Raw genomic sequence first — 72,089 nt, forward strand, 5'->3', positions numbered from 1 at the left:
TTACCCATTTCATCTGAAAAAAGAGATGATCATGTCATTCTCTACTTAAGACCTTTTACTGCTTCCCCAGTGCCCTCAGGATTTGGTTCTGACTCCTTTACCTGAGATTTGCCCCTCCCTCATTTATTCACATCCATTTGCTCATTCATTCCATTTCTCAACCTTACTGCAGATAAACTTCCATCACCATAACAACCGACTGCTCAAAAGCCTCTATGGTTTCCCATTGTCAAATGGTACCAATTCTCCAGATTGGCTTTCAGTGTTGTCCACAGTCCAGACCCTCATATCCACCCACCTCTCCTGAAAGAAACAACCTGTTCTAACTGGGCTCTTCAGAATTCGGGGGCACATCCTGCACTTAGCCTTGGCCCATCACATCTCAGAAAATGAGATTCATTCTTTGATCAGGCTGTACCTATTCCCTCCGACCCAACCCAACTCCACCTCCCCTGCCTCACAACACTTTCAGCCTTTGCTCACCTCTCTGCTTTTCCACACCCGACATCGTGGTGGGTCCTAGATTCTGCTCTCTGCAGAGCTGCAGCAGGCCCCTTTATTTCTGTGAGGGCATCTAGAGTGTCATCCGTAGGCCTTTGCTTGCAGAGATGATTATTTTATTTCGATGTGTTTTTGTTGGCAGCAGTCTGATGCATCACACATCCAACTTAAAGTGTGATGTGCATCATACAGTGCTCTTACAAGAGGAGTAAACAGTGAGACAAGCAAGTGGCTGTCATTTGTCTCAAAATGTCTCCATTCTGAGAATTGCAGACTGCAGATAAGATCTGTCAATCAACAGTCATGAATATTGTTAAAACTGGCAAAGACACTTTTTGAACTTTTTTTTTTAAAGAAGAAAGTCCAAATTACTTAGCCAGACCCCTAAAATCAGTTTCCTAAGAGCTAATTAATCAATCAACGAATCAATCGATCCAATAAATATTTATGGACCGTCTACCACATGCCAGGCACTATGATAGGTGCCTCAGAGAATATTGCACAAAAGGACAAAATCCTCACTCTCTTGGAGCTTGCATTTTGGTAGGCAAGTGGTCAACAGACTCTGGCCCATAGGTCAGATCCAGCTTGCTGCCTGTTTCTGTAAATAAAGTTTTATTGGAACACAGCCATGCTCATTTATTTATGTACTGTCTATGGCTGCTTTCGCACTACAACGACAGAGTTGAGCAGTTGTGATGGAGACCGTATGGCCTGCAAAGCCTGAAATATTTACCATCTGGCCCTTTACAGAAAAGTTTGCCAACCTATGGCCTAGAAAAATAAGTATATACTATGTCAGGTGACAGTTCATGTCATAAAGGAAAATGAATAGGTGTGAAGATAGAAGTGACAGAAAGGAGTGTCTGTAGATGCATACTCCAGTAACATGAGCGTTGAGGAAAGACCCCAATGAAGGTAGGAAGCAAGCCACAAGAAAAAGGTAACCAACTGAGGCAAGGACTCAGCAGAAACAGGAAGTACGACAGTCATGCCACAGAGGCATTCTGGGTACATTCCAAACATCAGGAATGCTGCGGGGTTGAAGCCAAGTGAGCAAGGAGAAGAGAAACAGATATGGGATCAGAGCCATGGTGAAGGGCCAGATCACGATGGTGGACTTTGGTTTTATCCTGACAGGTGTGAGGCCATTGTAGGATGGGGGCAGAAAATGGTCTAACTTTGAGTTTTGAAGGATGTCTTTGGCTGCTGTGTCAAAGAAAAGGGGACAGGATGTGGGGCCAAGGGTGGAAGTGGAGAGGCTACTGTAATAGCTCAGGTTGGAGATACTGGTTCTTGGACCAGGTCCATAGCCATGCGGGGATGAGGGTATTCTGATTTAGGGTGCAGATTTAGGGGCTAAGGGGAGTCTTATTTAGGGTGCAAAGCCAGTAGGATTCCCTGATGGATTCAATGGAGGGTAAAAGAGACTCCACAGTTTTGGGCTTGAGCGGACTGCAGAGTGGAAGTAATGAGATGGGAAAAGTTGAGGGAGACCAGACTGGGGGTTAATGAGTGAGTGGACATTGGCCCTTCTACTTGGAATGTGTTATGTTTGTTTCTTAAGTGTCAAACGTGAAATAGGCAGCATCAGCCACTACTGCTGTCCTTGGCTCACCGCCCCACGGCCTGCAGGGGTCCTGTGCCCTCCAGCGTGCTTCTGGCCCTGTGCTCAGACTGTGCACGCCTTCCACCCCTGAAGCGGGTCACACACCTTTTCTCCTGATGATCCTCCCCAGTACGGCCTCCCACGAGGCCCTCTCCCCTCTCCTCTCCTGCGGGCCATATTGCATCCTGCAGGTTGCAACTTAAACGTGACCTCCTGAGAAGAGGTCTTGCCAGCCACCCTGTCTCAGGTAGGCCCCCCTCTTGTTACTTTCTACCTCAGCCTCCATATCTTCACCAGGTAGTGCCTTTCCACGTTGTATTTTATAGTTTATTTTTTTATTAATTTTTTTTTAACATTTATTCATTTTAGAGAGAGCTTGAGCAGGGGGAGGGGCAGAGAGAGAGGGAGACACAAAATCTGAGGCAGGCTTCGGACTCTGAGATGTCAGCACAGAGCCTGACGCGGGGCTCAAACTCAAGAACTGTAAGATCATGACCTAAGCCGAAGTCAGACACTTAACCGACTGAGCCACCCAGGCACCCTCCAGGCACCCTGCCTTTCCACGTTTTAATTATTTTATTTATCTGTTTGCATATTTGTCTTTTGACTGGCTCTTCAGCCCCTCCCATATCCCACGGAACCAAAAACCATAGACAGTATGTAACTAAGCAAGAAGTCTGCGTCTGTCCTGTTCGTCATTATATCCCCAGGGCCTCACAGACTCTCTGCCATGTCACTTTCAACTTGTTCTTTTTCAGTCATAAAGCCTTTTCCTTATCCTGAAAACCTGTGCAGAAGAGCAGTAAACACATCCATTTATTCACCACACAGATAAGCAGGTGTGATAAAACAGGTGTGCCTCCGGCTGAATTGGCACACAGGGGCCCCCTCTCATGGCCCCTGACCTGAGAAGGCTTGTTCTTGCCAAACTGGGTACCTCCCACGCTCCAGCTATCAGAGCGTCAGAATGTCCAAGAGGTTGTATTTCCTGGGACAGTTAAATGTCAAAAGGCGGGGAAGAATACCAACATAAGATTGGCAATGTTTTAATTTTGCTAAATAGAGATATGAAAAAATTAAACAGCTACTCTCTTAGTCAGACTATGCTGCAGGAACAAATAGCTTCCAGAGAGTCACAGCTTGATGCAACAGAAGCCATAGCCACTACGTGCCCAGTGAGGTTGGCAGGGGCATGGCTTCTGGGGGAGCCAGGATGACAGAGGCTGCACCTTGACACATGTTTCCAGAGGCAGAGAAATGGGATCATCCAGCTCCCAGAGATTCAGCCCAGAAGTGACGAGTTCTTTCCACTTGCATTTCACTGGTAAAAACAAGTCACTTGTCCAGACCTAACTGAGATGGGGGCCAGAAAGACAAACCCTCTCATGTGCCTGGCAAGTGAGAGAGTCAGAATAGTTAGATGACCAGCACGGACGACATGCCCCCGCCCCGCCCCAGCTACCACTGAAGATGACCATCATTTTATCAAGGGAATGGCTCTTTAGTACCTGAAACATAAGGAGGACATCACGTCAGAATCAAAGCAAAACTTCAAGTTGAAAGAATTAGCTTTATTCAAAACTTGCTCTTGGTCCTCACTGTTCTCACCCTCACCGGGGGAGGGACTGGAGGAAAACAGTCGTAGATTGGTGCGGGTCCCTGGGCCAGCGCTGGTTGATCCGTGCCCGGATCCACTGGAGGACTCCCGCCTCCTCGCCCTCAGGCCAGTTCCTGTACCCGCAAACTCATCCTCCCCTTGGTCCCTCTGTGTCCCAGTTTCCCCATCTTTCAAGGACCAGCTGCAAGCCACCCTGCCGAAGCGTCCAGCGTCACTGTGCCCACGCCTCTTGGGGCCCAGAGCCCTTTCTGTCTTGCTTGTGCATCGTGTTGAGGGGATCCGAGTATGGATGAACGGAGAGGTCATGGTCTGTTCCCATCCATACTCATTCACAGACAAAGGGGGAAGTATGAGAGCAAAGGTTCATCACTCAGAGTTTCCTTATGCTGGAGGAGAGGAGACAGACACTAGAGGGAACAGATGGCCCAGGCACTACTGAGAAGCCCTCACAACTACAGTCTCCCCCTGAGAAATGTTTCAAGTGGGAGTCACAGGTGACAGGAGGCAGCAGAGTGAGCCTCAGGCACCTGGGAGCCTGTGGGCTTTGGACCACCTAGACCTCTCAGGTGTTCCTGGGCTCTTAACCGTTTCTCCTTCCCTGGGTACTTTTCTCAAGACACAAACTCTGGGCCACTTCTGTCTCTTTGTTGGGGGTCCCTTTGAAGTTCGACAGGACAGAGGGAGAGTGGAGTACCTGTGCCCTGTTCTGATGCTACCATGGCTCTGGAAAAAGCCAGATTCTACTTGGTGAAAGTAGAATGGAGATTTGAATAAATCAACGATGTAAACAGTTTTATGAAACAGACTCAATTTGGCCAGTGCACATTTACCAAAGCTTAAAATAATAATGATAACAACAACAACAATAATAATGATAGCCTAAATTGTCCGACACTATGTAGTTTCCTTAAAAAATGCTTTCATATGTACTTTCTCACTCGATCCTCAACAGAAGTACGCAGAGGTGGATTATTATAAAGCTCAGAGAGGTTAGGTGGTTTACCCAAGATCACACAGCTAATATATAACTTCAGATGCTTTGGGTGGCAAATATTGGAAAACTGGCTTAAATAATTAAAGGTGAATTTACGCTCTAACATCATCAGAAGTCTAGGGTAAAGCAGGATTCAAGTTTGGTTGATTTAGCAGCTCAAGTATATCATTAAAGAAGTGTACTCTTTCCACCTCTTTGCCATCCCGGGGTGGCTTTGTCCTCAGGCTGGTGACACAGGAGTGCCAGACCGGTCATCCAGACATAATCATAGCAGTCATAGCAGGTGAAAAGAGACCCGTCATTTGCTGGGCCTCTCTGAATGACTGGAAATATTCATGAGGAGCAAGCCCCCTAACTCTTGCCCCGTGACGCCTTGCATCTCACAAGCCATTTCTGAACCACTTACTTGGATGGGAAATGAGGTCATGCTCAGACCACTTGGGCCTGGCTTGGAAACTGGAAAGGGTCAACTTTATTTGACACATACGAATGTGTGGGTTGTGTCTACTTTAGCTGGCAAAAGGCAGAACTGGCATTTGAATTTTGCCACATCACAGATGTGATGTGGCTCTCTCTTTTTGTTCCAAAGGATTACCATATTATAAAATAACAACCACACAATAGGTATCTCTGAAGTAGCAGACTCTTTTAGTTTTTTCAAAATAAGAGTTTTTAAAGACCATTTTTATTCTTCCTCTACCTCTGCCCCAAATCAGCAGGCAAGTCGCCTCAAGCCCAGGACTGGGGGACACAGTGGGGCCAGTGAGTTCAGGCCAGCATGGAATCTCTTGCTTATAACAAATGAGCAGTTCAAGTTCTAGAGAAGATGCCTGAAACTTGGAAGTCAGAGGGAGAATGGTCGAGTCCTGCTCCAGTCCCAGCCAGCACTCATGAGAACCAAGAGGAGGAAGCAGGCCATGTGGAAAGATCACTTCCAGCAGCCCTGAGGAGGTGGTGGGGGCCACTCAGAAACATCTAGATTCCTAGCCTGCCATCATGCCGAGGTCTGCTTGGTTTCTGATGGTAGATATTTGCTGAACACCTGCTATGGTTAGGTGCTTTAGACACATTCTCTCTTTTGCTACTCACTACCTCCATGTGGGGTGAGAAATATCACCCACCGTTTTACAGAGAAGGGACCAGAATCTCAGAGAGGCAAAGTAGCCTTCTTGGGGGAGATCACAGTTAGTATGGTAGGCTGAATAAGATCCTTCCAAATGTCCACATCCTGATACCCAAAACCTGTGAATACATTACTTTACATGGCAAAAGGGGCTTTGCAGATGATATTAAATTAAGGGCCTTGAGAGGAGGAAGTCATCCTGAGTTATCTGGGAGGGCCCAAGGTAACCACAAAGGTGCTTAGAAGAGGGAGGCAGGAAAGTCAGAATAGAAAGGGGAAAAATGTGACAATGGAAGCAGAGGTCAGAGTGAGGTGAGGGAGGGAACCATGAACCATGTAGGTGGCCCCCAGAACCTGGAAAAGGCGAGGAAAGGATTCTGCTTTAGAGCTTCCAGAAGGAAAGCATTCCTGCTAACACCTTGATTTTAGGATTTATGACCTGCAGAACTGTCAGGTAATAAATCTGTGTTGTTTTAAGCTAGTAAGTTTGTGGTGATATGTTACATTAGCCATAGGAAGCTAATACACTCTACCCTGGGGTTAAGTATATAGATTCTGAAGCCAGAATGCCCCAATTCAAAGCCTGACTCTACTACTTAGTAGCTGTGTGGTCATTTAACCTCTCTTTGCCTGCACTCCCTCATTGATAAATTGGGGATGGAAATAACGTTTGACTCAGAGAGTGGTTGTGAGGCTTAATATAGGCTCAGCCCCTAGAATGTATCTGGAGCATTATAACAAGCACTCAACAGATGCCAAGTATTATTATTAATATTTGTGGTAACACTGCAAGGTGGGTATTTTTATTTTCATTCACACGCTCAGAGAACTCACATGAATTGTCCAAGGTCACAAGGCCAGGAAAAGCCAGCGCCCGCAGGTCCATCTGGCTCCATATGCCTTTTACATTTTACAAGATCTCACTGCTTGTAAGGCCCAGCAGTTTTAGTGATTGCAAATGTCCTGCCAAGAACCTGGTCTCCAGTCCCCTTACCTGCCTTCTCTCACCTGTTCTGCTCAGCCTCTCTCCTTTCTGCAGTCAGCCACCGGCTCAGATTGAAGGCAGCTAAAAAACATTGTGATTTGCATCCCATGTTCTAAGCGCCATCTCACGTTATTCTTGCAACAACCCCAGGGGTAGGCGGTTATTCTTGCAACAACCCCAGGGTAGTCTGGGCAGGGAGCATCAACCCCATTTCAGGGATGAAGATACTGAGGTTCGGAGAGGCTAGAGGACCTGCCCAAGGTCAGTGGGTCCCTGAGAGGCAGAGGAAAGGGAAGAGGTGGTCTCCTGGCTGCTGGTTCTGAGCCCTCCCAGCTGCCTGTTGACTCCTCCTGAAGGCTCCTGCTAAGTCCCTGCTGTCCCAATCCGAGCCTGTGAGAACTGCCATTGGTTTACCGCTCATCTAAGAGAATGTGATATAAATCCTGCGTAGGTGGTCTGTAGCATGTGCACATTTTCTTTCCCTTAATATTTGCTTTAATTGAGTATCACTTGGGTAAATGCTTTGATTAGCAAATGTTTGTGCTTTGTGGATTTAACAAAGTTAGACTTTTCCAGCGACTGGAAGGTACTGACTGCTGTGATTGTTTTGATTTTTACGGTGAACCCATTAGAAACCCAGGGACCCTCGTCAGGGGTCATCGTCCTAGGCTGAACCCAGCAGAGGATCCTGCGTCACTGACATTCCTGGTGACAGTGAGCAAATTCCTTCCCCTCTCTGGGCCCCAGCAACGTGCTCTGGGAAATGAGGGGGTTGGACTAGATAATCCCTAAGGGTCTTTGCAGCGAGAGGTTTTGACGACCAAACCCCAGGCTGAGGGCTCCTAGAAGCACAGGAATTCTCTCCCAGCTCGCACGCTACTGAGTCCCAGTGCACAGGGAGGATTGGCCAGGGCCCAGGGTCGCAAGTGGAGCGGGGCCCTGTGCACCGCGTGCCCCGGCCGCAGCCTGGCTGCCTCTGTGTGTTCTCTGCCATCACGGGGAGGCCGTCCTGCCCCAGCCACGGCTGTCCTAGCCCTGAGCATTGCCGTGAGCATCTGGGCCTCTTCTCCTTGGCAATTCGGAGACTAGATGGGGGTGCCAGAACTGTTTCCTGGGGCCCATGCTCTGCCTGTTTCATAATTCTCCACAGAGGGGCTGCTAGGTGTGGTTGAGGGTGAGCGGCGGCTCCATGGTCAGTTGGTTCAATAAGGAATCGATTCGATCCCCCCCACCTTTTTTTTTTTTTTAATTTATAAAGATGACCTTTTCCTTACTTTTAAAATCAGGCATTCAACTTATTTTGTGTTTCATACTCTTCACTCTGTGCACACCGTTCTTTGAAGTGTGAGGCTGTTTTTATGTTCTGGAGGGTGTCTCATAACCCAAACATTCCCAGGCCTTAGCAACTTGGGGACGCAAATACAGTTTGGTGACATTAATGCCGAAGTCTTGCTGCCGTGAGCCCTGACCTGGATGACCAGGGGACGTCCACAGACGTCTGCCCCTGGCTGGTCCCCAGGGCCACCTCACCTGCGCCCCACAACATGTGCATCTGTGTGCTTCCTTGGTCTTCCTCGCAAATCCTCCTTCACACAGCCTCACTGCACAGGGTGCTTCCGTGTGGCTCTAAAGCCACAATTTGCCGTGGTTCGGAGGGAGGAGGCTAGTGGCCTTGTCCCTGTTCTGGGGCGAGCTCCCTGTGCGTGCAGAGCCTTCCAGTGTTTTGTGAACACGGTCCCTCATCTTCCAGCCTGCCCCCTGCCCCCAGGATCCATCTCTTAGGTCTCCAGAGGGGGCAGACAGTGTTCTATCCCAGGGTCTCTCTTCTTTACATACTCCCTCCAAAACTACACTCCCATCCTGGCGACCAAAAATAAATGTCCCCCTGCCAATAGAATCAGGAAAATGAATTGCAAAGGAACCAAAAGTGCACCAGTTCTACAAACCCCAGTCTTCAAACCTCAGTTTGGTTTACATATTTAATTTTTAAAAAATAATTTACATCCTAATTGATATAGGAAGAATTCTGAGATTAATTCATTATAAAAATAAATTTTAAAAAGTCAAAAAAAAGATAGCAAAAAGGACCAGAATAGAGGTGCCTGGGTGGCTCAGTCAGTTGAGCATCTGACTCTTGATTTTGGCTCAGGTCATGATCTCACCATTTGTGGGATTGAGCACCGGTCTCAGGTTCTGTGTTGACAGTGCAGAGCTTGTTTGGGGTTCTCTCTCTCTCTCTCTCTCTCTCTCTCTCTCTCTCTCTCTCTCTCCCTCTGCCTGTCCCTCACTCATGATCTCTCTCTCTCAAAATAAATAAATGAACTTAAAAAAATACCAGAATATCTGAACAAATTTAAAAAACATATATGGGCTGAAATTTTAGGAAAACTGGTCATTACATGAATTGGTCAACAGAAGAAATGGCTTTGGGTGAAGTTGTTTTAGCCAGTGCGATCTGTTAAAGAAGACGGGCTACCTACAGTGGAATGTGGATTTTTGGTACCTAGTGCGGTACCTACAGCATAATAGGAACTCCATAAATGCTTACCGAATCAATAAATGAATGCGTAAATGAGGTAAGTTTGGTCATTTCTAATTCAGCTTTGATGATACCCAAGTAAAATCTGGTGGAACATCTCTGATTTCTTTTAGGGGTAGCCAAAGTTCTCAGGACACTGACAAAATTCACCTTCACTTGGAAAACAAACCAGTGCCAGGCAGGTTTTGGGAAGACAGGCCAGCAAGTCAACAGAACGGAGAAGGTGCAGAAGTCCAAAGGCCTCACCAGTCACGGGTCTAGCGTTCCCTCCTGAGAAGAAGCACTGGGTGCCAGAGGCAGGATTCTAACGGTCCCACTTGGGTTATGAGGAGTCCCACCAGAGAGGTAGACTGCCAACCTGATTTTGTGTGAAGCTTCCATAGCTCAGCTGCAGGAGAAGGAAGGATGGATTTCTGAGTTACCAAAAAATTTCTTCAGAGCTACAAATGATGGTTGAAGTGGTCCTGGTGGGACTCAGATATACTAAGTTTGTTCAGTCATGCATTAAAATTTATTGAACACCTATTATGGCTCTGGGGTAATAATAGAAAAGAAGATATAATCCCTTCCTTCGGGATACCCTGGAGACAGGTTAACAGAAAATTGGAATTTATTGTACTTATTAGAAGTACCAGGTGCTTTGAAGCTAAAAGCACCGAAACGAAGCCTGGTGGTTTGAGGAAGGCCCTGAGGTCTGAGCTGAGTTCCGGGGAATGAGGAAAGGTAAGTCTGAGGAGTGGGCAAGTGGGGACAGGAACACGGACGAAGAGAACTTCAGGAAGAGGGCACTGCAGGTGAATCTGTTGGAGGGGAGAGGGAACAGTAGGGAATTCAGTTCTCACTTCCCTCAGCTGTGGTGGGCTCCTGGAAAGGGGGTGGGTAGGCACCACTCAGGATCTCACTGCCACACGTGGCGTGTCCACTGGCCACTTAGGCCTCTACAAAACAGCTGTAGCAAGAGGCGAGTCGAACCAGGGGTTGCTCTGCAGCACAGGGGCTGCCTGCCTGGAAAGTCCCCATCAGAATCCCTGGAAAACTACATAACTTCTCCTATCAGAGTGAGGTGTCGGCCGGGTCCAGGAAGGTGGGGCAGAAAAGTGAGGAAGTCCTAAGGGTTGGTTGCAAAGTAAAGATAGCATCCTACTCAAAGAGGCACCAGAGAAGAGATAAGAGGAAGTGGGTAGGTTTGGTGGGCAGGGGCTCCAGGGAGATTCTGAAAGGCAGTGGGAAGCTCAGGGAGCCTTTTAGGGGTGCTGCGGCCAGGCCCACTGTGAAGAGGAACCTGGGAAGGATGCCCCGCCTATTTGGGGTGTGGGCCCCATAGTAGCCAAAAGACTAGAAAATAGAGTAGTGAACAAGCCAGGTAAGTCACACAGCAGACTATCATTCCTCCCTGATCTAGTGTGATCAGTTCATTATTACCAACAAGGAAGACTGGCTGATGGGTACCACAGGGACATGCCTGGAGTCTTCTTGGGATTCTTGGGATATCACTTCAGAGCTCACAACAGCAAAAGGAAAGGGAATCTTTAGAGACGTCTTATATTCAGATAATACAATAGAGTCTACACCAGCACTTCATGTTCATCGCTGTACAGATAGCTCATCCCAGCCCCGGGAGACCAGCAGAAGGAAGGGTACTATCCCTGCTTGATGGATAAGAACAGTGAGGTTCAGAGGTGCCATCCAGATATGGGAGGGAGAACCAGGGCCCAAGCTACTATGGCTTGTCTGCCTCGATCCTTGCCATCACCTGCACGTTACTATCTATGCACTGCCATGCTCCAGATCTCAAACCTTGCAAAGGGTTAGAACCCATTTGTTTAAAGTATGGTCCTATGGGAAGGCAGTCACCACACATCCCTCCATGAAAGAGGTGGGTTACAACACAGAATTGCTGTATGGTTACATATTTGTAAAAGAAAAATATGTTGACACACGTCCTTTACGTGACCATTGGACAATGTCTGGGTGAACAAACAGCACAATTCTGGCAGCAGTTGTCTCTGGTGATGGAGTTTCTAGGAGGTTTTTGAAGAATTCATGCTTATCTCCATTTTATCATTTTTCTACAATCAATATAAATCACTTCTTTAAAACTCGACAGTCAGGGTTGGGGGGGCAGGGGGAGATTTCACAGCTAATAGTGACAGCTTCTCAAAAGAAACATTATCCATGAGGGATAGAGTGTTCTAAAATAGAAATTTTGTCCAGAAACTGGCAAGTAAGCCCAAGTCAGAGTGTATCGAAGAGTCTGCACAGGGTGTCTCTGAGAACTCAGCCTTTAGAGGCCACAGAGGGGCCATCCCAGATGGCAATGGGCCAGCCGCCCAGGGATGAAGAAGAAGGCTCCCTGCTGCCATAGTCAGTGGCACCATATCCCCCAGCCTGAGGCAGCTCTGGGTGCCACCTTTCCCAATTGGCACTTTTCATACTGAACTATTATTTTCCTTATGTGCATGCCCATATTCCCCAAGGCTACGAGCCTTGGGGAGCCGGGCTATGCCTTAAGACAAACTAGAGAGGTTCTGTAGAGAGGTTAAGACCTCAGGCTTTAAAGCCAGATATTTGGGTTTAAATTTTAGACCCGTCTACCACGGATACATTCTATGACCCTGGATACATTACTTAAATCCTCTTAAAATGTTTTTAATGTTTATTTATTTTTCAAAGAGAGAGAGATAGAGTGCGAGCAGGGGAGAGGCAGACAGAGAGGGAGACCCAGAATCTGAAGCAGGCTCCAGGCTCTGAGCTGTCAGCACAGAGCCTGACCCAGGGCTCGAACCCATGAACCATGAGATCATGACCTGAGCCAAAGTTGGATGCTTAACCGACTGAGCCACCCAGGTGCCCCCTAAATCCTCTTAATCTCAATTTGCCCATCTGTATAAGGGGGATGATACTAATACCTACTTTATAGGGCTGTGAAGAAAAAAGGGATAATGCATATACATTCTTAGCAAGGTATCTGATACTCATTAAATAGTGGGTGGTATTATTATCATTAATAATAACGATAGTAATAGCAGTAGTAAGCTCAGGATCCCCAAGCCCAGTATGGGTCTTGTAGGCATTCCACAAATGTTTACTGAATAGAGAGGTGCCTCATTGTGGCTTCACACAAGCTTCCTCTCCCCACTGACCCCCGGCACAGGTCAGCAAAGCACCATACACCCTTTCCCTGGTTTTTTCAGAGAGCACACTGAAGTAAGACTAGCCTTGGGGTATACCTCCATCTCTGGGTCTCAGCCTGACATATTCTCCTTGATCCCAAGCCCAAATCCTTGAAACTCAGCCTCTGATTTTCACGAGGTTGAAGTGATTCACAAATGAGTGTTTCAAGCCCACCTTTGATCCCTGTGAACTGACATTTGACTGGAGAGATTTTAAAGGGAGAGCTACGTCTTCTACTGGCTAGATGCCAACAGAGAAAGCCTTATCAGCCCGGCAAACTCGTGGCCACATTCTTCACGGTCAGAACCGAGTGGTAGCAGCTGAAATTTGCCATGGGTGACTGAGGTAATGCTGCGGCCTGAGAGGAAGGCCCAGGGTCCCCCGAGGGTTGTCATGGTAGAGAGCCAAGTGCACAGGCTCTGAAAGCAGGAAGACCTGAATTCAAATCCTGTCTCTGCTTGCTCTCTAGCCATTCAACTGCAAGCAAAGTGTTAAGCTTTCTGAGCCTCGGTTTCCTGCTTCTCTGTGAGAACTAAATGAAATCCAGAAGTAAATGTCTGAAGACTCACAATAGGAGCTCAATAAATATTACTTTCCTTCCCTTGGTCACCATCTCCCTCAAGCTCCCAAACCTTATGGAGGTGAAGAAGGTGGTATTTGAGCTTGATATGGAAAAACTGGGTATGGTTTGGAAATATAGAGATGGGGGGAGGACATCCTACTCAGAAATGGTATAACGAACCAAGGCCCAGAAGCAACAATGCATGCTGTGGTAGGGGTAAAAGGAATCAATTCTGTTTGGGCCCTATCTGGTCAGGTAGTTTAAGCAGATCTTTGCTTTTCTACGCCCCCCCCCCATTTTTTTCTATTTTTTCCCTGTTTGCTTCTTCACTTCTTAACTGTCTGCGAGAGGTTAAAGCAATCTGAATTAAGTTCGTTAAATTGACTTTTATTATTGAATTATAATCATTTGTGTAATTATGAAACCAGGTGTTCCTGATTGAGATCAATTATTCCTTCACCTGATCACTATAGAGCTAATAAGGACTTAGAATTGCTGTTCAAGTATACTTCCAGCCGGGTTGAAGCCTTCTGGAAAGGCATTTATTAAGCCAAAGAGTGGTGGAAAAAAAAATCCAGGGGAGAACAAGGACAGAGATTAAAATCCTTTAGGAAAAGGCCTAGAAAGGCTGATTTGATCATTAAGTAGCCTTGATGGGTGGCTGGCTGTTGACGAGGAATCTTTGAGGTGTTCCTACAGGAACTTTGATGGGGGTAGGGTAGAGTGGGGGTGAGGTAGGCATGGGGTAGGGCAGGAAAAGAGGACACAGACACTGTGTGTAAACTGCACGTTAGAGACCTATCTTCTGCTGTGTTCTTCTGCTGAGATGGAATTGCCCTCTCTCCCTCCTGAGGCTTCTCAATCCTGACTTCGGGAAAGATGCGAAGATGCCATGGTGCCCCCTTCCACTGTGTGAGGAGTGTGTGAAGGGGACGTGCAGTCTGTTCTAGGACATGCAGGTGTGGGATGCATAGAGGTCTAGGTTCCTTCACATCTGATCCTTATTAGACCCCTCAGGAGGACAGAGCAGTAGTTACTATTTCCATCTTACAGGTGGAGTTCTGAGGCTTGGTCAACAGACATGCCTACAGTCACAGGATTAGTGGCCAAGATGGGGAGGGAAGAGTTAGACCAAGCCCTTCAGATGCCAAGACCACCGAATGGTCTTTTCCTCACAACCTGATTGCCTGAGATCCCATTCCATGGATAAGTAGGGTGAGTTGATCATTTCTGCAGAGATGTGCAAGTCTCCTTAAATGTTAAAACCACTTAGGGAGATTAAGGAAACACCTGTTGTTTGGGCTAATCTCTAGATCTGTTAAGAGTCTGGCTGTGGTACCATTAGGTTTTAGAAGTGCCTGAGGTAATTCTAATAAGAGTCAGGGCTATGAACCATTGATCTCATGGGTAGCTCGTTAGCTAAATGGAGCCTGGATGGCCTGGGGGAGTTCTGTAGCTGTATAGGGCCCTTTGGGTTGCAAAGGACAGACACCTAATGCAGCTAACTTGGCTTGCTATTTGCAGGGAGATTCATTAGAAGGCTTATGTAATCAAAAGGCTTGTAGGGGATATAATGGGATCCCAAGGACAAATGGTATGTGGGAGTAGAGAATCACCTGATCTCATCTAACCCAACTCCACATCCTTCATGCCAAGACCTGAGGAGCCATTTCATTCTCTCTCTCCTCAGACTGTTCGTGCCACAGTACAAGGGACCTGGTCACTGATGCCTCTAGACATCTCCACTGTTGCAGAAGATTTGAGACTACTTTCTTCATCTCATCCTTGGGCAGGTGCCCACTCCAGACCAATCACTTTGGTCACATGGTTGTGCCATTAAGATTCTGACAACTCTCTTTCAAACCACATGGCTAAAGTGGGGAAGGGGTTATTTTCCATAGGAAGGAGGGAATAGTGTTCTAGAAAGACATACAACAGAGGTTTCCTAGCCATCATCCGTGACCTTCACATAGAATTCCTGCAGCTGGAGCACTCACTTGAGAAAAAAATCCTTCAGCAGTTGCCCTAAAAGCCCTACTGGTCTGGAATCTTGCACCATCAGGGAGCAAAAATGACAGCTTTGAAAACAGGACAATCTGGACCTAATCATTCCATGAATGCTGAGCAGCAAGACCTGCAAGGCAGAGGAGATAGATGCCAAGGCTGTGTAGACACTATTCCTGGCTGCGCTGCCTCTCCCTGTCTGCCAAAGACTCACAGCCTTGCATTTAGAGGGGACTCTATATTAGTCAAGGATCTTTGGTTTGTAAGTGACAGAAACCCAACTCAAACTAGTTTACCCACCCGAGAAAAGAAATCTCTTGGGTCACATGACTGAAAAACTCAAGGTATTTGCTTTCAGGGGAGGCTGGATTCAGAATCCAGACAATGTCCTGAAGATAGTCACTCTCTCCCTTTCCTAGCTCTGCTCTCCTCTCTGGGTTCCCCTCAGGCAGGTTCTCCCTTTGCAGAGGAAGATGGCCATCAGCTTCTTAGCTACCCCTGTGGAAAGACCAGCATCTTTTTTCCCCAATGGAATTAACAAAAACTCCAGGGTTGTGTATCATTGGAATAATGTAGGTCCCAGACCTGAGGCTGTATCTGTGGTCAGAGGATGAACTCACACAGGGGAGGTGGTAGTAGGAATGGGTGCCAGGCAGAACAGGACAATAGACATCCTTTAAAGACCCCAGAGCTCATCTAGTCTGATAGGCTCCAACCCACCTGCTCAAATATGATCCAAATATGATACTCTGTGAAGATGTCCCCGATCAACAGCCTGACCATGGTCAACACTCCTCCTTGTCATCTTATTTTGTATACAGGAAATACTCAAAAACCACTCTTGTTGTGAACCTGCCAAGAGACTGGGTATGGATCAGTTGTCTTGGCATCCTAGCACTGGACCCTGACAGAGAAATCTGTGAGTTCTGTTGAATCAAAGGACTCCAAGGAGCCAACAAGTTGAGTAGAAAATGGGCCTCAGAGGGTGGTAGGCAGAGTTCTGAAGCTGGAGCCTGGCCTGGCCAGATCAGATCTGATCCCAATTCACTATGCCCCTCAGGCAAACCTCCTTCTCAACCTGCACTTTGTCCACATGACCCTGCCTACCTACCTGTTAGAATTACTCAGAAGTTTGTATTAAAACAAGTTGGGACAAACTTGTAATTGTCAAGTAGTATCATTATGCTTCTCGCCCATAGAAAAACCAAGGTCCAATGTCAGAAAATACGACGTTATGAAAAACAGCTCAAAGGTAGGAAAATCATACAATGATGGGACTGCCAAACAGAGAAAATAAGTCTAGAGAAGAATGATTTTAATACGAAATATGTGCTTTGAAGAAAATAACAAAATGGAAAAAAAAAAAGAAAATAACAAAATGGGGAATCTAGGAGAACAGAAGCAGAAGCCAGAAGTCCATGGAGCAAAATCAAAGGGGGTCGTCATGCTGGAAGGGAATCCTGGGCACAAGCGAGTGCTGAGACTGTAGCTGGAGCAGACTCTGGATGTGGTCTTTCCAGGCCTGGCCACAGAGAGATGCTGCTTTTGAAGGCCCTGGCCCTTCTCAGGCCTTCTACTCCCTTTCCAGTCTACAAAAGGAGGGTCAGTGAGGCAGGGGAGCCTTGCAGGCAACCAGACCACAACCAGATCCAATCCTGTCTGAAGACACCATGGCCGCTCCCTTCCCTGATACCGAAGGCCGTCTGGCTTTCCTCACTGTCATCTTGGGCTGTAAGTAACCCACTTAAATCACTACTGGACAAGGAGAAGCTCACAGCCCGCTTTGCAGCTCTTCTTCCATCCAAGCCATTAGTATATTTAATAGCTCTGGCCCCATGCTGATTTATGACACGTGGTAATTAATTCCTTTCTACTCAGAGATACAGACTTTCACAGGTCTCAATTCAAACGTGTCTCTGCTCTGTTCCTTTTTAAAAATACTCGAAATGTTGAATTGGAAGACCATTTGGTCTTTTGTGAGAAGTTACTGATCTCTATCCCATCCTTATATAAAAATAAATTCTAGATATATGAATGATTTACATGTAAAATATGAAACTATAAAGATACTCTAAGGTGAATATATAATCTGAGGGTGAGAAAGGTCTCTTGAGGCATGCCACTGGAGGCAGAAAAATAAAGATCAAGTTTCATGAATTTTTTTCACATCAAAACTTTAAACCTCTGTGCAGCCTAAATTAATAAAGTATAATTGAATTAAATGAAAAGAAAATGACAAATTTGGGGAAACCATTTACTGTGTACAATGATGCTATCTATAGGGAGAAGGAGGATGTGGCTAATATTTATTTCTATGGGCCAGCATGTTAATATATACAGAATTCTAACAGGTCAATTCACAAAAGAATAAAATAGTAAAGAAACATAAGAGACAATATTCTTATTTATAATTAAAATGATGATAGAAGGCTACTTATGACATTAACCAAATTGATAAAAACAATAATACCCAAATATTAGGGTTCAGGGAAATGTTCACTCTCACTCACACATTGTTGTTTGGAAGTCTAAATTAGTGCAAACTTTCTGAAGGTAAAATTTGTCAAAATCAGAAGCATGAATCCATTTCCATATCAAGGAATCTATCTTGGAGAAATAAGAATATGCACAAAGATACAGCTACAAAATCCTATTTTAACAGTAAAGGTTGGAATTAATCAAATGCCCAATAATGAAAAGTGTGCTAAATAAGTTGTCATACACCCATATTATGTTGTAAATGTATATTCACTAAAATGGAGGAGGTTCATTATGTATTGTCAGTAAATAAAAATAAGTTATAAAATTGTAAGCTCAGCATACATTTTTTTTTGCAAAAAAAAATCATATAAAAAGTTTGAGGAAATATACCAAATATTAACAGTGGTAAATTATCTCTGTGTAGTAAAATTTGAAGGTATTTTAATTTGCTTCTTTTGTTTAGAGGTCTTTTCTAATTTTCCTATAATGAATGCATATTATTATAAAATAGAAATAACAAAAATGCTTATTCTGTACAATTAGTGTGAGGATTAAATAGTATAACAGAAAATGGTTTAGGTGAATGGTAACTATGGTTTCCAAAGAGACAGCCCCACGAAGATGATCAGAGAATTTGGGAAAGATGAACCAAAGGGAAAGTGGAACTTGAATATGCTCATGACATGCAAAGAAATCAAGGTGCAGGGGTTCTGAAGGGTGAGGGCAGACAGAAAACATGGATACAAACCTCCCTTTTGGAGAGTTTGATGGAGTAGAACAAGGGGAAGGGATAAACAGAACCAAGAAGGTCAGAGGGTCCAAAGAAGTACTCTAGTGTTTCTCTTTTTAATTTTGAAGATTATGAAGTTCTGAGAATGTTTAAAAGAGGAGGTCTTGTGAAGACTCATACAGAAGTGTGCAAATAATCAGTCTGGATCACAGTTCATAAACTTCTAGATCCATGGCCCCTGATCCATATGTCTCCCAGATAGGATCCCTCTATTTCATCTGGGGTTTCTGCAGATGGTCTCTAACTCTCTGAAAGTATTATATAGTTGTGATGTTATTTACTCCAATGAATGATCTGGCAACCTTCATCAGGATTCTCAAGACTACACCAGGAGAAGTCAAGCTATAAAGGATTCCACAGGCTCTAGCCAGTTGGAGGGTGTCCCATTCTTAGGAAAACATCGTATGGCATCTAAACTAGAAGGAAGTGAGGACGACCAGGCTAATCCTTAGCCAGTTCTAGACTCCCCTTTTCAATGATCTTTTTTTTTATTAAAAAATTTTAAATGTTTATTTATTTATTTATTCAACATTTTTATTTTTTATTTTTTGGGACAGAGAGAGACACAGCATGAATGGGGGAGGGGCAGAGAGAGAGGGAGACACAGAATCAGAAACAGGCTCCAGGCTCTGAGCCATCAGCCCAGAGCCTGACGCGGGGCTCGAACTCCTGGACCACGAGATCGTGACCTGGCTGAAGTTGGACGCTTAACCGACTGCGCCACCCAGGCGCCCCTAAATGTTTATTTATTTTTGAGAGAGGGAGAGAGACAGCATGAGCAGGGGAGGGGCACAGAGAGAGGGAGACACAGAATGTGAAGCAGGCTCCAGGCTCTGTTCTGTCAGCACAGAGGCTGACGCGGGGCTCAAACTCATGAACCACAAGATCATAACCTGAGCCAAAGTCAGATACCCAACTGACTAAGCCACCCCGGTACCCCTCCTTTTCAATGATCTTTATAACTAGTTGTCTAGCCTTGTGCACACACCTTCAATGACTGGTAGTTCACTACCCTAAACCAGTCACCCACAAATGGATGAGCTTCAGGAAACATGCCAAACACTAATGTCTAGAAGTTCTATGGTTTTTTAAAAATCTGCTACAAACTTTTTATAGTTTCCTATTCATTGAAGACATCTTCAAGTTTTTAAAAATGTTTACAATCCTTTTCACATGTAGCTGTTGTGAATATAAATTATTATGTTATAGATTGCTTCTGATAATTCTACCAGTGAAATCCCTGTTGCTCTGTTTCCATTGCTGTTTCTGAACCCCTTGTAGAGCCTAATTTTCTTTTGTGACTTGTTTTTCTTGACTTTTTACTGGGTGTTATATTAGAAAAACTATTTTCAGGAATAATTTGAGGTCTAAAATGAAAGTACCTTCCTTTTGAGAGGATTTGGGTTGGCTTCTATGAAGGATCTTGTGAAAGTATAGATTCTGATATAAGTGGTCTTGGATGAAGTCCAAGAATTTGCATTTCTAATAAGTTCCCTGGTACTGCTTAGGTTGTGGCCCCATGGATCACATTTTGAGTAGCAAGAGACTAAAGAGGGACCCAGAGGACTGGAGCCAGGCTGTAATTCTATGGGAGCTATGTCAAGTGTTCACTCTCGTGCTGGCGGTGAAGCCTTTGGGGTCCCAGCTTGTTGTGGGAAGGGTCTCTGTGGAGATGCCTCACTATGTGTGGCCTGGGCTTTAATTTCTGTCCCTCTTACCTCTTAGACTTCCAGAACAGAGCTTTAATTTTGAGATACCAGCAAGGGTGTTCAAATCAAAAGCAGTTTCTGTGCTTGCTTATATCACTAGGTTTTCATTTTCCCTTTATTTTTAATCCATTAATTCCTTATTTTATTATCTCTTTTATGCTTTAAAATTTTTTTTTAATCTATATTTTTAGTTGCTTTCAGTGGGAGGCTTGGCTAAATAACCTACTTGGCTGTTCCTAGAAACAAGGTCTATGCCAAGCCCTCATGAACTCTTTAATACTCTCAAAATAATAATATCCCACGAATCTCCCAGCATCGTCTCCTTCATCTAGGTAGGACTTTGCATGCATCTATGATTATTTGTCTAGAATACATTTGTAAAGTTCTCTCCTTCCATTTGTACTTGTCCTTCCTGTAAGGCTCCACTCAGTCTCCTCACTCAGCAGGCCTCTCCTTGCTGCTTTGGCTTGCCTGGGTATTCCTCTTTGGACAGCCCTCTTGCCAATGTGTCCCAGGATTTCAGAATGGGGCCACTACAAGGAACATAAAGATCCCCTTCTCATTCCACGCCTGAGGAGATCGAAGCCCCGAGAAGGAAAACAACTTGCTGAAGGTCCCACAAAGAATTACTGCTGTACTCGAGACCAGAACCCAATCCTCGTCACTCAGCCTGGCAGTGTCCCACCATCACATGCGAGTCCTTCGTTATGTCGAGCCAAGCTTGCCTCTCAGCAACTTCCATGTAGTAATTAATCAAGAAATGGCAAGATGTGTGTCTTCTAAATCTGGGAAAAACACCAAAAGAACTTGGTACATTTTTATGTAATTTATATCTGCCCAGTTCTGAGGAGAAAGGTCTCCATCCCCAAGCAGCGGACAGGGAAGGAAGAAGTCAACAGACATTCCTGGAGAAAGTAACAGTTCACAGGGTTTGATTTTTAACTGTCTCCTTTTATTTAATTTCTATCTGTGAGATCTCTGAAATCTAAGGAGCCCTGAAACACCACAGAATACACCCACTGTCCTCCTGGAAGAATTCCAGTAAAAACAGCTTCTAATTAAATAAACGAGCTCTGCCATGTTCGCTTCAGATAGCAGAATAAGGCTTCCAATGACAAGCTCATTTGACTGCAGTCAGTTTATTACTTGTTAAATAATCATTGACTTGCTGTTCCTATCCATCTTATAACCTTTTCGTAACTGAACACAGAAGAATGTAATATAAACAAACAAACAAATAAACAAACTATAATTAAAAAAATGGCAATGCTCAGGGAAACTTGAATATCTCTAATGAAATCCATTAAGAAAGGAAGCAAAATGACTAATTCAGGAACTAGGTAGTAACTCATTCAATCTAATTTCTTAAACTCCTGAACTCCTGGCCCCCAAACACTTCTCTGACCATATGTCCTCCTGAATAGCACCTCCCCCCCCAACCCACATAGACATACACACAGACACACACACAGATTTACACACAGACACATACAGACATACACACATAGACACGCACAGATACGCACAGACATATGGACACACACATACACACTGAAGTCCTTCTCAGCCTTTCAGGACCTAATAACAACTTCCCTGAAGATTTCTCAAGGATGAAGTTCCTAGCCCGACTTGTGGGAATCACTCTTCAGAGAGGCCCTGGAGATCCAATCTCTCTGGAAGAGACTCTGATTCCAAAGTGTGGCTGTTCCCCCATAATTACACTGTTTGCTAGTATAAGTGTGTCCCATGAAATAGTTGGGACATACTTATAGTAAAAAATTATTCATTGTTTATCTGAAAGTTACATTTAACTGAGCATCCTATATTTTATTTGGCAACCATACTTGGGTGGTGTGGCAAGTCTGTGGCAGTAGTTAACATTGTAGGACCTTTGCAGGCCTCGCTTACTGCCCAGGACATAACGAGAGCTATGTGCAACTTATGGGATAATGGCTCACCTTGACCTCTGCTATTAAATAAAGCAGGTAGGTATGAACTATCCATAAGCTTGAGTCTCTTCAAACATGTGTATATGACTTTTCAAGTTCATGGAAAAATAACCCAAATAATAATATAATAATAGTAATAATAATAACTATATTGCCAGGTACTCTTGCAAGTGTTTTACAAACACTAACATTTATTTATTTTTTATTTTTTTTTTAACGTTTATTTATTTTTGGGACAGAGAGAGACAGAGCATGAACGGGGGAGGGACAGAGAGAGGGGGAGACACAGAATCGGAAACAGGCTCCAGGCTCTGAGCCATCAGCCCAGAGCCCGACGCGGGGCTTGAACTCACCACGAGATCGTGACCTGGCTGAAGTCGGACGCTTAACCGACTGCGCCACCCAGGCGCCCCTACAAATACTAACATTTAATCCTCCTAATAACCTTATTGGGTAGGCACCCTTATTATTGGCAATGAACATTTAATAATTTGTCCAGGGGACAATAGGTGGCTGTGGTTGGTCAGTGACAGAGTTGGGACTGTATACCAACATCCAAAATCTGCCTTCTCAACCCTTCTTCTCCCCTGCATGTTTAATGGCCATTGTTCATGCATTACTCATAGCCTATCACAACTGATTGCAACAAACCAGTGTGTTATGACCTTATACTTGTGAACAATGTCCTACAGAGTCAATTCCAAATTTGTCACCTGGGGAGTCATGACTTGTCATAAAGTGATGCAGGTTATCTTTACAGACCCAACTCCTGATATTCCCCTTCTCCATGTGAGAGAACCTCCCCACGAGAGGAGAAGCCATGTCTGTCTGGTTCTAGCACCTTGCAAGAATCTCTGGAAGAAATGAGTAGACACTCAAAAAATGTGCCTTTAACTCTTCTTTTTTTTTTTTGGTACACATTCTTTGTGACACATTTCAATGGCTTCATTTTCTCCACCATTCTTTCTTCTCCAAAAGGAAAATCCCTACTCATTCTTCAAGATCTAACTCAAATGTCATGTCCTTTGTGAGGCTCCCCTAATTTTCCCTGGCCATGTTAGTTCTCCCCCATCCTTCTGTGTTCCCTTAGTACTTGGGTGATGGCTCAAAACCTGGTGTCTGGATTTCCTAATCAGGTATTTTTCTGATCTCTCCACTCCATCTCAATGATATGCTTCTCTGGAATAGAGGTTCTTCACCTTAACTGCAGCTCAGAATCAGCCAGGGGGGTTTGTAATATCTGAATACCCGGTGCCCTGCACGCCAAAATTCTGATTTGGCAAGTTGGATCCAGACGTCAAATATTAAAAAAAATAATCCTCAAATGGTTCTGAGCCACAGCAATGGACCATGTTCAGAGTCATGGTTCTGAGTAGCAGGTGATAACTCTAGATCAGTTTGCTGAAGCTGAGTTGTGTTCTTGGTACCCAGTGAACATACTCCTCTTTATTGGTCCTACCCTTAGGTGCTGGGGATGGGTATGACAGAGAGTCTGGAAAAGTTTCGGGGAAAGTCTTTAAGGTCACTTCCAGTGCAACATTGTATTATTCTGATGACATTTTCTGACATAAGATTCAATTCCATGCACCCAAAGCAGTGCCCCCTGCTACAGTAATGTCAGGAAAAGGGAAAGTGCATGTTTCAGAGATCAATAGAATTGTTTAGAGGAGAAAGACATTAAAATCAGCTAGTATCATCCCAGGTGGGAAAATCAGAACTCAGAAAAGTAAAGAAAGCCACCCAGGTGTGTTCTCTGTGCCTTCACATTCTTCATCAACCCCACCCAAGGTCAAGTCCCCATAGGTGGATACTTGAAAATGAAAAGAAAATGGGTTTAACCCATGCCCCTACCCTATATCCAAGCAAAGAAACTACACTCTGGTCACCCACCCAAAATATAATTTTAAATGGGATCCAGCCTCATAAAAGACACATACACACACACACACACACACACACACACACACACACCATCACACTATTTAACAAAACCCTCTACCGCAACATTATTCAAACTAGTATAAAGCAGCTGCATTAAAAAAAAAAATTGAAATTGAATTCTGAGGCATAATCCAAGAGATAAAAGTAAAAAAAAAACAATATGTGATGATTGCGTATGCACGACCACAACCCTTAATCTCTGCCATCCTCTGCAGTGTAAACAAATCTGCTGATTGTTGATGATATTGCTGAAAACATCACTAATCAAACCTTAAATACCAAATACATTTAAGCAAATAACACTCCAGTAACAGTCATTCTAGCTGATCGTGAAGGAAATTCAAATCGGAGACCAGTTTGAAAATGGCCAGGGCTAGACTGTAGCTTCGCATTAATTGACCAACATCCTAGAGGCAGAGCTTTCTCTTAAGTACAGAAGGCCTGAAACACAAAAGGAAATAAGGAAGAAGTCCAGGAGGCAAGCGCTAATGCAATTTCAAGCTGGAATTACATCAGCAGCTTTAAACAGATGGCAGAATGGGAATAAATGTGTTAGCTCCTTTCTCTTACTTGGGCTTTCATTGTTTATATCATTAAAAATAAGGAGAGTTTAAAATAACATATATCGTCATGTAGCGACTCACAGAGACATACAAAACTAGTTTGAAGACAGGGCTGAATTTGGTCATACTCCTGGTTGTTTTGAAAACAACTTGGTGAATTCAATTAAGTAACCAGCTGCCTATTTACAAAAGAGAATAAAACCTTGTAAAGGCACACTGATGATGACTGAGCTGGTCATAGAAAAGTCTAGAGAATCCAAAGACTAGTTTCTGAACATTGCTCCTGTATGGGAGAAGGTGACAATGGGTTATGGAATCTTATACCCCTAAGGCTGAAGAGATCTAATTGATGATCTAGTCCAGGGATAGCAAAGAAATGTATGAGTGTCACCACCTGCTGCTCCCAGACCTCAGCAGACATCACTAACCTATGATGGTATCATTCCTGCAACTTGATGCTTACTCCCAGAATTCTTTGCAAGACGCCCTAGCAGTTTTTTCATGACAGAGTTGGTGTATGGAAACCTGTTTCCCATCCCTGATCTTGTCCAACTCACTCATTTTACAGAGGAAGAAACTGAGGCGCAAGGAGAGTAAAGTGTCTGGTAATATGGATTATTAATGCTTTGCTCTATAAATCAAATGCTCCATCACTACTTACATATTTACTGTGCATGACCTACATGCCTGGCACCTTCCATGAGTCATCTCACTTGACATCACAACAATCCTATAGATGCAATTTTTGTTTCTATTTTTAAAAATGAGGAAACAGAGAGGTCAAATAGTGCTCTTCTTGTCAGGATGGTGGAGTAAGCACACATAAAATCCTTCCCTTCCTTGAATACATGGGAAGGTTGACAAAATATTTAAAATGTTTAAAATGCACTGGAAATAAAGGGAATATCTTCATGGAGCACGAAGAAGAGAAAACCTACTTACCTACTTACTGGCATATAGGAAGTGGGGCCCTGGGGCATAGGAACCAGATGTGAGACCCTCAAATATTTGGGGGCCCCTAAGTATGCCTGAGCTTGCATTCTAGCCTACATATACCCACCTTCTCTGTTGAACTTTTCTTATGAAGTTAGGAGATGCTGCAGAGGGGAGTGAATTTATGCTGCACTGAGCCCTGCGGGGCTCCATTTGGTGAGGTGTGGACTGTCAAGCTGCCTCAGAGGACCTGGGCTCATGCCCCCAGTCTTGCCTCTTTGGAAATGTAACCTATGTTCTCGGGGATGAAAAAGTTTTTTCATCTTTGAAACAGAATATCTGTGCTTCTTCTGTGTACTCACAGGTTCCTAATGAAGTTATGGTGGGCAGCCTCAAAGGTGGCCCTCAGTAATCCTCAGTGGCCAGTGTCCATGCCCTGCAAAGTCCCCTTGCACACTGCGAGTGTGATGATCGTGGTATGTCTGCTGAGGCTGGGTCCCATCGTGACTTTGCCTTGTTCTCTCTTGTGTCACTTGCTCCAGGGAAGCCACCGCCACACTGTGAAACACTCCAGCAGTGTTATGGAGTGGTCTCCGTAGCAAGGAACTGAGGCCTCTTGCCAGCACCAATCTGCCATCCAGATGAGTCAGCCACCTTGAAAGCAGATCTTCCAGCCCAAGTCATACTTAGGATGATGGCAACTCTAGTCAATCTTGACAGCAACTCCAGGAGAGACACGAATTTGGAACCGCCCAGCTAAGCCTCTCCTGAGTTCCTGATCCACAGACAATGTGAGATAATAAATGTTTATTGTTTTAAGCCACTAAGTTTGGGGGTAATTTGTTACACAGCACTAGAGAATTTAGAAATAAGTAAGATAGTAACTCTACAGTGCTATATGTTTATTTACCTTAGGGATCATTTTGATACCACCTGAAAATCTGAATTTCAGGTCACTGCATTTCTACTTTATTTTATATAAGTCACTTGGCCTTTCCCCTTGGTTTCTCCTGCAAATGAGTAGCAGAATTAACTCAGCATTGTAAATCATTACTAACTGAAGATGTGAAATCTCAAGTCCCAGAAATGAAATGCAAAGGACTTAAGCCAGCACTGTTTCCCCCACCCCTGGTGAATGCAAATTAGGTCTTGGGATGGTGTGCTCCAAGATGATGCCCCTGAGACCTCATTGCCTTATATTAGCATCCAGACTGGTCAGCTTCTTGTTAACATTTCTCCCTAAGCCTGTTGAATCCCTTGATGACTTTAGCATACATTAATTGAAGGCTTAACTTCAGGAGAGAAAATAACAGATAAACATTGTTTTTACCTGCTTTAGGTATTAGCAAAAAAACCCATTCTGGGTCAAAGTTCATCAATATTTCACATAATTAGTCATATTAAATAAAATAATATGTCTCATATTTCTCATTAGGTTCTTATCTTTCGTTCCTTGAAAACCAGAGATAAATAATTCCTTGCTAAAGACTAACATTTTATAAAACTAATTGGTTTCATAGTCATCTGGAAATTTTTTTGAATTTTTTTTGAGGGTTAAAGCTTCTCAAACCCCTCTCATTCTTGAGTCAGAGTGAGATTAAAAAATTTTTTTAATGTTTATTTATATTTAAGACAGAGAGAGAGAGATTGGAAGAGAGAGAGAGAGAGAGAGAGCGAGCGAGCATGAGGAGGGGGTAGAGAGAGACTGAGATAGAATCTGAAGCAGGATCCCGGTTCTGAGTTGTTAGCACAGAGTCAGATATGGGGCTGGAACCCACAAGCCGCTAGATCATGACCTGAGCCGAAGTCGGATGCTAAACTGACTGAGCCACCAAGGCGTCCCAGAATGAGATTTAAAAAATCACATTGGGACTGCAAATATTTGTCAGTTATTTAAATCATAATACTTCTCCATATTTGCAGTATGTTTTTATACAAATATGTTGAATTGAATGGATGGATATGTTGGGCCTTTGACTTAAAAGAATTATCTTGTGGCATGAAAACATTTCCGAGGTGATGTATTACTTAGGAACTTGTCCTAAGGCTAAGAAACCGGTAGTATTGCAATTTAAAAATATTACTGTAGTCTTATTATATCTATAATAGCAAATCGTAATTTTGTGAAATTAAAGTTTTTTGCAGCTTATTTCTCATGAAGATACTAATATTAGAACCTGCCCTCCCAAACACTCACCTGGGCCCCATGAGCAATAGAGAAGGCCAGCACAAAGCTTCCTGAGGCTCCAGAACACTAAGCCCTAGTCTGATTCTGTCCCTGAATGATTGTGGGAGCTTATTTAATTACTTTCATTCTTGGGACTCATTGTACTCATCTATAAAATAGTGTCTCCTGGACTATAGATGCTGGAGAGGGTGTGGAGAAACGGGAACCCTCTTGCACTGTTGGTGGGAATGCAAATTGGTGCAGGCACTCTGGAAAACAGTGTGGAGGTTCCTCAGAAAATTAAAAATAGACCTACCCTATGATCCAGCAATAGCACTGCTAGGAATTTACCCAAGGGATACAGGAGTGCTGATGCATAGGGGCACTTGTACCCCAATGTTTATAGCAGCACTCTCAACAATAGTCAAATTATGGAAAGAGCCTAAATGGCCATCAACTGATGAATGGATAAAGAAATTGTGGTTTATGTACACAATGGAGTACTACGTGGCAATGAGAAAGAATGAAATATGGCCCTTTGTAGCAACATGGATGGAACTGGAGAGTGTGATGCTAAGTGAAATAAGCCATACAGAGAAAGACGGATACCATATGTTTTCACTCTTATGTGGATCATGAGAAACTTAACAGAAACCCATGGGGGAGGGGAAGGAAAAAAAAAGAGGTTAGAGTGGAAGAGAGCCAAAGCATAAGAGACTGTTAAAAACTGAGAACAAACTGAGGGTTGATGGGGGGTGGGAGGGAGGGGAGGGTGGGTGATGGGTATTGAGGAGGGCACCTTTTGGGATGAGCACTGGGTGTTGTATGGAAACCAATTTGACTATAAATTTCATATATTGAAATAAAATAAAGTAAAATAAAATAAAATAAAATAAAATAAAATAAAATAAGTGTCTCCTGGATGCTCTCTAGCGTCTTTCTGTCAGTCTTTTCAGACTGGTGATAACGACAAGCGTATACTACCTCCCGATCTGAAGTGAGGGCCTCCCATCATCTCTCACCTGTTAAGGGCCCCTAAAGAACGTTTTACCTCCTTTGTCTTCAAATAGGTAAGAGTTGCCATTCGTACTACTGAGAGTAGGAACAAAGTATGTAAGGTCTCCAATGGTGAGAGAGTTGAGGCCTGCCTGAATAGTTTTCTCTGAATAAGCCCATAGTTAAAAACTGTTTCCTGATAAAGCAGTAATGCTAAAGAAGGACAAACGGTCACAGGGAAAAAGTAACATCGATTGCATGCTTCCTCTGTACCAGACACTGGTCTAAAACCCTACCTCTATAATCGTTTAATTCTTACATCAAACCTACGAAGTGGCTGCTGTTATTTTCTCCACCTTACAAATGAGAAAACTGAGGCACAGAAAGGTTAAGCAACTGGCCTAAAGTCACATAGCTCATAAGCAGCAGAGCTGTAATACAAACCTGGGTACCTTGCGTGCTCTTGATCCTTTGCTATACGTATGAAAAGGTAAAAATCTTACAAATAATCAGTGAAATGAAAATAATTAGCATACTATTTGTTTGAATCCACCAAAGCAGCAAAAATTTTTACATTGTTAAATTAGGTAGTATATCCAAGCTAGGGAAGTATGTGGGGTATTTTCACATACTTTTGGTGGGAGTGTAAATTGGTATCGTAGCATAAGTGCATTTTTTTTTTTGAGTCTTCCTGGAGTAACACCCACACATATGTGCAAGGTTGTACAATGTGGTGCTAATGTAACAGCAAAACATGAAAATCACCTGGGGTGGGGGAGGGGAAACAAAAACACTGCATCAGAATTACTACAGGTGGGGCCTGGGCACTGATTTCGTGGTATAGCTCCTCGCCTGATCCCAGTTCAGAACCACTGAGCTAAATAAACTGCAAGTCTCTCCACTTGATGGAATATTATGCTTTTTTCCTTTTTTACTGAGGTAGATTTACCTGTAACTGACGTGGGTAGAAAACTGCAGGCTGTGTATTGTATGCCATCTCTGTAGAAATGAAACAATACTGTGTATATTTACGTGCATATATATGTATATGTAAATATGTTGAAAAAATCTAGAAAGTTGCATGCCCACGTTATGTGATTACCTTTGGGAATTTGAGGATGATGATCCAGGATGATTTTAGCCTTAAGAGTAATGTTTTTAATGTCTTGCAAGTAGATAAAAAATAAATTTAAAAGAACTTATAGATGTTAAAAAATGACTACATTGATACAATACAAATATAGAAAAGGAAAAACCTCAAATCATAATCCAACCAGCTAGAAAAAGCCATTTAAAATCTTTTGGTTGTTCTCCTTCCTCTCTTTTGTCCATACTTACATATATGTTTATTTTGATCTACCTACCCCTCTTTTCCACAAAGTAGGAATTATTACGTGCTGCCTTTTCTTTCTTTTGCAAAGGTTTTTCTCTATGGATGCTCCTAAAGTTTGTGCACCAACCCCTAACATTCCAGCATCTTGAATTCTGTCCTGCCTTCCATGAGAGCCAGGCTGGGGATGGGGGCCTGAGGTATGAGCCAGGAGATGGGCGGGGGGGGGGGGCGGGTTACAACATCATATGGACCATCACATATAGAGATTTGCAGGGTTCTTCCAAACCTGCCACAGGGCTGGCATTCCTGCTTGGGGATTTAAAGTTTTGGGAAATGGAAGTATGGAAACCACCCTTTTTTTGAATGTGAGTTTGTTACTTGACTTCCAGACACATTATCAATCTGTATGAAAGTAGGGGGTCACCTATAATTGATTTCACCCCAAGAAATGGGATCAAACTATGCAAAAGAATAAGAACTGGGTCACATGTTCTAAAAAGGAGCATCTGACACATCTATCCCTCCAAGTGGATGAGACTGTGTCTTCTAGTCCACAAGCCTACATTATGACCCAATTGGTGGTGTTACAAAGTGTCTGTTCCCGTGATTTATTTCAACCTCACACATGCTTATGAAGCATTGGCACCGGGATGGGTATGTATTAAAGACCTGGATATTGGTCTGTGGGCTCCCATGGTCCAGAAGGGAAGACATACATACATGAAGAGCCCTGATTCAAGGCCAGGTGTGATACACTATAACTAACAGATCCCTAAGCAATTTGTCAAATATGGGTGTAATAATGGGGACCAATAGGATGAAATTCTTCAAATCCATAATCATGAGGGTGGGGAAGGGGAGTTAGGGCAGTTTTCCTAACCACCTTGGATTGATTCATTCTTGGACTCATAAACTTGAATTCACAACGCTCCTGTGGCTAGAATGCCATCCCCATTTTGGCTGCCTAGAGAAGTATGGCTGCATTTTAACTCCAATTCAGGGTGGCTAGCATTAAATACACACAGTCTGTTAATGCCTGGGAGACAGTGTGAGCTTGAATCTTTCTGGGGTCCACTTCCTCATCTATAATGTGAGGATCATTTTGTTTTACATTCCCTCTCATTTATCTACACACACACACACACACACACACACACACACACACACACACACTATTGGGAATCAAATGAGTTAATGGATGTGAAAACAGGTTCCACATTTTAAATAGCTATAGACACATAAGGCCATTATATAGATTTTTATCAGAGCTGCAGGTTTATCAAGTGTTTATATTTCATCCTTGGAGACCTGTGCTTTTATTTGAAATGCAGTATTCATCTCCTCATTTTTTTGTGAAACTAATCTTTTTATCCAATGACTTCAGTCTGTTTGCTAGAAAGCTGTTTAGGTGACAATGCTGATATTCAAAAGCCAATCTGAAAACACTTTCCATCTAAGAAGTGTCAAAAATCACAAATGTGTATCTTTTTAAAAATTGACTGTATCCACTGTTTTACAACCCGGTGAAAACATTGTCAGTTGTAGATGTATGTCTGCTCTGAATATTTCTGGTATTCTTCATGGGCCTAAGCGTGGTTCTTGATTTATTCCTCTTGAATAACCTGGTGCTCCCAGGGGGAATATCACAGTCTATAAGTATCACTATTTACAATAAGATGGATTTTCCTATCTTGCTAATTACAGTATTAATTTCCATTTACTAGTTGGTAATTTGTAGCATCAATCCTTCCCCTGTCATTGGCGTGGGGCTGTTGTTTTCAAAGAAAGCCCCAGGAACATCCTTTCTCTTCTAATCTCCAGTTGTGCTACACATAACATAAAATGAGAAAAAAAAAAGATAGGATAATTTCCTTGATGGCAGACTAAGCAGGCAGAGACTGCTCAGGTTTCTGAGCAAACTCTGCACACAGAACCACACCCCGGGCTTCATCAGCCTCTCAGAATCCTCATCACCCTCCCTGCCTCATCCTTCTACAACCAAACCAAATTGCATCCCCACACCAGGTATGAAAGCATTACCATCATTATTGCAATATTTGTAATCCCACCCCACTCCCCCCCCCTTGCATATTTCATTTCATCGCCAGGTGTGGGAAGAAAATCATGAAGTAAAAGCATTTCCCCACATGCTCTGTTTCTCTGCTTTGAACCCTCAGTCCCAGCTGCCAGCAGGAGCTCCTTGAGGGCTTTCAGAAATTCAATCAGTTCCTGGATAAGAGCATAACAAGATTTTAACTTTCACACTGTTTTCCTCTATGACTTGGATTTCCCACTCTTTGAGTAAAGTCTAATAATTTTGCTTCTAATGGGACCAAGGAGTGGTAAGAAGTATGGAGATGCTTCTCGGGCTGGAGCTCAGGAATTTAGGAATCCCCCCCACCTCTGCCCACCCCAAAAAATGGCTGAACTTTTCCTCTCTTCCTTTATTACTGGTTCTAGGACAGTGGAGATGAGAGGATGGCCAAGATTATGAAAGCAGCACAGATGAGAAGTCAAAGTAAGGGGTCTGAACCTGAGCTGGACCCAGAGAACTAGACCTCAGTGGCAAGCTGGTGTGCACAGGCAGCCTTGGCCAAAGGGCATGAGGGCATGGTGCAGAGCCTATCCTTGGAACTTCCTTGGACTTCTCCTGATGCTTCATCCCTGTATCAAAATTCTAGAACAGGAATTAAGGACCTCAGAAGTCCTCCTGTCTTTCTTTCTCTTTGATTGGTAAACTGAAGCTTTCAAGAAAGCTTGAAACAGAGCCCATAGATGTAAACAGATCTAGAAAGTGATTTGTCCAAGTTGGAACAGGAGGACTGAGGAGAGAGAACAGAATGGAACTACTGAAGAACTCAGTGTGTCTGGATGTTTTGAGAGGAGTTTTATAGCTCGGTCAGGAGAGCTTGGGGGAAAATTAAGAATAAGGACACAGAGACCTAAATTGCTGGGGGGAAAAAAGAGGCATTTACTCACTTTATAAAAAATTGCACAAGAAAGAACATGAAACCATAGTATGCTACATAGCTCAGCTATATGTGCTGTTTATAGGGTCATGATGTTATAAACACTCTGTGCAGAAGAGAGGTAAGTCCAATTTTCCCTAGTAGGAATTAAAAGATGGCAGCTAAAATGGAAAAATTAGGGAATAGAACTATCCTTGTGTTATTTAGAAACTTGGAGGTAAACTCTAGAAGAAAACACTAGAATAATTTAAAGTGGCTGCCACTTGGGAGTAGCCTTCTGCAGTAAAGCAGGGGACTGATTTTTCATGATGAAGCCTGTAGTTCTATTTTAAAGGATGTGGACTTTATTTAAAGATGTTCATGTATTTTAAGGGGAATCACTGGGACTGCCCATAAATATCTGGGGCACTGTGGAACTTGGATGTGGCCAACCAATTTGTTTTGGTCAATGAAATGCGACTGGGAGTGAGGCTTCAGGAATGAGAGCACAATCCAACACTGTCTCTTCCCTGTCTTAGCTCTTGTGGATCTTGGAGCTGGATTTTCCCTCCACTGGGGTCCCTGAGTAGGGACAGCACGAAGCAGAGCCCCCTCAGTCGCCCCACGATTAACACACAATATGAAGGAAATTAAGCCCTTATAGTTTTAAGCCACTGTGGGTGAGGGTTGTTTATTAATACTTACAAATTTGGCCTATCTGACTGCTATAATCACTTCAATACAGGTAGAATCAAGCAAGAAAATGAAGATATGGAAACAGCCCATTCCATCCAAGCCACTGAGTGTGGAGCCAAGGGTAGAGAAATAAGACTCTGTGACAAGGAACTGGGAAAAGGTGTCATAGGTATTTCACTGTATCATATGTGTATATATACATACATGTACATATATATGCATTCAATATACATATGCAGAAATTTTAAAATGCACGGATATGTAATACTTTCATAATGTATAATATAAATCTGCAATCATATAAAATTCATATGTATATAATATATATATTATATATTACTATCATATATACAGTGAAAGTAGAATAATGGCCCCCAAATACAACCATATCCTATAATCTCTACGTGGCTAAAGGGACTTTGCAGATGTGGCTAAGGTCAAGAATCTTAAGATGGGAAGATTATACTGGATTATTCAAATGTGTCTAATCTATTCACATGAATCCTTAAAAGCAGGACTCGTTCCTGGCTGCAGAAAGCTAGAGAGATGGCAGTGTAAGAAGGACTCGGCCTGTTTGGAGAAGAAAAGGAAGAAGAGGCCACAGGCCAAGGAATGCGAGTGATCTCTAGAAACTGGAAAAGACAAGGACACAATTTTCTCTCTAGAGCCTCCAGAAAGAAATACAGCTTTGCCCACACCTTGATTTTAGATCAGTGAGACTGGCATTGGACTTCTGATCTATATAGCTCTAAAATAATAAATTTGTGTTGTTTAAGTCACTAACTTTGTGGCAATCTGTCGTGGCAACAGTAGAAAACACATACATGCTCACATACACATGAATTCTAAGAAAAATAAAATTCTAGCTTTAAAACTTAGTTCAACATGAAATTAAAAAAATTATTTTAATGTTTTTTATTGTAATTTTGAGAGAGGGAGACAGAGACAGAGCACAAGCAGGAGAGGAGCAGAGAGAAAGAGAGAGGAAGACACAAAATCTGAAAACAGGATCCAGGCTCCAAGCTGTCAGCACGGAGCCTGACTTGGGGCTCAAACTCACAAACTGTGAGATCATGACCTGAGTTGAAGTTGGTGCTTAACCGACTGAGCCACCCAGGTGCCCCTCAACATGAAATTTTTAAAAATTGTAACCATGGTTGTAAATGGAAATGTTTAGAATAGTTCTTAAAAGTAAAAATATATGAAGCAAAAAGTAAAGGAATAATAAACTCTTCCAAAATGTACTGTCTGAATCCAGACTCTGTTGCCTGCTACATGAATTTGGGCAATTTGCCTAACTTCTCTGGCCTCAGTGTTCTCAGCTGCAAACTATCCACCTTACAGAGCTCTAGGAAGCCTAGAATAAAGATGCAGTGTGTTCCTGTCCTGGGACTATTTCTTTCGGACAAACCACTCACATGTAATAGGTGATCAGGAATCAATAATAATATACAAGCCTCAAGTTTGAGTCCCAGTCCTACAACTTACTAATTGTTATAGTCATTCACGATATGAGTCTCAATTTCTTCATCTGTTTATAGGGATAACAAAACCATTTACATTCACTGAAAAGGTCATATGAGATAATGTTTTAATAAATGTACATAGAGAAATCATCTTTTTTGAGGACAATGCAACAATGGCAAGAGTGGAACCTAGGAGACCAGTTAGAAGGCTAAGGTCATATCAAAGAGAATGACAATATTGACTTTGGACAAGGATATAAACATGGAAAGTTCATTATCTGGAGATACTGATCAGAATATTTAAACTCTAAATGCCCAAAGTCCTATAGACCTATATGAAAAGTCATGGCATAATTAGAATTTCACTTGAGTATGGAATCAGGGAAAAGGGGTTAGTAAGAAGAATCAAATATTTAATGTCACAGTGCTGATAGGGTATGACTTATCCCTTCAAAATCAAGGATGAATTTGCCAAGAGAACAGGGATATTCTATTAGATGCAATCCCCTGTGTGCATTTTCATATTAGATATACTCTTTCTACTGGGATTATTGACCAAGGCTCTCTTGTCACTGGAGAGCTTTGGATGGGCACTGACAGCATGAGTCCTTGTGATTCCCCTATTCCCAATGGTTTCCATTGCCAGCTTACGGCCGATTTGTACATTACCGCTTTAACTAGGTTCATTTATTCAATCACATAATAATCAAGCCGGGTCCAAGAGGGCCATGAAGTCAATGCTCATTATATAGAGCAAAAGTCCCAAGAAATCACCCACCTTACCCCATTCTGTTTCCTGGTAGATAAAGAACATTGTGATCAATCAGAGAGGAACAAAATAATATTCAAATTATAACAATGCAGCAATTACTCCAAAAAGTATCAATAGGAACAAGAACTATATATAATTTTACAAATTGCTTTAATTAATTCAAGAACAGCAGTGATTGAAAGTCACACCCAACTCATGAAAGCTCTGATGGTGCCCTTATAACAAAGCTTCCTGAGTATCTCACGCGCATCTTGACTCTCTGATGTCTGCGCGTGGCTCTAAATTTGCTGTGCTGCCCAGCCTTGTGTGTAGCATTCTGACTTCTTATTAGGACACCAAGTTAGAATTCTTAATAAACTCTGGTAATGTGCTCCTTTCTTTATGAATATCAAATCTTGATATCTTTTAATAACCCAGTTATGAGTTGACTATGTTTCCCTTGGTTATACATAAAAATAATAATGAGTAACACCTCTTAAGTTCTTACGATATTCCAGGAACTCTTCTAAGAGCTTTTCATGCATTAGAAAAATGAGCATTCGTGGTATTTCCCATCATTCACTGATAAGAAGAAGGAAATTGTATTTTTGCTTCATATCCAGCCAGTCAGTTTGCTCCTAAACATTGCTTTAAGGTAAGTTTGTATGTCTCTGTCCTAATCCACATGTGCCTATTTTGAAGTTTAACTTCCAAAAGCCATTCTCATTTCCCTTGTTTTCAAGTTTTGGGAACTATTCTTCATCATCTCCAGGTCCTGACCATAATATATAAAAACATTTTACAAACTATCAAGTGCTGCATGTATGTAAGGGTTTTAGAATGAAGCCCGGAACTAGCTCTCCCTCTCTATTTACAAGTGAGGAAACTGAGGCTCAAACAGGAGAGAAGACATTTTCAAGGCCACTCACTGAGCAGGCAGAAGAGTCAGGATGAGACGCAGGCTTTCAGCACTCTGCAGACCTCTCCTTCCAAACTGCTGAAAAATCACTCAAAACCCTCCCGGACCCATTTTCAGAAGAGTACATTTATCCTTTTCCTGAGCACACCTTAACAAAGTACCCCAAAACTTAGAGGTTTGAAGCATGTTATCTCACAGTTTCTGAGGGTCAGGAATCCAGGAGGGGCTGAGCTGGGGGCTTCTAGCTGGAGGTTCTCTCTCTCAAGAGATTACAGATAAGATGTCAGCAGGGGCTTCCATCACCTGAAGGTTTGACTGGGTGGGCGAACCTGCGCCCACACTCTCATGTGAATAGGGGCTGGCGGCCTACGTTTCCCACTACATGGGCCTCTCCATAAGGCTGCTCATGACATTGGCTAATGATCAGAGAGACAGAGACAGGGAGAGAGACTTGAATGCCACACCGAAGAGCCTGAACTTTTTTTCACGTGTCGTGGGGAGCCACTGATAAGGGATGCCTTTTGGGGATTCATCACCGATGTTCAGTTCTGGTTTAATTACCTGGGCTGAGGCCATTCTACATTGCCTAAACCACCACAACTGGTCGCTGTCGGAAGCTCAAACACAATTTAGTGGCAAGAATCCTCTGACCATTCTGTAGTGGCACATTAGAAAGGGAGCCAGGGAAGGGGTGCCTGGGTGGCTCAGTCGGTTAAGTTTCGGCTCATGTCATGATCTCACAGTTTGTGAGTTTGAGCTCCAGGTCGGGCTCTGTGCTGACAGCTCAGAGCCTGGAGCCTGCTTTGGATTCTGTGTCTCCCTCTCTCTTTGCCCCTCCCTTGCTCATGCTCTGTCTCTCTCTCTCTCTCTCTCTCTCTCTCTATATATATATATATATATATATATGTATGTATATATGTATATATATATATATATACACACATATATATGAATATATGTATATATATATAATATATATACACATATATATGAATATATGTATATATATAATATATATGTAAAATAAACAAAATGTAAAAAAAAAAAATTTAGAAAGGGAGCCAAGGAGGAATGTACCGGAGGGCATCATTAGTCGAGGGAGTGAAGAAAGGTTTATATTTGAACTTTTCCTTTTATAAAATTTACAATCACAGATCCACTGACTTTGGATTTAGAAAGGAACTTTGAAATGATCTAGATGCACATAAGATGATGACATCCAGATCTACATCTCTGGCTTCAACCACTCCTCTGAGCTTTGAGCTTTGGGCATGCTTATCCAGCTGTCTGCTGGACATGTCAGTTGGTCGAACTCTGGATACTTTCATTTCAACATGTCAGAAATTGGATTCATTGCCTTTTCTAGCCTCTCCTGCTTTGGGTGTTTTATTTAATTAAATCATCACCTGCCGGGTCACCCTAAGCAAGAGCCAGTAGGCCACCCTCTGTTGAATGCAGAAAGCCACATCAAATCTCCCCATCCTCTTCTGCCTCCAGCCCTTAAGGAATGTCTTGCCTGGCCTGGAACATTCTTCTCTCTTGCCTGACTGGAAAACTCTACTGGGTTTCTCAGGACCCACTTCAAATGTCACTTCCTCTCTATGGAATTTGTCCTTCACCTGGATTCCCCATACATCATCACCAACTTCCAATATCATTGCTGCTTACATGTTTATGAGCTCTTTTTACTTTATGGTCAGAGAGACTGTGGCCTCTAAAAACTGACTTACCTGAATTCAGGTTCACTCAGTTTATCAATAGCAGGGGCAGGACTAGAAGATATTCCAAACACAGGGCTCATGCCTACATTACCTCTATGATAAAATGTATTCTGGTTTTGTCTTGCTGTTGTTGTTGTTTGTTTGTTTGTTTTCTTTTCGGTGATGGAGAAGTATCTATGGGCTAAATCCATGGTCATCTTTGAGGTTAAAGCTGAACCCCCAAACTTGTGTCCTGTGTTGTGGGTGGCAGGGCAATACCCTGACTGGTAGGCCGGGGAGAGTGTGCATTGAGGGGCTGGGTGGGGATGTTCAGGCCTTGCTTGCAGGACGGCCCATGGAGAGGAAGTGCCACTCCAATTTGTGAGTCACCCATTTCCGCTCCACAGAGGCCTTGTCAAGTACGAGCCTGTCAGCTCTCATCTCCATCTCTCTTACCCCTGGGGCCAAAAGTCAAATTCTGTTTCTGCTCACTTGTTTGATTTTTAGTGGCTCCTCTGGCATCCCCAGCTTCAGAACCTTTAGCAAGTGGCTTCTTTTGAAAGTTTAAGGTGGAAATCTCTGAGCTGGGCCAGTGCTTCTCCCGACAAGTGTGCAATCGATGTGAAACCGCTCACTGGAGGCCATCCAATCCCAAGTCTTGCTAAAAGGCACTTTCAGATGATGGGAAAGGCTCTTAGAGGCCTTTTACAATGGACTAAGCTGGCTTAAAATCGTCACCTTTTTTCTCCTGGGTGACCATTCACCATCACCAACCTCTCTGGCAATCAAAGAAGAATGTGAAGATATAGACAGTAAGGAGATCACTCCTCAATACATAGAGGACAGAAGGGGCAGGCAAAAGGGCAATGGTGTGGGAGAAAACTGTGAAGTGTGGGTGGAATCCAGGGGTCTTTGGGCTTTGTTTCTGCCCTTCCAAGTATCCTGTCTTTCTTGGGGTTTTCTGCCTTTGATCCCTGCAGCCACCACCACACCTGGCCCTTCCCTACCAGCCCCCAGGGAACACAAACCCTTTTCCAAAGGGGGCTTCACTAATGTGCTAAAGAAAATGTACATAGAAAATACCACCCACATTGAAAACAATCCGGTTAACTCATGATCACATGTTGATCCTAAAAGCCCCAGAAACAAGCGTGAGAGGTCTTCATCGAACTTCCCCCAGTGCCCTACCCAGCTCTACCCCTTGTCTTGCTTCTTCCCCTACGGGTTTCCTGCCCTTCTGTCAACCATAAGGCCTCTGGGTACCATTTTGTTTTCTGGCACCTAGAAGATGGTGTGGAGAATCCTTTTGTTCAAATCAAATCAGAGTGGGAAAGAGATCAGTCAGGAGATAGTTGAAAGCTAAATTAAGGCATCAGAAGTAAAGCTAGGCAGCAGTATAAAGATGCAAGAAATATTTAGGAGTCAGAATAGGTGGAATTTGGGGTCCCATTAGATATGAGATGGAAGGGTTGAATCTTCTTTTTCTTGTTTTATAAAATATCTTCTGAACTCAAGCTGGAATGCCCTATACCATGTGCATGTTGGAAATAATATTGCTGAAAAAATTGAAAAAGGGAAGGAAGCACAGACCGACATAAAGGGTTAAACAGGACTTCTGTTATTAATGAAGATATATGTAATGGCATGTCACTTAAAAAAAAATCTAACTTATGGGAGTGCCTGGGTGGCTCAGTTGGTTAAGCGTCTGACTCTTGATTTAGGCCTAGGTCATGATCTCACAATTTGTGGGATCGAGCCCCAAGTCGGGCTCTGCACTGTGAGCGCAGAGCCTGCTTGGGATTCTCTCTCTCCCTCACTCTCTGACCCTCCCCCATGTGTGCATGGGCTCTCTCTCTCAAAACGAGTGCACTTGAAAAAAATAAAAATAAAAAAACAAAGAATCTAATTATGAAGATATAATTTACATACAATAAAGTGCCCACATTTTAAGTGTATGTCTCACTGAGTTTTGACAAATATATATACCCATATAACTACCATTACAACCAATATGTAGAACATTTCTACACCTCAAAAATTCCCTTGTGCCCTTGCCCACTTAATATCTACTGCCCCCCCCCAAGCCAGCCACTGACTGGCTGTCCCTATAAATTAATTGTGCATGTTTTAAAATAAACAGAACCATATAGCATACAATCTTCTCTGTACAGCCTTCTTTCATTCAGCATTATGTTTTTGAAATTCATCCCCATATAGCATTTCATTTTATTGCTGAGTAAATATGTCATTATTTGGACATGCCACAATTTGCTTACCCATTCACCTACAGATGAATGTTTGGGTTGTTGGGGGGTTTAGTTATTACAAATAAAGCTGCTGTGAACATTTATATGCAAGTCCTTGGTGGGGGGCTATATTTCCATTTTCTTAGAGAAATACCTAAGAGGAGAATTGTCATATGGTGGGTACATGTACATTTAACTCTATGAGAAACTGGAAGCTCATTTTTTTTTTTTACCAACAGAATGCTTCTTACCATTATTCACCATAATTCAAGGATGAGAAAAAAACAAATTTAGCCCAATCCTACTTGGATTATCATAAAATTTAAATTAGTAGGATCTGAATTAATGAGATTGAGCCATTATACCATGTTAAATTAATCCAAAAATGGTTTGGATTTTTAACTCATATGAAAATAGTCTTTCTAAAAGGATATTACATGTACCAGAAGGGAGAAATTTTGTGAACTTGTATATTTCCTCCCAGAAAATAACAGCAATATATTGTTATTTTATCAATGGGATTCAATTATATAATGCTGTATAAAAGTGTGAAGTGCTCTATAAACATACATAGGGTATTATTGCATTACTTTAATGGAAGTTGTCAGGGGACTGGTAGTACTGTTTTGCTTATAACATCAAGTGGATCCTGTAAATGCCATGATATCAGCCTTCTGAGTTGACTCAGCCAAAAGCTGAGACGTGTATCGCTAGGTAGGCCAGTGACTTGGAAAATTATAGCTACGCTGTCCTCAAGGGTTCCCCTGCGATCAGGAGACTTCACATTGCCCCTAGGGACCTAACATCTCCAGGAGCTGCCTAATCATTGGCTCAGAAATTTCTTTAGAGGCTGATTGACAGCAGCTGCCAATCTAGATAATCACCAGAGAGCCCCAATTAAAGCTCTGACCATCGATCTCACTGCCAGGATGGAGGACTTTAATATAAATCCACAAGTGGAAAAAAATTACCCCCTGAGAAAAAAGCAGCATTTTTGCAGCAAGCACTATATTATACAGCCATATTATACATTATTTATAATTCATGGATGCATTTTTAACCCATCTTCTGAAATGTTGTATTGTTAGTCTAATAAGGATGGTATTCAGAACCTTTCTTTTTCAATTCTTCACTTTGGAAAGAGACATAGTAAATCTAGAAGAAAATATAAATGAAAGAGTATTTTTAGCACTGACAAAAATAGGACCGTTTTAAAGTAATTTGTACTATTGTCATCACTGGGGCCTTCATTAGCCACCTATGGAGGAAGCGCCCGATGTTTTCACTAATCCTCCAGATGAGGCCAAGTTGAAAACACACACTCTCTATAGGGATTATGTGAAGATGTTAAAAGTTGGCCAGAAAGGTGACAAGGTATCTTGATAATTGAGACAGTCCTGGAAGTCAACTGGTCTGTCCAACCGTTATGAACTAATGGTGGGTAATCAAACACAGCAGGTCTGCACAGATATTGGCAAATGCCAAACAGCTTCCTGTATGTACAGAATTCAGCTTAATTAGTCACAGAGGAGGACTAGGCACATTTAAACTAATCCAAAAAATCATTATTGTTTGAGTTGCTTACACGAAAACATAAAAACAGTTGCCTTCTTAGGCCAAGCAATTCCTACCTGCAAAGGGAGGGCATGTGAGACAGTCAACTGACCTTCATACAAAAGAACTGTCCAGAAGATTAATTCTCCCCATCATTTCTCTTTTTGGTTATATCCCAGCCTTATTTCTCAGTAGCCCTATTTCATCCAGTAGATGATAAATGCATGGTGCATGCTAACTCAAGAGGGGCTACTGACAGGAAATGTAAATGGACTTTTAAAGTGTTTGCATAGTTTTATAGGCGAGGTGCTCAAGGGCTGGGAAAGGGTGATACACACCTGACTGGTAAGGCAGAGCTTTCCATGCCTGTCTCTGTGGCTCTTCCCTAGCAACTAGAACACGATTGGCAAGTGAGGGCTTTCCTGTTGCCCCAGAATGGAAACTAAGGCTCTGAATGGTGAGCAAAAGGCACTTAGTGTCCCACTTTCTAAGTCCATCTCTCCAAGGGAGCTTTAGATGCTTGGGCCCAACCATAACAACATGGGCTTATCAAGAGTTCTAATTCTAGAATCAGCCCCTCCTCCATCCCCATTCACCACCCCTACTCAAAACTCACAGGAGGTTAGCGAGGGTCAGCCTTTCAGTAGCGCCGCATTTGCCAAAGGGGGCTATTGCCTTCCGTGAATAAAACTAAGGAGGTTCTTCCTGCCCACAGACCATCTTGAAGTAGTATGCTCCCCCCTCTCTAATCATTCACAAAGATGGGTGGTGTCTATGAGAAGACGCATTTCATTTTGTCCTCATGCTCAGGCTGTGCGAACTGAACGAGAAAAAGAAACAGTCTCCCCATTTGTGTAGGTGTGATTGGGAGCCACAGCCCTGACCGCCTCCACAGAAAGAGCAAGGAGGCATCTGCATCAGAGGAACATGGTAGGAGAGCCACCAGCTGGGGTTAAGTTGGAATTTTCCATCAAATCTTTTGAGGGATCTTTTATGTGGAAGATGACTGCTTGGGCGTGAGTCCCTTATCAACTGACACATTGGAGCTACTGCCGTCCTCATCAAAATCATAGAAAATGAGACAGAAGAGCAGTCAGCCAGCCCAGAAGGCCATGGCTGTACCCAGTTAAATGAAGAGGCACGTGCCCTTTCCTTCTCCCTCCTCCCTGGCCCACATAGAAAGCTCAGCACCCAGATCGGAGGGAAGATGGTGTTTGAAACCACACCCGGCCTCCCTCCACCCCATCCCAAACACTCAACGCCAAGGAGCTGTGGCCAGTGTGAGGGCCCATTTCTTCTCTGTCTCTGGATAAAAATCAAGCCAAGATTCTCCACCTTTCCAGGCATCCTCAGGTAATAAAAAGTACCAACATTTTCAATCACAGAGATATACTCCATTTTAGTAAATAAAATAACCAGTGAAAACAAAATTGTCAAAACATTACTTCATCCAGAGTTAAAGCTCTCCACTCTCCCCAGTCCTGGCCTGCCTCAGGCTTAGAGACCATTGGTGGGTCAGCTTTTTTCCTTTTCTTCCCCCACCTCACTCGAGGAAAGGTGTTTGCTGACTACAGGTGCAATCAGGCCGTGGTGCTCTTTGGGCAGGGTGGAGTCCTATTGCTAATTCTGTTTCCTGAGTGAAGCTTTCATGAGGGACTCTGTGACATCCCCTCTGGGGCCTCTGGCTGTGGCCCCCTCGATGGGAATGAAGCCCATTTTGGCTCTTGAGTATCTGGAGGCCCTTCCTATTATCCTTCCAGGCAGTCTTCCCCAGGAGGACCCAAGACGACCCCATGCTAACTGTTCTTCCCTCCTTCCCTAACGTGGGCTGAGTGGCCCCTCAAACACCCTCATCCACCCAGCACCCACTGTTCATGGAAGTACAGTTTGCTTCTTCCCGACAGTCCCCATTCTGTTTGCCAAAGACCCTTTCAGCACTGTCTTGCCCGTGGCTTTTTTTCGGACCAATTTGATAGAGATGCAAATAATTTTTGTCTGGTGGAACAGATAATCTCAGTGGGTTATGATTTGTGGCCATCACGGAATACTGACAGGTTCTGTATCTAACTCAGCAATCTTATCCTAACGTTGCTATAAATACTTAGCTTTTCAAATACTCCTTGGAATGATTTTAACATCCTAGTGGTTCCTTCATTAACTAATGAGTTGAATAAAATCTTTGACTTGTGTTCATTTTATATCTGAAAGAGAGTGATAATTTTACCTTTTCGAAAATTAGTTCTTAATAAAATTCAAGTCCCAACACTCTCTGCTAAGAAATTCTACTACCACGAATATTTGATGATAGTACTGACTTACATGTCTGTAGCAATTCGTAGGCTGCAACTTCCTTTCTGCAGTAAGAATCTTCTTGAGGAAAGAGACTCTGGCTGTCTTGAGCACCACTGCATCCCTTCTTCCTGGCAGAATCTCTAGTAAATAATAGGAACTCCGTAAATATTTGCTGTGAGTCTCATTTGATGTTGTTATAACCCTGCAAGGTAGGTAGAGAGATCCTCTTTCTTCATTTCACAGATTAAATGTATTTGGATGGCTTGCCCAATGTCACACAGGTGGTCAGTTAAGAAAGTTGGGATTCAATTCAGGCCTTTTTATTTCTAGGGTGATGCTTTTTTCCAGTGTACCCCAATTGTGTCTCGTTTTATCAACATGTACTTAATACTCCCATACAAATTAGAAATGCCTCCTGGCTAAAAGCTTCCTTAAGTGACTGCTTCTTGTTAAAATGTTCTAAAAGAAATTTTTAAACATAATCCAATCTATAAAACTTCCCAATTCATACTCATAAGCATGAAGTTATCTAAGGTCATGGCAATAATATCTAGAGAAATTTGAGGAGGAGGATTTGTTATTGAAACAGTGGGAAGTATTTTTGCCTCAGAATGGCAGTGTGTCGTGGTTTAAGAAAAATCCAAATGTATGGAGCCTTTGTTCTCCAAGCAAGGCACAAATTAACGCCGGAAAATCAGAAGCCAGTTCCAGTCTGCAGCTGGAATTTCCCTCAGTAAATGTTCTTATTTCTTTGAAAGCCAATGGAACCCCCGACCCTCCTGAAAAAGAAATCAAACAAACAAAACAGAGAAGGTGTGTGTCCCTTCAAAATATGCTTGAGTCTTCATTTCTTTCTATTCCCATTGCCAGCGCCCTATTATAAATCATTATCCATTCTTATCTAAATTGCTGCAAAAATCCCCTCGCTGATCTCCCTGCACCTGTTCTTATGCTTCCCTCACATCAACACAAGTAAAGCGATTTAAAAAAACACAATCTGATCTTGTTTCACCCTCACTGTGGCCTCCCACTGCTCTTAGATAAACCTAATTCCTTAATGTGGGCTAGAGGTCTCCCACGACTCCGCCTTGCCTGACTCTCTTTCCAGTTACTCACCCTTGCTCACTCGAGACCTTTCCCATCTCAGAGCGCTTGCACAGGCTAATCCCCCTTCCTAGAAAGTTCTACCTTTGCCCTCACCTACGGCATCCCCCGTCCAGTCTCAGTGGCAGTACCAGTGTCTTGGAGAAGACTCCTGCACTTCTCCAGGCCCTGCATCACACTGTGATTGCTTTTTCAGCATCTGTCTTCCCTCCAGACTATGAGTTCACTGAGGCCAGACTTGCCATCTACCTCCTCTGCAGCCCTGGGGCAATGCCTAGCATTGTGTCTCAACAGTTCTAAGATGCGCATTTTGTCACTGTTAACATCTCTGAAATCAGGATATAACTTTCAACCGTTGGTATGTCATAGTTCATTCCACAGCATTTTATTTCCTAATGCAGGTAAAACAATTGAGTGTAATACAACTAAGATTATCTTACATTTGGGGAAACCTGGTGGTTGGTACATGAATGACTACTGGTAACAAAAAGCCTATAGTTACTTGGCTTTTGGCCTGAGTGCAGAAATTCTACTACTTATGGCTGGAAGGCTGGGTTCTTGGAAGGCTGTTTGCAAGTTCAAAAGCAAGACAGTCAACTGCTGTTTCCTCCACGGCTAGGACCGCCCTGGTGCTTTTTTGCCTGAGTACTAGCTAGATGCTATGCGTGTTGGAAGCTCATGGGAGAAGAGCACTGTATCTGGGATAATTCGTGTTGGCTACTGCCTGCTGCTCTGGTGTCTGCTGATTCAACGTCTGTCAACGCAACTTCATATCCCAAACACTGCTGTCAGCACCTGCTCTGCCAAAGCCGATGTCATGTCAGCTGCGCCGGCTCAGATCAGCTGCCCCCGACACCGTCCTCCTTGTACTCCATATAGTGCTTCTCTCAGCTAACCAAACAGAGCGGCCCTTTGGTGCTCACAAGACACTTTACCCTGTTATACTTTCAGATCCCTCTGTTGGGAGCCCAGGCATAGCCCTGGGAGAGAAGAAGGGAACTATGGAATGCTTGATCACTCATCATATTCCTGCCTTGACCATTGGTTCAGAGCCCTAAAGCTACCACAATGGTTGAATCACATTTCCTTGGAATCCAAGAGTAACTCTGGAGTAATTCTAACAGAGAAGGAGATCTACAGGGCCTAACAAAATTCCAGTTTTGCCTTTACATAAAACATTAGCTCATTTTTCCCCTTCTTGGGAATCGGCTCTTCCTCTGGTAGAGGTTGTTCCATCCTGATTATTTATGGAGAAAACTCTCTCCTTATCCATGGCCATGTCTCAGCCCTAGCACAAGAAGGCATAAGTAGAACAGGTTTGTTCAATTGACTGTGGCCTTGATAAGTTGCAGCCATGATTGACGAGGCTGCTATTTCTGGGTGTCCTCTCCCATCATTACCCTGCCTGGGGCTTTACAAAATAGCTGGGTTGTATCCCACTGACAGAATCTTTTAGCCACTTTCAATTCTGCCAAGGAAATACAGACATGGGCCTTCAGCTTCTAAATTAACTTTGATTCTCTCCAGACCCTGGTCCCCTTTAGGTCACAAAGCATCTTAAAGTGATCTGAACATTTTCATTTAAAAGAAAAGAGAGAAAGAAAAAAAAAAAACATGAGGGAGAAATAATTGAGGCAAATATGATAATGAATTAACACCTGCAACAAATAAAGATCTTATTCAAAATGTAAGAAAAATTAAGATCCCAATAAATAATTGAGATTTGTCCAAACTTTCCAGCCCTAAATGGAAGCAAAGACAGAAACATCTGGTTAGAGGGTGCCACTGAACCGTGGCTCACAGAGGACTCTCCCCTCAAGTGCAGCACACTGGGCTGGAGCCAGAAGTCATGTGTGGATGAGAATCCAATAAGCCAGAGAGGAATATCTGATGAGGTTGCCTCACCTGAGGGACCAAGGGCATATGTCAAAAGCTAAAATGTTTGGAGGGGGTTGGACAGAAAGATGTGCTGTGCCTATAGACATTAGGGTCCCCTAAAAAAACCAACTGAAATTATCAAATGAAAACTTAAAAAAAATTTTTTTTTATTTATTTTTGAGAGACAGAGAGAAAGAGCACAAGTGAGGGAGGGGCAGAGAGAGAGGGAAACACAGGATCCAAAGTAGGCTCCAGGCTCTAAACTCTCAGCACAGAGCCTGACATGGGGCTTGAACTCAGGAGCTGCAAGATCATGACCTGAGCCCAAGTCCGGTGCTTAACCGATTGAGCCACCCAGGTGCCCCTCTAATGAAAAGTTTAAAATAGGGACTAATAACATCACTTGTGATACTAGAGAATGATCTCAACATACATCAGAAATTTTGACAAGCATCTGATCTTCAAATGGAACCATTGGGCATCCAGTTGAAGGAAATATCCAAGGCAAAGGGCACTCCTAATTCCTGTGGGGGTACAGGCTAGAGGCCAAACTGGGTCATGAGCGAATAGGGACCTCTTCACTTGAAAATGCATTTGCTACCATAGAAAAATCTTTGGGAATCAGCTGTGTGGGCAGCACAGGGGAAGTCTGTCACATTCAACAGGAAGCCCAGGAGAGCAGGGTGTTTGTCTTAAGTGGTTTTACTCTTCTGTGATATGGTCAGAATTTCCCTCATGGGGAAGACAGAAGTACAGGAAGGCTGTCAGACACAGATACAGAAGGGAGGCCAAGACAGACAGTGATTTGGGTGTAGAAACTTTGTTAATATAAAGGTCCCCTCGTAGAAGACCTCTTCTGATAGACATCTATGTTCCTAAACTAAAATGACATGGTCAACCAGCCCTCCAGTTGAAGACTGAAGATTTTAAGTCTATGCAAGTAAGACCTAAGAAGAACTTGCCCACCTTACTTTTCAGCAAATACAGGATACACACACACACACACACACACACACACACACACACACACACACACACTATTTTTTGAAAGCTTATTTATTTATTTTGAGAGAGACAGAGAGAGTGCAAGTGGGGGAGGGGCATAAACAGAGGGAGAGAGAGGATACCAAGCAGACTCCATGCTGTTAACGCAGAGCCTGACGTGGGCCTTGAATTATGAAACCGTAAGATCATGACCTGAGCTGAAACCAAGAGTCAGAGACTTAACCGACTGAGCCACCCAGGTGCACCCCCCGCCAACACACTCTATTAAAAAAAACTTTCTGTAACATAGAAGATAAATGTAGCATTGAGAGACAAAGACATTTTTACATATATATTTCATTGAAGCCATGGAAGTAAATTTTAGAGAAAGTCTGCTTTACACCCTGGAGGAAATAAGAGCAAAGATTTTAAGAAGTAAGAGATAAAAGACAAGATGGTAAAACAATATATTCACATGTTCTGAGGTAGTTCATTAAAGACACTGCTACAGAGTAATCTGATAACTGTTAAAGGCAGAACTAACCACAGAAAATCAGATCTGTAACATGGAGGATAAACTTGAGGTGGTCTCTCATGATAGGAGGGAAAAGACACCAAAAAGACATTAAAGTAATAGAAGAAACATAAATGGAAGAACCAGAAAATGAAGATTCCACATGTAGGTCTGCTACTTACTTGCTCTAAAACCGTTTCTCCTGAGTTATAGGTGTTACTCCAAATCTAAAATGAGCTGACTTCAATACTAGTCTCTAGGGTACTGAGAGGATTGACTGAGACAACTATCATAAAGTGCCTAGCATTGAGAAAGCATCAAATAAACAGTAGTTGTTCTTGCTACTATTACTACTACCATTACTCCTCCTCCTCCTCCTCTACTATTTCCATTATTATTACTAAATAAACAAAGACAGGGAGGCATGGAGAAAAAAATCAGTACTATTGACTGTGGTCTATGTACCCGGACGATCAGCTGGATTTTGTCTATAGATATTTTTTTCCCAAGAAGACCTCAGAGCTGCTAAATTCCTTGAATCCATTTTCTGAGGATATCTGGCTTCATGCATAAATTATACATACATAAGTTATAATTTTATGGATATAAAATATTTGTCTAAAATTTTTCCCATAACTCTGCACACAGAGCTTCAGTTTTCTGACACTGAATGTTGCAATGGAGAAATCAGAGGTCAGTTTGATTTTTTTTATATGGAATATATTACATAGGATAAAAATTACAGCTACCACACTATCCTTATGGTTCTGTAACTTGAGATATGGGTCAGGTTTTTTGTTTTTGTTTTTGTTTTTGTTCTCAGGCTGCTGCTGCTGCTGCTGCTGCTGCTGCTGCTTCTTCTTCTTCTTCTTCTTCTTCTTCTTCTTCTTCTTCTTCTTTTCTTTTTCTTTCAGGACTGAGTGCTCTGCTGACCTGCAGGCTCAGCTCTGGGTTTATTACAGGGAAGTTTTTTCTACGATATCTTACAATGCATTCAATGTGCTTAGGTTAGTTGGCCTTTAACTTCCATGTCCACCCCTTTTTTAACAATTAATAAACATGGTCTTTCCATTTTCCTTGGTTACTCATGCTCTGGATTCTGGCTATTACAGCTTCTAAGGTGACTTCTCTTTCAATAGTTTTATTATTGTGTTCAGTTTCTTTCCTAAACATTGACAGTTCTCTTTTTCCCCTTTCCCTATCTTACAGTCTCTTCCTTGAGTTCTTTTCTCTCCCTTGTGCTTCTTTCCCAAAGGAGCCATGTTCTTTTTAACTTCTCTGAGGTTGAGAAAGTATTTACCTGAACTTTTTTCTATACTCTAGAGTATTTTCTCTGATAGTTTGGAATGATTCCAGATGTAAATTCCTCATCCAGTTTCCACTTCTTAACTTTGCTCGTTCTTTTCCTTTGTGTAGTGTCTATACATAGGACCCATAGTGTGGCTTTTTTAATTCACTTCTCCATTAAGGAGGGGACCATGCTACTTGAGTTAGCTATTTGCTAAGAATGGTGTGTAGAGTTGCGGCAGAGCTGTGATTTGGAGCAGCTGATAGCTTGGGTCCAGACACATGGTTTCTGAAGATATCAGAGAGATTATTTTCTTCTTAATTTTTATTGTTTGTCCCTATCAGCTGAGCAGATTGCCCAGACAGGAGGTAGGTCTGGCTCACAGTAACTCCCTAACACACAACTGGCATCCATCCCATTTACTTTTAGCCGAGTATCCCATTTACTCCATGCCGAGGTCTGGAGGGTTATATATCACCTCTCAGCATCCTTCTTCAAATCCATCCCAAACTCACTGATTTGGCAGACATCCTTTTTATTCTATAGGTTAGCAGTTGTAGCTCTAACTCTATTTGATGGAGTTGTCATTTTCTTCCCTATTTATGTTCTTTGGATTATTTTAATAGGTTACAAACTGGGGACTATCATTAACCTGCTTTTCACCAGAAGTTCAGTGTAGACTTAAAAAAAATCTGATGATGGTATTCTGCTACCTTGCTGTGATCTGAGGCTTAGCTACATCTCCAGCACTTTTTTGTCCTTCACTCTTCTGCTTCATGTGATGTTGTTCACTTGCTCTCTCTCTGAAATCTGTCCTCTTGTACCTTTTGTTCCCTCTACCTGAAAGTTCTCCCTCCCCCACTCCCTTGGCTTGGCCAATGCCTCACACTCCAGGCTCACTGTAAACACCACTGTCCAAGGATGCTTTCTCTGATCACTTTAAGTTTATATTCACACCATGTTCTTGCACTTGCTATGTCAAACGTCCCTTCACCTCTGGTCAGCAGCTCCCAAAATAACATCTTGATTTCTCTTAATGTTATGTGGTGTGGGCAATAAACAATGAATTCAAATTTTAAACTGCAGTTTTCAAGTGCATATTCTCGAATCTAGACTGGACATTAGTAGGAAAGTAAAAACTCTGTGAATTGATTTTGGTTTGGGTTTTTAAACTATTTTTTATTTTTAATGGAAGTATGCTTGACATATTACATTAAACTAGTTTGAAGTATATGACATAGTGATTCAACAATTATTTACATTACCAAATGCTCACCACTTAAGTGTATTAAAATATTATTTGTCTTTCTCTGACATATTTCACTTAGCATTATACCCTCTAAATCCATTCATGATGTTGCAAATGGCAAGATTTCATTCTTTTTATGGCTAAGTAATATTCCAGTGAGTAAGAGAGAGAGAGAGAAAGAGAGAAAGAGAGAGAGTGTGTGTGTGTGTGTGTATCTCAAATCTTCTTTACCCATTTATCTATGGATGAACACTTGGGTTGCTTCCATACCTTGGCTATTGTGAATATGTTAATAATGCTACAGTAAACATAGGGGTGCATATATCTTTTCAAATTAGTGTTTTCATTTTTCTTTGGGTAAATACCCAGTAGTGGAATTACTGAATCATAGAGTAATTCTATTTTTAATGTTTTGAGGAACTTCCATACTGTTTTCCACAGTGGCTGTACCAGCTTGCATTCCCACCAACAGTGCATGAGGGTTCCTTTTTCTCCACATCCTCGCCAACATTTGTTATTTCTTGTTTTTGATTTCACTCATGTGTGGAATTTAAGAAATAAAACAAAAACAGAAAAAAAGATAAACAAAAAAACAGACTCTTAAATAGAGAACAAACTGGTGGCTGCTAGAAGGGAGCTAGGTGGGGGGGATGGGTGAAATAGCAGAAGGGGATTAAAAGTACACTTATCATATGAACACTGAATAATGTATAGAATTGTTGAATCTTTATACAGTACATTGGAAACTAATATAACACTGTATGTTAATTATACTTGAATTAAAAAGTATTATTTTTTAAAGTTTTTATTTAAATTCCAGTTAGTTAACACACAGTGTACTATTAGTTTCTGGTATACAATTTAGTGATTCAGTACTTCCATATGACACCCAGTGCTCATCACAAAAAGGGTACTCCTTAGTCCCCATCACCCATTTATCCCATCCCCCACCCATCTCCCCTCCAATAACCATCAGTTTGTTCTCTATAGTTACGAGTCTGTGTCTTCGTTTGCCTCTTCTTCCCCTCTATGATCGTGAATTTAAAAATATTATTTGATGAAGTTTCGGGGTGATGGTGGGGTGGTCTGGAGCTGATGGCCAAGAAAGAATTCTTGAAGATATCTTTGGTGCAAAAAAGGTGATTTTATTAAAGCATGAGGACAGGACCTGTGCACAGGAATAGCTGCACTGGGGTTGTAATGGGTAATTCATTATATACCCTCAGGTTGGGAGGGGGTCAGGGATAGAGTAAGTCTCTAAGGTATTTTTTTTTATTTTTTTTTTCAACTTTTATTTATTTTTGGAACAGAGAGAGAGAGCATGAACGGGGGAGGGGCAGAGAGAGAGGGAGACACAGAATCGGAAGCAGGCTCCAGGCTCTGAGCCATCAGCTCAGAGCCTGACGCGGGGCTCGAACTCACAGACCGCGAGATCGTGACCTGGCTGAAGTCGGACGCTTAACCGACTGTGCCACCCAGGCGCCCCTCTAAGGTATTTTAGAAGCAAGGTTTGTTTCCAGGACCTTGAGGGGCTAGCTGTTGCTGGAGAAACACCAGTTATTACCGTTTAATAAAACCTCAGTCATGAGACCTTTTAGATGTATATTGGGAGGCCATAAGCTTGGAGTGTGATTGCCAGCATATAATTTGGGGAAGTTGAGATAAAAAGAAGCAGACTTACAGGATTCTAGAGGTTGGGATGATGTTAAGCTAAGATTCTCTTTTGCTCCTAGCAAAGTGTTATCATCGAGGCAGCTGAGTTCCTGAGGGAGGTCACTCTGCCGGTTTCAAGGACCTGTCGATGGGCTGTAGGCAGTAAGGGAATTTAATTTTTCATTTTCCTTAGTTTCCCACATTACCAAGGCAAGCACTTAAACCCCTTTCCTTTGTTCTTGGGTGGCTGGGAGCGTCCAAGGACTATCACACAGATTCCACCTGTGGCAGTGGGGGGAAGGGGGTAGTGCCAGCCTGTATTTTGCCCACAGCTTGCCCCATGCTCCCTCATCATTATTGACTATATTCCCTATGCTGTACTTTTCATCTCTGTGACTTGTTTATTTTATAACTAGAAGTTTGTACCTCTTAATCTCCTTCACCCATTTTGCCCATCCCCCACCTCTGTCCCCTTTGTCAACCGCCAGTTTGTTCTTTATATTTATGAGGCTGTTTCTTCTGTTATTGTTCATTGTGAATTGATTTTGAAGTATCATGTGCTTGTGTCCATTACAGATATTCACTCTAGAACAAGTCTAGTATAATGAGATGTAATAAAAATGGGTGTTTCAGAATCTGTATCATAAAGCTGAACAAATGAATGACTGGTGTATCTTTAAGTTCCTACCCAAACATCCAAATAAAAGGTGATTCACAGATAGGCAGTTCTGTGGGGCTGGAAGAGGGAATACTTTCTCAATACAAATCAAGGCAAGGATTCAAGTTTTTCCATCAACTCGCTCCACTGTTTTCATACTTCCTGTTCATAGGTAAGCACTTTGTAAACCTAGATGCAAAATGAAAGGCCTGCAGATTCCTTGCTAACAAGCTGTGTGAGGCATTCTCCAAATTTCTCCAGGCTGTCAGAGGGCTTAGATCAAGTGTTTTCACACTTTTGCCTAAGCTCTTCTCAGACATATTTGCTCCAGGCTTTTATCAACTGCCAGGAACTGAGCAGCTGTGAGTTCCAGACCTCACAGGTCTGTGGAGCTGTCAACATGTCCAGTTCTGATCAGTGGCAGAGAAGCTGTGCTAGGGTCAGCTGTGTCTGACACCCTCTCCTCTGACCAGCAGGAGCTCCTGTGAGCTCTAGGCTCCTGCTAAACTGGGGGATTTCTGTTGAAGACATTCAGTCTGGGGACTTCCGCCAAGCAGAGCCTGGTTCCCACCCAGCTTCATATGGACCCTAATGCCCTGTCATCCAAGATGCCACATGGGATTCGGAGGGTAGGGTTAGCTCCGGCACCCTGCACCTGCCTGCAGTCCATGGGCTGCACTAGATTAACTCAAATGTCTGTGTACTATTTATTTATTTATTTATTTATTTATTTATTTATTTAATTTATTTTTTATTTTTTTAATATGAAATTTATTTTCAAATTGGTTTCCATACAACACCCAGTGCTCATCCCAACAGGTGCCCTCCTCAATGCCCATCTGTGTACTATTTAAAATGTGGCTCACCACTGAATTCATTTTACTTGGTTTTAAAGACTAAGAGTTTAACTACCTTTTTTTTTCTTTTCAGCCTTTTATGATATGGAAAATCAACTATTTTATGCACAGGGAAGTTTTTCATTGTTTTAATGCCTTTCAAGTTGAGGCTGGGTCTTTGTTTTTGGCTTCAGTGCTTTTTTTCAATGAGTTACTTTTTAAATGTGTTAAGACTCCTTTTTTAGGCTTTAATCTGCCTTCAAGTGATATTACTGTTTTGTCTTTTAAATTTTATTAACTTTTATTTGGGTGTTTTTAAGAGTCTTCTTGGTGGTGAGATTTCATTCCACTGCCTAGAATCATAGACTTTTAGAGCTGGGAAGGCCCTGGAGATTTTTCCTAAATCTCCCCTTGTAGAGGTGAGGGAAGTGAGGCAGAGGTGTGAAGAGATCTGCTCAGTTTCTCACAGCCAGTGGTAGAGTTGGAGTGAGGAAAATCAGGTTTCCTAACCCTCAGTTCAAAGGTATTTCCATTACAGCTGCTTATCTTTAAGGTATTTCCACTTGCTATGCTCAATATCTTAGACTCTAAGAGCTCCACCCCTACCTTTGATGAAAATACACATGCCAACTTGCATGGGAAAAGAATTCTAACTACAGTCAGTGTGATTTTGTCAACTCTTCACCCCAGACCCAAGAAATACCAATACCTATGTCAAACAATCAATGGTTAATTAGTATTAAATGCATCTGTGTGTCAGGACAACTGCCAAAATGTGGAAGCCTTGGTTTCATGAAAGGGTCATACGGAGATATGAACTGTGACATCCCGAGAAGCACAGCACTAATAATGGTAAACTAGATTTAGCAGTGGATATGGGGGAGAGGGGCATTCCTTGGAAGCCAGATATTCAAATTACACATCTTAGGCTAAGAAAAGCAGGAAATCTGGTGCTCTCTTTCAATTAGTAATACTGATAGATTATGCTGAATTTAGCAAGCCCTCATATTTTTTACAATAACAATAATGATAATAACAATAATAATATTTTCATGGCATCTTAAAGTTTGCAAAGCTCTTTCAAATTTATAATCTCATTTAATTGCCACAATAAATATTTTAAATAAGTATCTTCTTTTTTAAAAGATGACAATTGTGACTCTAAGTCTCACAGCATATTAGTGGGAGACATTAGATTTCAACCCAGTTTCTTTCTACTCAAAATCTCATGATCTTTTGTCATTTCTTTCTTCCTCCCTCCTCCAACACATGTTCATGGAACACTGTTTATATGCCAGAAACTGTAGTAAGGAATGATTCCATCAAACGTGCAAAATTGGTTCAACACAAGGAAAATTATGGGTTAATCTATCACTTCAATAGACAAAGTCACAAAAATCAGATTTTGTGACTACATCAGAGCAGTAAGAAACAGCTCTTTGGATTAGCGTGCCCAAGTTCACATTTTACAGATGAGGGAAATCTGGCATGGAGGTGGGAAACAGCTCAAACATCCAGTGAGACAGAAGCAGTACACTGAGTAGCTCAGATATTTCTAGTAGACCACAGTGCTTCTCAGGAGACACACAAAACATGCACTTGGTAAAAATCTTCATGCATTTCTGAAGAATGGGCATGGGTACACACACACACACACACACACACACACATACAGATAAAATATATACATAAGCAAGTCAGTATTAATCTCAATGGGGAAGCCACAGAAAGGCCTGCCCTCTGAAAGAATAGGATATTATAGTTTTTAATATAGATTAGCAATGCTCTATAATTAGAGATGCTCATGAAAGGGGATTCACATAGAAAGGAAAAGAGAAAAATACCACTTTCTAAAAATCCAAGGGAACCAACCCAAAATCTAAGTAAGGTAAACAACGTGGCAGAAACCAAGTAGAAATATAATAACTAAGTCCTGAGAACATGAGATAAATAGCCAGAAACTATCCTAAAAAAGAAAAGTTGAATTATAATAGCAATGCACAGCATTAAACATTTTATTTATTAATTCAATAAATGTTTATTGCCTAACAATGTTCTGGGCACTTGGTTTACAGCAGAGAACAAATAGACAAAGATCCTGCCCTTAGGGATCTTTTGTTCTCATGGAGGAGACAGACAAAGCATAAGGAAGTTGTATCATTCCTTGGAAGCTAAGTGCTATGGGAACAATGGTGAGCATGGTAAAGGGAATCAGGACCACAGATAGTGAGCATGGGTTATAGTGTCAAATAAGATAGTAAAGGCCACTGAGCAGGTAACATCTGAGTCAAGACCCGAAGAAGGTGAGTGAATTAGCCTTGCAAATATTTGAGAGAAGAGTGTTCAAGACAGAAAAGTCAGCCAGTGTAAAGGCCAGGAGGTGGCCTCTCTGTTGGGTTAAGGAAATAGCATGGCAAGGTGAACTACCCAGTGTTTGATTTAGCACAGAAGTGGAGGAGGGGTATAACCCCACAGAGCCTTGAACACCCTTGTCTACTACTCTAAGAACATGAAATATGAAGCCATGTGGGTATTTAGCAGAAGAGTGTCATGATGTGACTTGAACCTTAACTAGATCACTCTGGTGATGGTGTTGAGGCAATGTTCCATCACTGCCCTTTTTTTCTTCTCCCTGGCTCACACCTCTCTCTTTTCAATTATTGTAGATAACAGTGGCATGGGCCAAGGTAAGGGCAGTGGAGGCAATAACAAGAGGCCAAAGTTTGTACATATTTTGAAGGTAAAGTCAACAAGATTTCCTGAGGTGCAATGTGCAAAGAAAAGGATAAGGCTAAGGATTTCAGCCTTGACCAACTGGAAGGATAGTTAATAATTAACATAGTATGGGATATATGAGAATTACTGAAAGAAAATACCAAAATCCTTATAGCATAGTACCAAAACTAATACTCTATCCTCCTTGTTCTCTGTATTCCTGGAGTCTAGACCGATGTCCAGAACGCAAAAGGCACTTGATAAATATCTGTTGGATAAACTGATGAATGAATAGTAATTATTGGAATCTCCTTTCTGAACTATAGTTTAAACCAGCAGTTCTCAAACTCTCGCATTCAACAGAATCACCTTGTTAAAACACAGATTTTTGGGCCTCGTCCCCAGACTTTCCGATTCAGTAGGTCTGGGATGGGACCCAAGAATTGGCATTCATAACACATTCCCAGGAGGAGGCAGATGCCGCTGGCTCGAGGAGCACACTTTGAGAACCACTAGTTTGAATGCTGTGCTGACGACGTGCTCTGACAGTGAGCACATCCCCGCCAAGCCTGAGGTAGACTGAACTCCTGCTTCTCTGAGTGCTTGGACATCCCAGCTTCCCAGGATTGGCCTCCACGGGCCAAATGATGCCATCCATTCCTGACCACTCATTCCTGCTCCTTAAAACTTTTCTTTTGGTTTTCAATATTGCCATGTATTTTTTAATTTGCAAATGATTTTACTGGTTATCTCTTTTTGTTTGGAGCTGCCATTTTTTGCCACTGAGTCTCAGCTGCCTCTCACTTCTGGGGGCTGTTTTCTTCTTTAAGTTCTGTCTCAATCCAAATGGGAAAATAGCCCCCTTTCCTTGATTTCCTCAGAGCACCATAACCCCCTGTGAAGTGGCTGTGTGGGGCAGGCGTCTTACTGAGGAGTCTAGCACACCTCAGCAGACAACTTAAAATCTAACAGAAGACACTACATCTCTGTTTCCAAATTTCATAAGCCACTCCCACAGAGACCAGATGGCTTCCCTTTCCTGGCCCAGTGACCCTCATTCATCAGTCTTTCTTATTGAACTCCACACCACATACACACACCCCTAAACTGAAAGTCCTTCCCACTTTGCTATGCAATGTGCTTCCTCTCTTTTTCTCACCTAGGCTCATTCAGGCCAGGCCCTGGGGCTTCCCCTTTTACCAAAGTGATTTATTTTTCCAACAAAGATGACTTTCCCACTTATGAGATTTCTGCCATCTTTATAATGGTAACATTTTCCTCTACTATAACACACACATGCATATACACACATGTGCACTCATACATACATTTAATTTTAATAAGCAAAAGACCATACCTCACTATGGTTCTAATTTGCATCTCTTTGCTCATTTAGGAACTGAGGTCATTTTTTGTGTGGTTTTTGTTTCAATGCGTATGTGTTTTCCAAGTAAATGTCAACTTTCTATCCTATCTGATGGTCTGCCTTTTAATTTTGTTTTTGCCAAAGGGTTTTAATTTTTATTAGTTAAGACTGTCAGTCTATTCCTTGTGACTTCTTCAATCATTTGTAACCTTCCTTTCTTTCCCCTAAACTCTGAAAGTCTTGTGTTTTTTTGTTTGTATGTTTATATTTGGCTTTTCTTTTATAGTTGACCATTTATTACACCTGGAATAACTTGCCCCTGATATGAAATAAAGTTTAAATGAATTTTTCCCCTGTTAATCAATCTTCTTTATAGCCCTGTCACCCAGCACACGTTCCCACTAAATGTTTTTACAATCAATGAATGCATCTCTGTACTTTGTAGAAAATAATACTTCTCTTCCCTATTGAACCTTGTTTTATTTAGGGATGTGATGAACATGGCATTCACCATTCCACCAGCTACCACCACTACCTACCCACATATATACACTTCGGGAAAAGCAAACTCCTCTTGGACATATTAGGTCCTTCTCAACTAGTGAACCTGCAGCCAATCAGAGACGGTCAGAGAAGATGTGAGCATTGTCCAGAAAAGAAGGTCCAAATGCTCTCTGGGTCTCTGACAACAGAGGCACGAGGATTGGAAAGGAAAGGATAAAACTATCTCTCTATGCAGTAGGTCTGCTTCTGTATGTGGAAAACCCAAGAGATTTCAGAAAAAAACTACCTCAAATGGTAGGACAATGTAGTGCAGGAGCACATAATGAAAATCAACATATGAAAATCAATAGCTTTTGTGGAACTGAATTATGTATAAACTGCATATCAATCCAAATTGAGGAGCATTTTATAAAATAACTGGCCTGTACTCCCCAAAAATGTCAAGGTCAAAAAAGGCAAAACGAACAAACAAAAAAAAGCCAAGGAACTCTTCCATAATAAAGAGACTACTAAAGAAACACAACAGTTTCTCCTTTAGGAGAAGGGAGATGGTGGAGAGGGAGGGGCAAAAATATCAAGGACCTTATTGGTTTAATGGGTTAAAGTTAGATATCAGTTGTAGGTTAAATAGTCACATTATGATGTTACATTTTTGAACTTGATAACTGTACTGTGGTTATGAAAGGTAATGTCCTTGTTCTTAGGAAATACACACTGAGTATTAGGGGGAAAAGAGCATCATATCTCCAACTTACTCTCAAAATGATTTGGGGAAAATGAAAATGAAAGCAAGATAGATAGATAGATGACATGTAGGTAGGTAGATACATGATAGATAGATAGATAGATAGATAGATAGATAGATAGATAGACAGAAACAGAGCAGAGGCAGAGACAGAGGGAGATCGAGAATGATAAATCAAGTGGAACAAAACATAAACAATGAGTCAATCTGGGAAAAGCATATATGGAAGTCTCTTGTACTATTCTTTCAACTCTTCTGTAAGTCTGAACTTATATCAAAGTTAAACAGTTAAATAAAAAGTAAGAACCCTGACATTTACAAACACAAGCTAGTTAGAAGATACAACAGAAGACAAGGCCCTGTTCACACAAACATGTACCCAGCATAGACCTAAAATGAAGTATCTAAAACCTTATGAGAAAAATGAAAAAAAAAAAAAACCCACTCCCTAAAGACACAAAATTATTTTTATAAACAGAAAGATGTTTTTGATTAGAAAGACCCAAATTTAGAGAAGTCAGTCCTCCCTAAGTTAAACTACAAATTTATTGTGATCCTAACAAAAATATCATTAGGTTTGTTTTTCCTCCCTGGACCTTGAGAAGCTGGTTAAAAAGTTCATTCCAAAAACAAGCAGGAAAAATAATTAGGAAATTTCTGGAAAATAAGAGCAACTGGGGAGTGGGGTTAGCCCTATCAGGTATTAGATATAGTTTAAAGGTTCTATAATTAAATATGTGGTATTGGCATAGAGATAGACCAGTAGAATAGAATAGAAAGCCCAGAAATAGACCCAATGTAAAAGAAAATTTAAAGTATGATGAAGCAAATTCATAGAGAAAAGATGATTTGGGATAAGTGGTTAGCCAGATAGAAAAAGATAAAATTTGGTCCATTCCTCACATCATACATTAGGATACAGTCTAATTGGATCAGAGGTCTGAATGTAGAAAGAAAGAAAGAAAGAAAGAAAGAAAGAAAGAAAGAAAGAAAGAAAGAGAAAGAAAGAAAGAAAGAAAGAAAGAGAAAGAAAGAAAGAAAGAAAGAAAGAAAGAAAGAAAGGGAGAGAAAGAAAGAAAAAAGGAGGGAGAGAGGGAAAGGAAGGAAAGAAAAACGAGAAGAGAGTGAGAAATCATATAGGTACTAGAAGAAAGCACAGGTTAATTCTCCTATAATACAGGAATGGAAAAAAGGTTTTAATTGAAAGGTCATAAGAAAAAGATTGGTAGGTTTGCCTTTATAAAAAATTTAAAAGTAAACTTTCACACAACGAAAATACATGAAATGACAGTAAAAGACAAATGACAATCTGAAGAATATTAACTCACAGTGCATACAGCAGGTTGATAGCCTAACCTATAAAAAATAACCTAGCCTATAAAAAAACTTAAAACAGAGACTAAAAAGAGCAATGGCCTACAGAAAAATGAACAACACTGATGTGGAAAAAGAAATGCAAAGGGCCCTTAAACATATGAAAGATGCTCAATGTAACTCCTGCTAAGGGGAAAATAAATGAAAAGGACATTGAGACACCATTCCAAAAGTTCCACTATTGGCAAGATTTAGGAAATAGACATTGTCATACATTGCTGGTGGGATTTATAAAATGATATCTCCCAAAGAGGTGAATTTGTCAATATCTGTAAAAATCAAATACATGTTTACCCTTTGACCCAGCACCCCAGTTCCAGGAATCTAACCCAAAGACATACTGGCAAATATAGAAGGTATGTGTACAAGGCTACTCACTGCAGTAAAATTCGTTATATTACTTTGCCCAGTAGTAGACTGTTGAACTATGTGACATGTTTACATGACCGAGGCCCAAAAAAGGAATGAATATATGTGTGTGTATGTGTGTGTGTATATATACATATATATATATATATATATATATATATATATATATATATATATATCTAAAAAATGTGTGTGTGTGTGTGTGTGTGTGTGTGTGTGTGTGTGTGTGTGTATACTTTTTGTCTTGGCCATTCTATTTCTAGGGATTTATCCCGTGCCGATAATTTTAAGTATATTAAAATTGACTATGTTGGTTTTCATTCTAGTATTATTAATCATATCGAACAATAGAAATAATTGAGATCTCTTCTCCAAGAAGCCTTCCCTAATGCTTCACACTCACACAGTTCATTGTGACTCTCTCTCCATGGCAATCATCACCTCTTGCCTTGCTTTTGACGAATTTCTGTGTGGTGGGTATGTTTATTCCCTAGGCTACATGTTCCTGGATCCAGGGAACCAGAGATGTATTGCTCATCTCTGTATGCATTTCACCTTGACTCTTACCTTTGCCCCTAAAGACTGACCTGTACCTTACCCACACTAGGCCAAAAAAGGCAAATAGTTTTCATTTGCAGCATTAGTCCTAATCACCTAATAGTGGTTTCCTAGAGCACCATTTGAGAATGATTCTGAGGCTGAATGCAGGCTTTGCTAGAAATAGTGCTACAATCAATCTATCTGTCACACACCTTGAAAAGAGAAGGGGCACATATGCCATGCCTTGCATAAGAAACTATACCTTGGTCACATCACACTGACTTTGAGTACTAATTATTCTAACAAAGGCATTGACTCATCTTGTAATTCCTAGTTGTATTTAAAACACAGACACACTCACAAATAACCATTGTATATGGCAGACTTTATTAAAGGTGTTTAGGAAAAAATATGCTGTAGTTTTAATTCCAAAGGTAAAGACATTATAACTAGCTGGGGAGACCCCAGTCAGCTTCAGGGAAGACGAACTTGAGTCAGGCTATGAAAGATGAACAAAATGGTAAAATCTGAACAAGAATAATTAGAAAGGCATTCCAGGCAGGGGAACAAGTGTGAACAATTCATTAGATAGGAAAGACTGGGTCAGTTTGAGGGCATCGCCACCCAGCATTCTTCTTCTTCTTAACTGAACCCTAAATTTCTTTTAGATATCCACCCCTCCCTCATGCAGCCACCTGCACCAAGAAAGGCTGACTCTTCCCCCAGCTCTAAGCATGGCCCTGACTGGTGGAAGAGTAAAGCTATTCGTGATGTCAAAGATCAGTTTGGGAACAGTGTGTGTTCTGTTTCTGGCCAATGAGATATGAAGAGGAGTTTTCTAGCAGGGCTTCTTGGAATAATCTTCTTATTATAAAGCACTTATAAAACAGTGCTCCTTTCTCTTCGAGATGTTGCCACGTTGACTTGATAACCCAGAACTGCTGCGGCCAATTCAACCTCTGGCCTGAGGTTGAACCCAACGCTAAGGATGGCAAAGCAGACGGGTGGGGTCCTGGATTAGGTCACTGAGCTGCTAAGTCCAGTATCCCTGCAGCCCAACCAATCTCTAGAATTTCTGTTACGTGAGAGAACACATTGCCTTTCTCTAAATGGCTGTTTGGGTTTCTGATCATGGCAGCTGAAAGCATCCTGAGTCATTAGAAAATTGTGAGAGCCCCAGCGCCTTTGGTTAGAGCAAAAGGTACCTGAAAAGAACTTGACTGGGGGGCAGTCCTCACAAAACCCCGCATGCCAGGCCAAAGGATTTGTAAATAATGGGGAGCCACTGACAGTTTTGGTAAGTAATGGGGAGCAGACTCTCAGAACAGATGGGATAAATATTGGTGCAAATGCATGGTGTAGCTAGCAAAGGACCCAATTTGATTCAGACTTCTCTCTCCTAAGTGAAATATGCATCTTCGGAGCAGCATCTTAACCAGACTGGGAACAATATGGAAAGGACGTGGGCGTGAGCGATGATCAAGTCCCCGGCATTGGTCTCGATGGTCACGCTCATACACAAATGCTGCCCTTGGCTGCAGTTTCGCCAGCATCGTGTGTGAAACCAAACAGTTGGTTTCTCCGCTTTCCTTGGCAATGGCAAAGCCCCAGTTGGAGCCCCATGTTTGTGCTAAACTCCAGGCGGCATGATTCTGATTTATAACTTTTAAAATTATTATAAATGTGATTTCTTTCCATTGTAGAAAAATTGGAAAATACATATAACAAAAAGAAAATTAAAATACTTTTTGATCTATCTCTCAGAGACAAATCACGGATAACAAACATTTTGTTGTATTCACTCCAAACTTAGTCTCTCTCTCTCTCTGTGTATCCACTTGATAAACAAAAGTAATATCACAATGTATATATTGTTTCATTTTTTTTTCACTCAGCAATATATTGTGAATCACTTCTCATGTCGATAAATATTATTTATTTTATACAATGTCATTTTTAATGGCTCCATGAATTTCATTCTAAGGAAATATCCTGATTGGAATATTATTTCTAATGTTTGTTATTATATACATAGATGCTACTGTGATGAACATCTTTATATATATGCACAATTTATATACGCTGTCCAGTTATCATCTTGAAATAGAATCCCAGAAGTAAAACTGCTAAACAAAGATACAATAACATAAAAAAGTAAAAAATATTATTTCAAATTCTCTTCTTAACTAAGTATACAAATAAGTAAGAGTATCTCTTCTGTGTGAGTCCCCCAAGCTACATGTTTTCCAATTTTTAAAATATCTATTGAACATCTATTTGGACATATGTCTAAATATACAAATGCATCCATGTATATAATTCAATAGATATAGGTATATATCCACACAAATATACAAATCTCTATTTAGGTAATTTGTTTTCACAAGAACAATAGATCTGTTGTCCTCATATAAAGACTTGTGAATAGTGCATGTTACATTGTCCTACCAACATCTTCCCATCTTCCTCCTGAAACTCGCTGGGATTATGCTTTAAAGCAGGGCCACCAACCCAACTGCTGCCAACAGGGATCGCACTGGGATGCAAATGGTCATTAAAACGACTGCCAAAGGCAGGTGACTTCAAACACAGTGTAGTTCAATGCAACCTTATTGTGAATCATTCTTTAAAACCTTCCAGGTTTCTGTTCTTTCCACCTGAGAATGACTGGGTGTCACCTCCTCCTCTCTCCTGTTGACATGGTAGATATAATATACACACTGTGTCCAAAGACTTGGCTGTATTGCTGACTTTCTCAGTGTCGTCATCCAACCTCTCTGTTACTTGATTATGCAACCTATAAATGGGACTCCAAGGCATGGTATAGTGTGACTGAAATTGGGGGTTCCAGCTCCAGACTAACAATGAACAAATAGCATTCTAAGAAGCCCCATCAGTGTGGCAAAGTCAAGCCAAAGCTGTTTTCTGGAGTCAGGATGGACAACGCCAAGAACAGAAGCCAAGCACAAGAGTCAACATCGATGCAGTGATGAAGCAGGGAACAGGCACTGGAGAGTCTGCATGGCCAATAATATCATCCCTCTGAGTTATGATTCCCTGGCATGGGGCCCCTTTGTGGAGCCAAGCACACACCTCCCTGATTATTCTGTGGACTGTCTTAAAAGCATCATCTACCACCTGCTAAGGATTCAACTAATCATCTGTGAGCCAAACCATAGCATCAGAGTCAGTTTTCACAATGGCTACGACCTAGAAACCAAATCACAGGGTATACATATATTTATATATTCAACTACATTCATTCATTCATTCATTCATTTGAAAATACTTATTGAGCATTTACCATATTTAAAAAAAATTTTTTAGTGTTTATTTATTTTTGAGAGAGAGAGAGAGAAGGGCACAAGTGGAGAGGGGCAGAGAGAGAAGGAGACGGAGAATCTGAAGCAGGCTCCAGGCTCTGAGCTGTCACACAGAGCTCAATGCAGGCTTAAACTCCGGAACTGTGAGATCATGACCTGAGCCGAAGTCACATGCTGAACTGATTGAGCCACTTGAATTTACCATATTCAAGTCCAAAACCAGGCTCTGAGGATTCAGAGGTGAGTGAGAAATAGTACCTGCCCTCAGGGAGGTAACACTTTAGTGGGACTGAGACACATAGGCACATGTTATTTCAATAGATTGTGTTAATCACAAAGATAGAGGCTGGAAAAATTGTTCTAGAGTACTTTTGAGCAGCACATGGAAGATTTCATGGAAGAGGCAGCACTCAGACAAAGAACTCCAAATATGCAGAAATGAATCAAATGAAGATAGAGTGGTGATGAGGGTGTTCAGGTAGAGGGGGCAGCCTGTGCAAAGGTGAGGGCTTAACAGGCTATGTCAGGAACTGCTTAGGATTCAGAGTGACCAAAGCAGAGAGGGCAAGCGGGCAGGAAGGAAGGTGGTGAGATCTAAAACCAGAGACGTGGGGCATCTGGGTGGCTCAGTCGGTTAAGCGTCCAACTTCGGCTCAGGTCATGATCTCACAGTTCGTGAGTTTGAGCCCGCGTCAGGCTCTGTGCTGGCAGCTCAGAGCCTGGAGCCTGCTTTGGATTCTGTGTTTCCCTCTCTCTCTGCCCCTCCCCACTCACACCCTCTCTCTCAAAAATAAATAAACATTAAATAAATAAATAAATAAATAAATAAATAAATAAATAAATAAGAGGTAATCAAGGGCCATCAGGATCTTACACACCATGCTAAGGGGTATGGACCTCATCATAAAGAAGATGGGAGCTACAGAAATGTTTTAAGCAGAAAGAGGGCTGGATTGGCATTTTAGAAAGATCATCGAGGCAAATGGATCGGAGGCAGGGAGACCATGCCTCTGAAAACTGATGTCAAAATAAGCAACATTTTCTTTTTCTACTTCTCATCTGACCATTCTTTATTCATTAATATTTACTGAGTATCTATTAAGTATCAGACTGTATATTAGGAACCAGAGGTAGAAAGAACAGGACATTAGCCTTGCTAGAAAGTGGTTGACTGCCCTGGGCTGCTCTGTGCTTGTGCGATGGGTTTGTTCAAGGGTGCATGTCATTAGAACTTTAGCACCCTGTATTCTCTATAAAAAGCATCACGAAACCTCCTGCTCAGCTTCGGTTTCAATAAGAAAGCAGTACTCCCATCCCCCTTAATCCAATTAAAGGAGCTCTGCGTCACTGTGAGTGCCAGCCTGGCCATGCAGAAAGCTCCTGGCCACGGAGGATGTCCCATTCCTCGAGCTCGGCCTGGGCTGTTGGGCCCTAGCTCCTCCCCTGAGCCGTTTCCATGGGCTGCTGGCCATACTTTGAAAAATGCACAGGTTGCCAAACTGTCAGCAAAAGCTTTAATGAATGGTTCTAATTACATTCAAGTAGCAGAGCCCACTGCCATTTTAATCAAATCTGGGCCTGGCAAGCTCTTTGGCAGGAATACAAGAGAAAGCCTCATGAAAATCCTGCCAAAACACTAATCACCTTTTATCCGAAATTTGCCTGATGGAGGCCTGGATGTAAAACGCTTTGGGAGGGGGGAGAAAAAACCCAACAACAACAACGTTTGGATATTTTAAGGAGCTTATTTTGGGGCTTGCCATAAATTATTACATGTGGGGAGGGGAGAAAATTCCAAATCAGGAGTTGCTGGGGGACCTCCCTTTAGGAACAGTCCTAGCTGTTCCTAGCTGAGGAGGGGGAGGACGCGAACCCTCACGGGGTCTGAGGCAGGGGCACTCAGCCAGGTCCAAGTTCACCTTGCGCACTGACAGAGACCTAACCACATAGCCTTGCCCAAGGCCTTGCTTTGGGCGGCAAAGGACCTACAGCCCTGCTCGGTGTCCTTGCACTCTCTGCCACCTACATCGTGTCACTAAAGGGAGTTAGTTCTTCCGACCTGAACCGGGGTGGTAATTAATAACTTCTTTTTTTTCTCCCCAAAAAAGATGGCTTTCATATTAACTACTGTGATTCTCAAAAGCTACAAAGAGAAGGCTTCCTCTACCGAGTTATTCAAGGCAAGGACACAAGCAATAGGAAAGCTAAAACCCAGACACCTAGCAACTAAGTTCTAGCCAGGGCAAAACAGAAGAGGAGGTTTGGTGATAAACACGGTTCCTCTCCCCTGGGGCAGAACAAGAGGAGAAGGATTCAAATTGCAGCAAGAGGGAATTCTTTTACAAATAAAAAGGAGAGCTTCCTGACAATGAGTATAGACAGTGAATAGGGAACAGAGATAAGGAGTAAAATCTCCTTCACTCCCAACTCTACCCTTAGAATCTGTTGTGAGGGGTTTCCACACCACCCCCCAAGTCGAAAAGCAAGTTGCCCTCAGGAAACAAAATGAAGTCCTCTCAACATTTTACTACTACAAATACCTCAGCCAATTGTATAACTCTCCAGCTTCTTGGTTTGAGTTTTTTCAACCTTATATTCTATATTCCACATATTTTATACCTTTTCCCCCATAATGAAGCCCCCAAGAGCCCTGGGAAACAGGGGAGTCTCAAGTACCTGAAAGGGTTTGATTCGTGAATTTGGAAGCTCTGTTTTTAAACCCAATCCCTGTTATGGACTGGTTATGCGACCTGAGCCTTGGGATTTTTTTGTGACTTTCGGTTTTTGTCACTTATAAAATGAGGATTAAAATACTTGCTCTGCCTTTTCTACAGAATACCTACAAGGATTATATAAGATCATGTATATAAAAATGCACAGGGGTGCCTGGGTGGCTCAGTCGGTTAAGCGTCCGACTTCAGCTCAGGTCATGATCTTATGGCTTGTGAGTTCAAGCCCTGCAACGGCCTCTGTGCTGGCAGCTCAGAGTCTGACCCTACTTTGGATTCTGTGTCTCCCTCTCTCTCTGCCCCTCCCCCGCTCACACTCTATCTCTGTCTCTCAAAAATAAATAAACATATATATATATATATATGTATATATATATATATTGCAAACAAGAGTACTTTACAAATATTTGCTCATTTCTTTATTTTTATATAAATATAGCTATAGAGGGTGATGGGGATTGAGGAGGGGATTTGTTGGGATGAGCACTGGGTGTTGTATCTAAATGATGAATCATGGGAATCTATTCCAGAAGCCAAGGCTACACTGTATGTTAGCTAACTTGACAATAAATAAATAAATAAATAAATAAATAAATAAATAAATAAATAAACAAATAAATAAAGCTATAGAAGAATCTGAAGATCTGAAGTCTAGTCTTGAATGTCACTTATTCACTGGCTACATAAACTTGTACTCTTACTCCCTCATCTCTAAAATGGGTATAGTATTGCCTCATAGAGCTGTTGAGAGAACTGGATAAGATAGTCCATGTGAATGCACTACGAAAAATAAAACAATAGAGAAATATGATTATACCACAACATGCTTGCTGTGGGACCTAAATTGTATTGGTTGGATCCTGGAGATGTGCCAAGAAATAAAAAATTGGTCAAGGCCTGCAGTTTAATTTGGGGAAAACAAACATCTCAATGGACATGAGGTTCCAAAAGAATGAATGTCTATGCAGCCAGTAGTTCCTCTGACCCCATTCAGGTGATGGAGTTCAGCTCAGGTACTACATTGCTAGGAGACCAGGTTGGGTTCTTCAGCCTTTCAGGATCAGTCCTTCTAAAAAAAAAAAAAATAAAGCATATTTCATACTCTATATAGCTGATAGCACTTTATTTAATTGAAATTTGCTAAGGGAAAAGAACTTACATTTGTGCGTGTGTGTTTAAACAAAACAAAAAAACCCATAAAATGGAAATCCTCCATTTTTTACTCCTTATCTATGAAATACTTGAAGGTTATATAATAAGCCTCCCTTTCATCTTTGAAGAACTTGGACTTTTAAGAAAGTGTTCATAATAGAAGTAGGATCACGTAACCAAAGATGAATACAAAAGTATGATGGGGACACTTAAGAATAGTATCCATAGATTAGAGCCCAAGAGGTGTAGTGCTCTTTAAGGACTCATAAGGTAGAACAGGGAAGTGGATGGGAGCAGGAACTTGCAAGAATAGTTGGGAATGCTCAGGACCAAAATAAGCTGAGAGATAAAATTAAAAAGAAGGAGGAAGAAGGGAAGGAAAAGAAAAATGAGAGGAAGAGGAAGAGGAAGGAGGAGAAGAAGAAAAAGAAGGAAAGATGGAGGAGGTGGAGGCAAGAAGAAAAAGGAGGAGAAGGAGAAGGTGGTGGTGAAGATGGAGGAGAAGGAGGAGGAGGAGGGGGAGGCGGGGGAGGAAGGGGAGAAAGAGAAGGAGAAGGAGAAAGAAGGAGAAAGAGAAGGTGGTAGAGGAGGAGGAGGAGGGGGAGGAGGGGGAAGGAGGAGGAGGAGGGGGAGGAGGGGGAGAAAGAGAAGGAGAAGGAGAAAGAAGGAGAAGGAGAACGAGAACAAAAAGATTTCAACAACTAAGAGGAAAGATAGGCCCTAACAGTGAGAGCAGCATTTCCCAACATGAGTTCCTTGAACATCAATTTTGTAGAGCATTATTAAGGGACAAAGAAAGAAAAGAATAACTCTTACCAGAGTAACTCTTTACTAAAAAGTTTTAGAATTGTTGAATTATATAATTAATTAATTAAGTTCCTTTATTGAGGGACTTCTCAGAGACTTTAATATACTAATATGCACTGAAGTCTCTAAGATGATACAGTGACGTGTCTCCCAGACTTATCTGACCACAGGATTTTTTTCATAAGGCATCTTGAAGAAATAATACCCCACAGAACAGTTTGGTTTAGAACGCTGGCTTAAAAGATCCAAAAATTATATTATCTTTTATGATGACCAGCAGAGTCTCTGGAATGTTAGATATTCTGCCATTTCATTAATTTATTAATTTATTCATTCAACAAATATTTATCAGCATCTATTATAAACTGAACCCTATCCCAGACCCTGGATATACTGTGGTGAACAAAACAGATGAGGCCCCTGCTCCCACCCATGGAGGGTCCATTTTACTAAGGGTGGCAAGGAGAGAAAAAACATAAACAAGTAAACAGACATCTGAACAAGATTGTGGTAGGTTCCATAATGGTCCATAAGGATGTCTGCATCCTAATCTCTGGAACCTGTGAATGTTACCTTACATTCACAGGAAGTTAGCAGTTATGTTTAACAATTTTGAGATGGGGAGATTATCCTGGATTATTCATTGGGCCCTAAATGTAAACACAAAACACCTTATAAGAAGGATACGGGAATGTCAGACAGCTGAGAAACAAAGAGAGAAAAAGCTGTGAGATGTGGGGACACAAACCAAGAGATGTGGGTAGCCTTTAGGAGCCACGGAAGGTGAGGAACAGGTTCTCCCCTGGAACCTCCAGAAGGAGTCTGTCCTGCCAACATCTTGTGAGACTCAATCCAGACATCCAACCTCCAGAACCATAAGAGAATAAATGTATGTTGTTTGAAGCTAATAAGTTTGTAGTAATTTGTTATGGTAGCAACAGGAAATGAATACAAAAGTCACATGAGCTGATGATAAGTTCGGTGAAGACATTATGACGGGACCTGATGGTGTAACTGGCTGGGAAGGGGACAGGCTGCTGTTTTCAGCTGGGTGGCCAGGGAAGGCTGCTCTGAAGGGGTGTCACCTGACAACACACTCAACACAGCTCAGGTCCGCTTCTCTGTTGCCTTATCCCCTCTAGCAAGGAAAGGGGGCTCTCTGGCAGCTGACAGATGAACACTGTTGGTACAAAGAATAAAGACTCACTCCAGTCACTTTAAGGGATGAGCAGCTTACTGAAAGGACACACATAGAAGTAAAGAAAGCACGATCATCATCCTGGGCCATGTCCCAAGAAAATGGAGGAAAAAAGCTTCTCAGTCCAACTCCCAGAAAGAAGAGGAAGGGTCTTCTAGAGGTGGGAACAGAGTTGTTCAGAAATGGAAAGGTGTTCAGGAAGCAGGGTAGGCCGACACCATCAATAGTAAAAATAAGGGTCCTTAGCCTAAGCCTCCCTATTTAGCTGAGTTCTGTTTCTGTCTCTGCTTTTTCCCGTGTGTCTTACTGTGTTGGCTCCAAAAACAAATGGCTCACTCTGCCAAACTCTTCATTAAACTCCCTGAGAGAAAAAAAATCCGATTTGTCCAATTCTTCACTAGTATCTCTCATTTGTCATTGGCCAGGGTAGAGATTGGCTAACTCTGGGTCAAGTGCCCACCCCTGATCCAATCAGCTATGGCCAGAGTAGCCAGGTTGGTTGCAAGAGGAAGTGCCCAGGACCGCAGCAGAGAGAAATGGAGTCAGGCCTGGCTGCTTCC

The 72,089-nt window shown here is 42.1% G+C and overlaps 2 long non-coding RNA genes across 2 annotated transcripts in view; both read right to left on the minus strand.

Moving 5' to 3' along the window:
* Window positions 1-41,821: 41,821 nt before the first annotated feature.
* Window positions 41,822-53,593, minus strand: LOC111557517. Its single transcript, XR_006588747.1, has 4 exons — window positions 53,242-53,593; window positions 44,571-44,683; window positions 42,590-44,452; window positions 41,822-41,852 (listed from the first exon to the last, which is right to left on the minus strand). It is a non-coding gene; the product is annotated as an uncharacterized LOC111557517 (long non-coding RNA).
* Window positions 53,594-69,262: 15,669 nt separating this feature from the next.
* Window positions 69,263-72,089, minus strand: part of LOC123381577 — a 3,591-nt gene continuing 764 nt past the window's right edge. The window contains exon 2 of the long non-coding RNA XR_006588749.1: window positions 69,263-69,441. This is a non-coding gene — a long non-coding RNA (uncharacterized LOC123381577). The remainder of the gene's footprint in view (window positions 69,442-72,089) is intronic.

Source organism: Felis catus, chromosome D4 (assembly GCF_018350175.1).
Source record: "Felis catus isolate Fca126 chromosome D4, F.catus_Fca126_mat1.0, whole genome shotgun sequence".
Classification (NCBI taxonomy): domain Eukaryota; kingdom Metazoa; phylum Chordata; class Mammalia; order Carnivora; family Felidae; genus Felis; species Felis catus.